Source organism: Brassica rapa, chromosome A06, assembly GCF_000309985.2.
Source record: "Brassica rapa cultivar Chiifu-401-42 chromosome A06, CAAS_Brap_v3.01, whole genome shotgun sequence".
NCBI classification, from domain to species: domain Eukaryota; kingdom Viridiplantae; phylum Streptophyta; class Magnoliopsida; order Brassicales; family Brassicaceae; genus Brassica; species Brassica rapa.
The window spans coordinates 16,430,254-16,502,342 of NC_024800.2; the positions used below are offsets into that span (position 1 = coordinate 16,430,254).

Consider the following 72,089-nt stretch of genomic DNA (forward strand, 5'->3'; position numbering starts at 1 on the left):
TTCAGAGTGGTACGGATGGTTACAAAGTCGGAGTACGACCAAAGATTCTCCTTCTTCAAACTCCATTTGGCAAACCACACAACGATCAATCTCGTTTTTGTTATGTGAAAATACGTAGCTAGATGGCTTCAGACACGTGGAGATTTCGATCTGCGTCAGGCCACGTTTTTCAACTCCGATGAATTCTCCAAGTGCAATCAGTTCCTCGTAAGACAACTGGTCGGGGTCAATCTCGTCTTCTTCCTCCAGGAAATCATCCTCCTCAACGTAAGAGTTGCTTTCTTGGTCCTCAAGATACTCATTGATTTCATCTTCATCTTCTCCAAACCCATTGCTATCGAAATACTCGTAGTAGTTATCATTTCTTCCTTCTTCGTCTTCGTCTTCATCTTCATCTTCATCTTCAGATTCTCCATCACTTTCCATCATGGAAAACCTTGAGGAGGCCAAATCATGGATACGAGGGGGAAAATGGGAATTAGCTTGGGAGGCAGCAAGAGCAACTTCTGAATTTGCTTGCTCAAAGACGGTTAGATCAGGAAATTTGTTTGGAGGTTGCTTGGGATCTTCTTCTTGGTTATCCATAGGAGAAGAAGAAGAAGCAGCTTGTTTTGTGGTTAGGAAGCCTTGCTCTAAGATTTATACGAAAATAAGTTTCATGCAATAAGGTTACTTAAGCGTCAAGACAGGAATAATGTAGACAGCCTCAGTACAAAGTAATACATAAGATAGAAGTTAGGGTATCCTTTTTCACTGTTGTAAGCAAAGTAATGCATTAAAATTTAGTTTACAGATCAGGTCTGCATTTTCTTTAACGTTGGGTCTTCCAAAAAAGTCATAAATATAAATGATAAATATAATTAAATAAGTTAATAAATTATTTTATTTATTAAAAATTAAGCTTGAATAAGTATGCATATAAAACAACACTATTTTTCAAATAAACTTAATTTTTGGTAAGTTAATATCCTAAATAAAATATTTAAATTAGTATCAATTGAATTTAAATTTTTATTAATTAAATATAAAATATTAAAAGTTAGATCAATATATTTAACTTAGAAAAAGATATATAAATTACTAAAATTATATTGTGGATCATATTTTTAATAGATGCTCTTACGATTACATGTATATTCACCAAACATATAAACTATTTAAATTAATAAACGATTTAAAGAACGATTTATCTCATTTTGTTAATAAAAATACTGAATCAAATTTTGACTAGTGTGAGGTGAGTTAAAAGGATTGATCTACTCATTTTAATAATAGAACATTCAAAAATCCAATGAAAGACAAATTACATAGACTAATCTTTTCAACAATAACTTTATTTAATTTTATCAACTAAATAAATCATAAAAATCAATTAATGAAGAGTTATATTTTCAAACTACAACAATTTTAGTCCAAACAAAAGTATATGAACAATAAATTCTTATCTAATCTATTAAAATGGGAGTATAAAATTAAATTAACCCTTAGTTTTACCACTTATTTACAATGGCATGTCATTGAGATATTTATTGAACATATATTTAACTATGTTTGTCTTTTCTTGATTTAAATTATAAAATTTCTTTAATCGAATCTTAACCAAAATATATTTTCCAATAGATTTCCTAATATATTTTATATTAATGTATTAAATGTTTTCTGATATTTATTAGTAATAATCTAATCTATTAAAATGGGAGTATAAAATTAAATTAACCCATAGTTTTACCACTTGTTTACAATGGCATGCCATTGAAATATTTATAGAACCTATATTTAAGTATGTTTGTTTTTTTCCTAATTTAAATTATAGAATTTATTAATCTAATCTTAACCAAAACAGATTTTCCAATAAATTTCTTAATTTTGTATTAACGTATTAAATGTTTTCTGATATTTATGAGTGATAAATAATAAAGTAAAAACCACATATCGTAATCAATTCATATAATATACAAATAAAATATAAAATAATCTATTCATAAATTATTGGTATAATGTTTTCATATATATAAGTCCAGTTAACTAATTGGACTTATATATATGAAAACATTATACCAATAATTTATGAAGCACTGTGATATAATAAACGATTAAAATAACAACAATATAATTATTCAAAATAATAAATAAAATTGTTAAGTTTTAAAATGTTACTAGATTTCAAGCGCGGGTTTTTTGGATTATATTATAATATAAAATTTTATTATATCGAAAAATATAATTTTTTAACAGTTATATAAACTACGAATTAGTTTAGTTGAGATTTTATATATACACTTTTATGTAAGTTTCTTTTAGGCATGATAATTATATCCGTATCAAAAAAAATAAACCGAACCAACCCGAAAATATAGGTTTAGTTCAGGTCCAGAGAAGATAACCTATTGAGTTTTTTTTGAACTGCAGGCTTTTGTTCGAGTCTGGGTCCTACTCTAGACCCGATCATAAATATATTGTGTTTATTAGGTATATTTGGATATTTCGATATGGATATTTTTTTAAGTTTTTGGTTTACGATTATTGTTTTTGATTTCATGTAAATTTTCAAATTAAGAAAAAAATCGGGTATTTTTCAGTTCATCGTGTCAAATTTTGAATAAGATTTTGAATTTTTAGGTATTTGAATTTTTTGAGTATTTGTTTAGAGTTTCGAGTATTTTTCAGATTTTTTAGATATTTTGAATATGTTTCCGGTATTATGGATCTTTTTTTAAGTTTTTGGTTTATGATTATCGTTTTTTATTTCATGGAAATTTTCAAATTAAAAAAATGGGTATTTTTCAGTTCATCGTATCAGATTTTGAATAAGATTTTGAATTTTTAGGTATTTGAATTTTTTGGGTATTTGTTTGGAGTTTCAAATATTTTTTAGATTATTTAGACATTTCTATTTTTTATAGGATCCTAAATACCCAAACATATATGGAACGTTATTGTACAAAAAATGGTTGATGAAATATTTTTCTGAGTAAAGGTATCATAAGTAATAATATTAGGATTTGTTGAAAAAAATTAAAATATTGTATGGTTAGAATGATTAATGGTATTACAAAAAAAATATTATACATGATTCCAACAACTTTTTTTATATTAGATTTTTAAGACTATTTCTCTTTTAATAGTATTGATTCGTTTTTAAGTGGAAAATATATAAAAGTATAATATCTAAACCAATAATTTTCAAAATCGTGAATAATCAATACTGATATCGTGAAGTCGGGTTAACTTTAACAGAACCAATGAATTTCTACATTTTTCTGAAGGTAACATGAATATTCAGAAAATTCATTTTTAAATATAAAAATATCTATCAAACTATAGATTGTTGAAAGTTTAGTATATGATATGAGATTTTAGTGGGAAAGTTTATATATGATATGATTACTTTATTATAAAGGAAAGAGGAAGTTAGAATGTACACATATATATCGTGTAACTTCTCTTGCCTTAAATCATATATTATATGATAAAAAGATAATATAAAACATTAGTTTCAATGCTTTTACGATTAAAAATCAAAATGGTAAATATAATAATAGTAGTGATTAGGATTTAGGAGTGAGATTTGAATAAATAAAGGAATTGAATAAATTATTGTTAGAGAAATATATGGTAACATATTGTTAGTCTATATTTAAGGTAAGACAAAAATATAATGAGATAAATGAAAGGGTCCAAACAACTTTCATAGGTAGATTTTTTAAGACTCCTTCCCTTTTAATAGTATTGATACTAACAATTAGTTAATACATTTTAATTTACAAATATATATTATACCATTTAGTACAAAAAAATTAAAGTGGAAACGAATATTCAGACAGTCAGAGGTCAAACTATAAAAATAAACAATAACAGAGCAGGATAATATTTTAACAATTTTTTTAATAGAAATCTTAATTCAAATTTTTTTAAAAATTTATTTTAAGGGGTGCTAAAATTTTGGAATTAGAAATATTTATGACCCAACCCTATATTGTTTTAGTATGAATAATTGAAATTTATATCATGGTATTTTATTAAAATTTTAATTTTACTTTTTGTTATAATTGCATAGTTTACTTTTCAATCTAAATCTATGAATAAACGGTGCAACTTTATTTTGTGATATACATTTTTGTTTGTGAAAAATAATTTAAAATATATACTACAAAGTTTTATGGAGTAAGAGCAAATAAATATAAGACTTTAAAATTCTTGAAATTATCTGTAAAAATGGTAGAAGAAGTAAAGGAAGAAGAAGATCATACATGTTGACTATTGCATTATTTTGTTCAAAAAAACCATAAATGTTTGAAAAGATGGTTAATGTTAAGAGTATTTACCATTAAGATGTAGAATTATTTTTTTACATATATAAAAATGAAAACAAACACCCGCGCGGTTGCATGGATCAAGATCTAGTATTAAATTACAATTACACCCAGAGAAACATTCGATGACAAGATGATACATGAGCGTAATAAAGCATAGATGTGGCAAATAAGAGAAAAGATCTGTAGAGAAGCTATACTTGGAATCCTAAAGCCAATGGTCGAAGGAACCTGATGAAATCGGGTTCAAGAGGGACATTGAAATACCCTACTAATGGGGTTTGAGAGCGATTGATGACCGTCTCTGATGATGCTAGGAGAGCTGGAGAGAAGTACTGAAAGGTCCTCCATGAAATCTCCTTGGTGTAGGAGAGATGGCCGTGAACTCTGGTTCTAGTATTCATTGAAAAATTACTAGATACTCTTTCCAAATCAGAATGACCCATTGTGACAGTTATAGGCTCGACGGTGCAGCGCGACGAATGAAAAGTTGGGTGAATAAAGGGCAAGCCGACGACACTAATAGTAGAGTCAACAATTCTGGTTCTAGAGTACTCATCAGGAAAGACAAGATGCCATTTCTGGGACAATAAAGAGACTCATCGTGACAATGTTTCCAAAATTTTCTAGTCCTAATATACTGTTGGATATATCGATTACTTAAGATGAAGAAACAGAAACATCTGCTATAAGAATATGAAGAGAAGAATATTTTGTACAGTTCTGTTAACAGAAACATTTTTTATATGCTCTATGGGCACTGGAAATATGTCTTAGAAACCACTGGATATATGTCCTAATGATTCAATAATAACTTTTTACCCTTTTTTTTATATGCTCTATGGACAGATACGGCCGATCTTGGAAGAACACACTTAGTGATAGAAAGCGGACTGGTTACTACAACTGTGTATTTCCTCTTTACATTTCCTAGTATTTTCATGCATCGTCATTAATTCAAATGAAACCACTAAATCAATATAAACTTCTAAATCGGTCAAACTTAGCAAAGGTGAATTGAAAATTTTATACCACATTTCACGAATGAAAAAATCTGAAATCTGTATATATGCAGAACAAAAAAAAAATGCATATAACAATGGAAATTTATGTTGACTTTAGGTCTTCATAAATTAAAGACGAGGTGACGACAACATTACGATGATAAAGAAATTGTCGTAAAATGGATGTAATCTTATAAGGAAGACATTTGTCGTAGAACATACAGCACATTAACAAGTTTTGTAAAGAGTCATCGTAAAATCTTTGTAAAGTAATGAATAGTTTGCGACAAAATATATTAAAACAAATGAGTGAGTAAAAACAATAGTAGGTGGAATATGATTGTAGTGTGTTATACTAACATATTTCGTTGTAAATTAACTGTTATATGGATGTAAAAGTTGTTTCCTCTGAACTAGTTAACGTAACACTCTCCCAAAAACACACATACCATAATATATTAAAGCAATTATAAGGTTATCCAATGTAATATCTCATCCTCTTATATATTAATTGAGAAGTCACTTTAATGACTTCTGCTGACGTGACACTCATACATGCAGTTTGAGAAAAAATCCTTATAATTTCATTGGTCAAAATTTTTAATTTTCATTTTTTTTTTAATAATTCGAAAGTTAATCCTAGAAATAACATAATCCTATTGCTAAACAACTAAAAATTTTAACCTAAAATTTATTTCTTCGCTATCTCCGTCGTTAACATAAACAAAACATAATTACCAGATTTGCTCACCATACATCAGATCATGCAATCGCCATTGACGTAAGAAGGAGGCAAGCTTTTCCATGTATTCTTCTTGTCCTACTTATGCATCTTGTAGATTGTAGGTTCTTTTTATTCTATGGCAAGTAGCAACAATAGGCTGCTATGTTCATTGATCTCAATCTTTCTCTTTATTATGTTTCTCATACTTACACTTAATTGGGTATATGTTAAAAGCATAAAGGTTAAGGTTGTGCCTTAAAGCTTGGTACTGTCTTCTAATAAGTCAATTTTTTGTAGGTTGTGTTACTGTATTCTAAATTGAAGGTGCATGATATATAACAACGAAAGGGAAGCGAGGCTTCGGGACAGTTTATGGGGAACGTATGATCAAGGGTTTGATGAAGCTGACTTCTGTACATGATAAAAACCAGTTGTATAAACATGGGATATTGGGACTCAAGAGCTTTCTGTTCGAGTACAGTTACCTACAAAGATTAATTTTTTACATTTGTATGCTTCCTTGGAAACATACATCAAGTGAAGGTAACCATGGGTTTGACTATTTATTAGCTGATGATTCTTTATAGTGATCAGGAGCAATTCTTAGTTTATCTTGTTGAGTTTCATGCCTAGAGTTGCAATATTGATTTCTAAACTGAAATTGCAATACACGCTATTAGTACATGTAAACATGTCTGGATGGAATTTTGAGTAATGTTACTTTATGCATGTGTTTGCTTTAATACGATCTGAGGATCCATATTGGATCCCTCGCATCTTTTTGTAGTTACATATATGAGGATTCATATAAAAGATGGTACTAGACGCTGCTAGATTTTAATCTCTCGGGCTTCAAGCTCTTGGGATTCAAGTTTGTGGAGCTGCAGGGCAAGAACTGGTATCCACTTCCTCCTTTCTGCCTGAGACTTCTCGTCACCATTATTATTTTTGTTTCGGTTGTCAGTGGAATTTACCGGCTTTTATTTCTGAATAGACAATGGCTTAGTTGTTCAGTTTCTCGATGATTTCCACTGTCTTATTAGCCATGTGCCTAAAGACATGTCAAAACATGTTGTTCATCGTATCTTGTTTTGATTCAATATTTATGACGTTTTGTGTTATTTTTGTTTGTTGTTGGCCGATCAGTCCAAGATTTCCACTTTCTTGTTTCTTGATCAAATCGTTTGGATTGGTAGTGATTTATATCATAGACTCGTCCAACAAGGTAAATTTTGTTACTACTAAGTAATGTAATATAATTATTAAAGAATTTAACCCAAAAATAAAAAAGCTACACATCTATCTATATATATAAAGAAATGTTTCTTCCTCCTGGTGATGCCACGTCAGAAAGTCAAGATTCATATGCTGACATGTGTCATCTATTAAAACTCCGCGTAATGCGTTTTGTTTACTGGTTACTTAATATTTTATGGGTTTTAATAACGTGATCCAGCCCAAAAGACAGCGAGCCCAACAAACAACACTGAGTTTTAGGTTTCATGATCTTCTTCCGTCGTTGAATCCAAGAGTCTTCTCCTTCTTTCTCTGATACGAGCCATGGAGTTTCCAGATTTCAATCCACGTGAGGAATCATTTTTTGAATCTCCAATCGCGACGTTTTGTCTTCTCTGCTAATCAACGGAAACGTTACACGTTATTGATTCATTGCCTTTATCATACTCCTTAACTCCATCACACCCCTTCGAGCATGATCTGTTATTGAATGCAGCTTATTCTTTTGCAAGGCAGTGTCTTTGCTCCTATAAAAGGTAACCTTTTTTCCTTGAACTTCATCCTCTCAATTCCAGAAAACAGTAAAGAAAACATATGTCCTTTGCAAGGTGTTATCTATTTTTTTGTTTAATTTTAACTTTCTTTGATGATTAGGTTACGGCAATGACAACCCGTCAATAGAACAACATATGTCTTCAATGATCTTTCATCAAACTTTTTTGTCCAGTTATTAATATATATTTTAAGAGTCCCTATATTTAAAGGTATACTTCTCTCACTTTCTTGGAAAATTTTGTTGTATGAGTCTTGGATTGTCAGCTAACAATAGGTTTATTCTAGGATTTAACATGCAGAGTCAGACACCGACCAAAACAATTTTATAGAATTTGTTTCCAATTCTTTTGTATAAACCAAGTATAAGATGATGATCTTATTCTTCAAGAAGCTGATATATTTTTCTGTTTCTCTTGCAGCATAACGAGAATGCAATTGAGAAAGAGACGCCTCCTCTGTTCCCAATGTTCCAGGTGCACTCCTTCTAAAAAACCTTGACCTTTTGGACACAAGTACACATGTTCTGTTTTATGTGCTTAGACTGGTGTTTATATAAATCAAAACTTTGTTTTCCCAAATTTTGTTCTAAGATTGTCTTTAATTCACCCTTTTGATTCTTCTTTCAGGATCTCCGATCAATCTCCCTACCAAGAATTGGTTTTAAAGGTTTTACTTGCCAATGAGTGACGTTCCATACATATTTCCATGGTATAGGAAAAAAAATTATTGAGTATCTTTCTTTCTTTATTTATGTTCTATGAATCTTTTATGTCATAAGCGTTCTATGATGGTTGATGTTTTTGATTTTGATATTGGCAGGTGAGCCACGAAGCCGTTTGCTTCATAGTGGATGGAGCGTGTTTGTTTCATTGATGTGAAGTATCTAATTTTTCTATAGAGGCGAGGATGTGGAATCACTTGAGAAAGTATTAAAAAGGACGAATTAAGTAAGAGGGAAGATTCAATGCAGAAAAATGTATCAATGGATCAGTTGCAGTCACCAATTTATATTAAAATGAACAGGGGAGGAGCTTGATATTTTCGTAAACGATGGAGGCTGCATCATGGAGAATCGGGGATGGTCTCTCAAGTGGCATCTGGAGCTATACAGTGTCTTTATAATTAATCCAACTCTCATGCCAGATTTTTTTATCAATCTCATAAAAAAAATTTATGTATTTTTCTCTGTTTTTCAATAAATGTTGAGAGCTTTGCAAATCTATCAAGAACACTTAGCAATTGTAAAGGAGAGTCCTTTTATTCACGTTTGATATCGTAACACCATTTATATGTAACGACATAGTATGTATCTTACAGCTATACACACTAAGTTACAGAATGTAACCGACCTATATATGGCCAAATACTTCATTAAGGTTACAAACATCCAACTTGAATAGACAAACACTTAACTCAAGATTTGTAGTTATAAAAATTTGTAAATCATTTTTATTTAAACCAGCTTCAATTTATAAACCACTTTCTGCTAACAAATTCATGCTAAAGTACAAGATGCATCAAAAATGGTTATTCGATTGTTTCTTATAAATTTTGAGATCTGAGATTAATATGTAGTGTACAAATTAAATAGGATAAAAGTAATCACTGTTTTGTTAAATGCGTGAAAATAAATAAATAAATATATATATATAATTGGAGGATTAAATTGACGCTATGTTGAATGTGTCATTAAAATTCTTAAAATGAATAGTAAAAATATATAAATAAAATTGTTGTAAAACAATTATGAACCTTAATGCTATTTTTAGTTAATGTATATTAAAATTTAAAATATATATTTTTTTATTAGTTTATTCACACGTCCGCCCGTAGGGCGGGTTTACCCTAGTATATATTATAAGTAGTTAGAATACATACAATTTTTTAGTTTTACAATGTGTATTACTGTAATATACTCCTATATATTAATTGAGAAGTTACTTAAGTGATTTATGCTGACGTGTCGCTTATAGAAGAACTTTCAAATAAATCATCTTAATTTGATTGGTCCATAATTTTATGTTTAATTAATTTAAAAAAAAATCGAAAGATCAATATTCCTATAGTAACTTCTTGCTGAAATGTATAAAAGACATTGTTTATTTCATATATATGGTAAAAACATAAGCGAGAAAGAGAAAGTTAGTAATTAACAATTTGGAAAATAATTAATGAGGCAAATTGTTAAAAAATATCAATGAGGCAACAGATTTGTAGAAACATTCTCGCGATAGTTATAGCTGTGTTTTTTTTTTTTTTTTTTTTTGACAGCAAGCATTTACAGACTCATGTTGACTATGTAAACCAAATTGGCAATTCCGCATCCATGTGAACGATGAAGGACGTTTGTTTCCTAGCACTGCGTGCTAAGCTATCCGCCCGTTTATTCTCCGTTCGGGGAACATGAACGATGTCTGAGTTTAGAAAACTTCCTTTCAAAAGCTCAATATCTTCTAAGTAGCTTTCAAATGCTGGTCATTCCTCTGGTTCTGAAACCATCTTTACCAGCTGAGAACAATCCATTGCAAGTGTTACTTGAGATTGTCTTAAGTTCTTCATACATTCCATTGCCCAAATTAATGCTTCCACCTCCGAATGCAGGGGTGAAAGACTTGCCCTGACATTCCTTGCCCCTAATAAACCATCAAAACCCGGTAAAGTACTATACCAGCCTTGGCCAGAAAAAACCTCCTTATCCTTTCATAATCCATCTATGAAACACCATCGTCCTTGGGTTACTAAAGTGGAACTAGGTCGTACCTGGTGCCCCCTCGTTGGATCACGTGCTACCTGTGCCTCAGCCCATAGCGATGATTCTAATTCTGCTTTTTGAAGTGTTTCCCTTGGATCTATATCTAAATTACTGAAAATTTTATTATTTCGCCCTTTTCCATATATACCATAATATCCAGGCAAATTGATGATCCTCCATCTTAGGATTAACCCGCCAAAAAAGATGATCCATATTAGCGAAAAATGAGCTAATAGGAAAAATATTGGGAGACGATGGTATCTTGGATAATGCCCACACTTGACGTGCTGGAGGGCATTCAAAGAACACATGGTTTATTGATTTCTCCGGGTCGCCGCAACAAGCACAACATATATCCCCTTGTATCCCTCTCGACTTTAGATTTTTCATAACTGCTATACATCCTCAGAGAAGTTGCCATAAGAAATGCTTTATCTTCGGAGGACATCGCACTTTCCAACAAAACGCTTTTAGGGTATCCACTGTGGGTCCATAAAAGTCGGGTGGTTTTTCCTTATCAGGATAAACCCGCTCCACCTGATAACCTGATTGGACCGAATATTTTCCATTATTAGTAAAATGCCACCCATTCCTATCCTCCATCGGATTTTTGCTTAATGGGATACTTTCAATAATTTTTACATCCTGAGGATCCACCAAAGCCCTAATTGCCTGAAAATTCCATGTTCGGGATTCCGGATTAATAAGGGAATCCACTGTGAGATCCGGGTAACTGTTTTGAAGGTGTTTGTTTGCTGGTCTCGGGCGAGTGGCTGGGATCCAAGGATCATTCCATACTGAAATAGATGAACATGTTCCCACCCTTTTAATTAGTCCTTTACAAACCAGAGATCTAGCAGAAATAATACTCCTCCAGCCGTATGACGGGGAGTATGAACGAATCGGTTCCAGGGGTGAAGCATTCCTAAAGTACCGTCCTTTGAAGACTCTTGAAAAAAGAGTATTCGGCTTTTCAATCAGCCTCCACAATTGCTTACCAAGCATTGCCGTATTAAAGTCCATAAGATCCTTAAAACCCAATCCACCCTTTTCTTTAGATACACATAATTTGTCCCAAGATTTCTAATGCATACCTTTTGTGCTTCCTCCTGGACTCCACCAAAACTGGGCTACTGCACTTGTTAGCTTTTTAATTGTAGTCTTCGGTAACCGGTAAACAGACATGACATGGTTTGGCAAGGCCGTAACTACCGACTTAATAATTACCTCTTTCCCTCCTTTAGTAAAAATCTAAACGTCCATCCATTAACCCTTTTATTCAAGCGGTCTTGTACAAACCCAAACACTTGTACCTTAGAACCTCCAAGGCTTTCTGGTAATCTCAAATAGGATCCCATCCCACCTATATTCTGAATTCCCAAAATATCTCTCAATTCCTGACGGCTAGTCTCCTCGATCTTATGTCCAAATTGGATTGAGGATTTTTGGAAATTAATTTGTTGCCCTGAGACAGCCTCATATTTCTTTAAAATTCGTAGGATAGTTTGACACTCCTCCTTATTTGCCTTACAAAAGAATAAACTATCATCTGCGAACAGCAAATGAGAAATCGTCGGACAAGCTCTTGCCACCTTTAGACCAGTTAATTGCTTCACCCTTTCCGCCTTCTGTATATTCCGGATTAATGCCTCAGTACACATAATAAATAAATAAGGAGACAAAGGATCTCCTTGACGCAAACCCCGCTGTGGAGTAATGAGGCCCCTTGGTTGACCATTAAGAAGTACCCTATATTGAACCGAAGAAATACATTCCACCATTAAATTAATCCATCGAGGATCAAATCCCATTTTGTGAAGAAGAGCCTTAATAAAATTTCATTCTATCCTATCATACGCCTTGCTCATATCTGTTTTTATCGCCATAAACTTATTCTGGCAAGATTTATTGGTCCGTAATCCATGAAACATTTCCTGCGCTATAAGAATATTATCTGATATTAACCTGCCCGCTACAAAAGCCGATTGTGTCTCTGAAATTAGCCGTGGTAAACACATTTTCAATCTTTGACACAAAACCTTCGAAATAATCTTGTAACCAACATTACAAAGACTTATTGGCCTTAATTCCGTCATCCTTGTGGGTCTCTCTGTTTTTGGGATCATACAAATATTAGTCATATTTAAACCTGGATCCAAATTTCCTGTAAGTAGAAAGTTATTCACCATCTCCACCGCATCCTTCTTAATAACATGCCAAGAGTGCTGGAAAAAAAGAGCTGTCATCCCATCTAGCCCTGGCGCCTTTTCCGGGTGCATCATAAATAGTGCTTGTCGGACCTCTTCCTCTGTTGCCAGTTTCAATAAATGTTGATTCATTTGAGGAGAAATGGAAGGAACTATCTCTTCCAAAAAACTATCAAATTCCATTGGTCCCGTGGTCTGAAACAGACCGTCAAAATAGTCAACCGCCACCTTCTCAACTCCGTTCTCATCAGTTATCCAGTTACCCAGATCATTATGGAGATCTACTATTTTATTACGGACCCTCCGTTGTTTAGTCAGTGCATGGTAAAACTTAGTATTAAGATCTCCTGATGAGTGCCACATATTTCGACTTTTCTGATGCCAATATTCCTCCTCATCCTTATAAGCTTCCTGTAACTTTCTCGAGACCTCAAGAATCTCCTCTTGTGATTTATTGTTATCCATTTGGACTTCTTCCAGAGCCTGCTGAAGTTCTTTAATTTTGTCCTTCCCATATGGTTGATTATCTTTTCGCCAGGAAGATATTTCATGACGACAATTATTAATTTTTGTAACAAAATCCACAATTTGTCCTCCCTGTCTTTCCGTCCAACCTGCCACGATTGAATCTATAAGGCCCTCTTGTCCGATCCACCGCTTATCAAACCTAAATTGTCCCCTTTTTTTCTTTGAAAACTTGTCTTCCAGAACAGCAACCACAGGGCGATGATCAGAACCCACCATCTTCAAATATTCTGTATAGGAACAAGGAAAAAGCGTATGCCATTCCTCATTTGCCAAGGCCCGATCCAACCGACATCTGATCGTCACTGCTCCTTTTCCTTTGCCTCTCCTTCCTTGCCAAGACAGTGTATTACCTCGAGCCGGAAATTCTAATAGTCCACTATTCCTTATCATGTTATTAAAAGGGATAAAGGAAGTTGTGCATCTCAGGGAACCCCCATCCTTTTCATGATTCCCGGTAATCTCATTTAGATCACCAATAATAAACCAGGGATCCGATCGTGATAAACCAAACCGAGTTAATCTCTCCCAAACTTGTTCTCTTAACTTTGGTACTGGATCCCCATAGACAAAAGTGAGATATACTTGTTTTCCTTTAACCACCGCCTCAATATCTATCATCCTTTTACTAGAATATAAAACTTTAACTTGATGCTCATTGTTATAAAAAAGAGCCAGCCCACCACTTCTCCCATTTGGGTCCACAGTAACCAAACTATCGTATCCAAAATGAGCTTGGAACCCTTGTACGAATTCGAGATCCTGTTTCGTTTCAGATAAAAATAGAAACTCTGGTTTATGTTTGTGCCATATTTCCCGAAGATAACTTATAGTCCAATGACTTTCTAGTCCTCTACAATTCCAACTGAGTATTTTCATAAAAAATAATATTTATATTGATCCAAAGAGCCATAAAGTACAGGTTTAATGATACCCGAATTTGTCCAAACCTCGTCCAAATAACTAAAGGGACTCAATGCCATCAGTTTCAAATTGTATTTCAATGACCCGTAGCGCCAAGTGACCCAGAAAACACCCAAGAAGAACCAAGTTACTGCAAAAGAACCACTAGACCAATCATACTGTAATATCAGACAAGAATGGTCACTCAAGAACATAAATTCATATCAACAAGATAAACTAAGAATTATATTTATCACGATTCTTAGTTTATCTTTGTTGAGTTTCATATTTATAGAAACACTTATTTATTTTATGAACTCATTCTATGAAACTATAGTAACTATTACTTGAAAGAAATAAATTCATATCATACGGATATATATTTGCTACCATATGTGTTCGTATAATAAATAATTTCAATGACCATTATAATAACCTTAACCAACTAACGTGATAGATTATCTTTCCGATACCAAGTATTTATGCTAATATGGATTATCTTTTTTGGAGAAAGAATAGTATTTTGGAACCCGAGGATGATAGAGATCCTTATCCTTGGATAATTTGGTATATCTGGAAAGCTAGGAATGATAAACTGTTTAGAGGTATAGACAGAGATCCATTGGAGCTAGTTAGGTATGCAGAGGGAGAGTGTCAAGCGTGGTATAATGCAAGAGAAAATGTACCGAATCTGCCAAATGCACAGAATAATGAAGAAACACAAGTCTTAAGCTTGAGTAATATTTGTATGGTGGATGGTTCATGGACCTCCACAGCGCAGTTTAGTAGAATGGGATGGGTTTGAAAAGATACTTTGGGAAAGATACAGCTCATGGGGTCAAGGAATCTGCGGAGGAGGGAGACATCACTACATTCGGAGCTGGAGGCGCTAAAGTGGGTCATGGAGAGTATGCTACAACACTCGACCTGTTAGAGGTTTGGGACGGACTGTAAGGACCTGATTGCAATGATAGAGCAGCCACAAGATTGGCCCAACTTCTCAACTGAGCTGGAAATCGTTCAAACTCTTCGGTTATGTTTTTCGGACTTCAAGATAAGCTACGTTCCAAGGACGCAGAATGAGATTGCGGATTCGTTAGCTAGGAATGCACGTTCTTTTCATAGATCCTTATGTTTTATTGGTTGTTCTATTCCGGTCTGGCTTCCCAGACCACCTCAAGTTTGAGTAATAGAATAGCCGTTTGCCGTTAAAAAAAAAAAAACCAACTAACGTGATAGAAACCTCTATGTATATATTCTATATTCACCTTATACACAATCTATACTAATAAAGTAGATTTTTTCTCTTCTTCTAACAAGTGGCAGGAGGTTTTTACGACACGTGGTATCTATGTATTTTTAATATATTTTAGATTCTTCTTTTTTTAGATTATTGCAATTTGGCTAAGTACTTTCTAATCGTGAATTATCTAATTAATCATTTTCACACTAACTAGTATGAAGTTTGATAATCTATTTTATTGTTCACTAAAATTCAAGATAAATAAAAAAATAAATAAAATAATAAAATATGTTTTACATATTTAATTTATTCACAACTAAAAATAACATAAATTTTTGTTGTTTTATTATTTTTTACCATTTTCTATTATTTAATTTACAAATTGTATATTTTTTTAACTATTAAAAATATAAAATGACCAAACTAATTCGAAGAAATTATAGTGCAATACATAATCTAAACATAAAACTTCTACAATCACAGAGAAAAAGCAAAATATCATATTAACACTAACTCAATAAAAGTTTGGAGTTGAAAAAAGATCAACAAAGAAGACTTACCTATCTCATCTTACCATAGAATGTTTTGGCTAGAACAAGCAGATGTCAGAAAAAAAGTAAAAAGATAAAATATGAGACAAAGCAATCCCCAGAACACAAAGGATCGCAATCAAGCACCAAAGCAAAAAACCAAAAAAGCAGGTCAGAGAAAGAATAATCATCGGAAGAAAAAAGCCACCACGAAACAAAAAGATGCATGTCTAAAGCACCGGAAGCATAACCACTAGCTAAGAGATAAGAAGTACCTCACAAACTAAATAAGCACATACAAGGCGCTCATGCCAGCGAAGAACCACGAAGCTCTGAATAAAAAAACCAAAGCTCCAAAAGACTAACTTCGCACACCTACACCAAGGGATACATGAGAAGAAGATAAACAACCTGAGTGGGGAGAATGGAAACCAACCACCGGGAAACCAAAGTTTAAGCTTGAGACCATAAACAACGTTCGAAGCGCACAAAGCATACACAGAGAAAAGCACTATCCAAACCTTGAGTAGAAAATATGGCGAAAGGGAGAGCCACAAGAGATGTGATCAGCGATGAAAGGTGCAACGAGATGATAGAATAAAGAGATAAAAAGAGACAAAATGAAATCAACAAACCGTGGAGCCATCCTCGAGCTATGAAAAAAGCATAGAAGTCAGATCACCAAAACAAAATCTTGAAAATCAAGACGAGCAGAGACTATTGACGGTAAACCATCGACGAAGAAAACAACATCAATGAAAACTAAACTCTGAACCAACCCAACGAGATGTAGTTTCTACCTTAGCCAAAACCTAAGGAAAAAGAAGACCAATACTAACCGAAATAATATACAACGTTGTAAGAAACAACTTCACAATATGGAACTAATATACCTGATCTATAACAAATACCAGATAATCTCACAGAAAAAGAAGCTGAGGAAAAACAAGAGCACAGAGGTGAGTCTTCTCCCAGTGATGGTGAGAAGCATTTCACACCAGAGAAGTAAATAAAATACATAGATTGTGATGGCTCAAGGTCAAAATATGGGGGAGAGTGCGAAAAACACCTAAAAAGAGTAATGTTCAAAAATGTGAAAAATTAAAATATAATTTTGACACTGTTAACCTTAGAATCAACAATATCTAAAGACAAAGTTATTGAAATTCAGTATGTTTTACATTAGAAACTCATTTCACCACTAACAAATAGTATTATGCATACAACAACACATTATTAAAGAGACAAACACATAATATATTAACTTATTAACTACTACTACATAACATAATAAAACATCAAATAATGCTCTTCACAAATAAATAATGACCACATAATCACATCATCAGAAAATCATATTTAAGAACAATAAAACAATATTCCGCGCGAAGTGCGGACACCCCTAGTAATACATAAACTAGAGTTATTTTAGCCATGTCTCCTTTTTATTAATGTCAAGGGTTTGTAGTGTTTATGTAAAACTCTTCGACATATTGATTGTTGTGTTTATGTAAAAAAATATTAATGTTTACCGTAAAAAACGTATATGTTGAATCACTTGAGGCTATATTAGCCAATGACAAGGTGAATGTATTTTTGTTTGTGAAAAACTATATTTTTTGGAAGTGTATTTTGGTTTTCTAACACATTCTTCTGTATTTTATGTATTATCTTCTGTATTTTATGTATTAAATCACAATTACAGAATACAAGCTTCTATTAAAAACTAGATTGTCAGCAAATATGAACCAGAGCTGACTGATGGTGTAAACTGGATTCAGATCTCGAAATTTGATATTTCACATGCAGATGAAAATAACATAACCACTGGCCATTTCTGCAAGATTTCTTTAAACAAACTGATACTATTGTTTTTTTTTTTTTGACATTGAAAGCTCCATATTTTATTAAGAAACTACCAGGAAGTTGGCTACCAGGAAGTTGGCGTATCTCATCTTACCATAGAATGTCTTGGCTAGAACAAGCAGATGTCAGAAAAAAGTAAAAAGATATTTGATTTTAATTGAGCAGTCTTAACCGAGTATATTTTTGAATGTATTTGATTTTAATCAGGCCACCACCTAATATGTATTAATTGAGGACCATTATAACATTGTTTGTAGCCATGTGTCATCACTATGATGATTTTTAGGATCTTTAGAAAAATCAATTGGTCCATCCATGTAAACATATATTATACTTATTAGTAAATTAAATATCAAATTGATTAGTAGTTTACAAAAAAAATATTCTCATGTCGTTCCTTCAATAAAAGCTACCAAAATACCTAATATGATTAACATATATATGACAATTGATGATTTTGAAAAAATAAAGATTTGATAACAATTTTTGTATCTTTCATCAATTTTTGTTTAATTTTATATTCTTAAAAGAAACTAAACAATCAGATTAATCATATAATAAAAGTTATATATTTTTTCTTATATGTTATATATTGAATTTTTTAAAATGACTATAGATTACTAATACTGTTAAAAGTCTCACATTAATAAATTTATGATCAGTGGTTTAACTTATTTTTGCTATAACAAAATACAAATGATCATAAAATCATATGGAATAAAAAGTTTCATTTAATAGACATTCAGATTAAATATATATATATATATATATATATATATATATATATTATTTAGTCTAAACCACATGCCATATAAAATACATATACATGTTAATTTTAAAATTTGCATTGAATTTTTAAAAATGATTTTAAATTATGAAAATCATTAAAAATATCACATTGAAAAAATTGTTATTAATAGTTTAATTTTTTTAGTACAACAAATATACAAATGTTAATACAATTATATGAGTAAGAAGCCTGAGTTAATAAATATTCATTTTGAAATATATTATATATCTATGTCAATATCATTTAAATTTAACTATATAACATATAAAATAAAGAAAATAACTATTTTATTTATTTACCAATAATAATTATTGTAAATAAACAAAATGGATAGTTTTGATTTATGTGCTTACTCCAATTTAATTATATACATAATAGTTACTATTTTTTCAATTATTCAATATATATTTATTATTTCATAATACGTAAATAAACACAAAATAAATAATAATATTTGAAACTAATTTGTATATATAATATTCATTCCGCGTCTTCATCCCTCACAAGGCGCAGGTTTTCACCTCGTATATAATTAATAACTATATTTTGCTCCGCTCTTTCCAAGCGCAAGATATTTTACATGATGAAAATCCAATGAAAACATATCAAATGTTTTGCTATAGATGTTATAATAGGAAAACATGCCACATTTGATCCATTCCATTTAGAAACTACCCCAATTTAAACTTCATTTAATTCAAAACCCGTCTTATTTAAGTTTGTCCCATTTATCTCCGTCCATTTAGAAACCTTCTCATATTTTGTAAATATGTTTGTATATTAAATTTAAAAAAAATATAATTTAACATGTTATCTTACCATATTTTGAAAGCTATAAAGTTTGACCACTATGATGAAAAATTAATTATATGAAAGGTATTTTACAATATAAAGATAATGAAATGTAGTATGATCATATATTATCTTTACTTTAATAAAAGCAAAATCATATTATTATAATGTAGATATGCAAACTCGATATAATAGCATTAAATATAATTTAAAAACAATGTAGTTAGACATGAAAAATGAAATATTAAGTGATTTACCATTAAGGATTCTTGTGTAAATCTCCAGAAAATAAACTACATTAAGATATTAATTGAAAATATAGTCATTTCGGTATATTTATACTTAAAGTGTATTTCAAATATATTATCTGTAACTATTATTAGAAAGTATTTAGTAGGAAAGAAATTAATATATAGAGATATTCTAAAGTTTGTTCGATATTTCAAATTATTTTTTTTGTTGAGAAAATTATTATTTAAAGCAAACTATAGTTTTGTACGTAATTTATATATATTAAGTTTTTCATAATATGTTTACATTTACATAAATTAATTTTTTTGTTGACCATTTACATAAAATAATTATGTTAGTTATATTTATTAACTGTGCTATTTTCAGGGTTTAAAGAGAATTATAACCGACCACATAACGCATATTTTTCAAATAATCAAAATTTAAATGAAAAATCTATCTTATTAAAATAGAAGTACTTTAAACTTTTGTTTGGCAACATAAATAGCAGTTCAAAAAAATAGTGCTGTTTGGAAACAAGGATAGCAGTAAGTTGGGAAAAAAAAAGTAATGGATTTATGCTATTAAAAAATTGAAAGTCTATTACATTATATTAAAAAGTAATGAGTTTATGTTACTTGATATACATATTCAAATCAAAATAATAATTTAAAATTAATTTATATCAAAAATCAATTCAAAAATATACATATGTTCAAAATTTGATTTTCACTACCATATTTTCCAATAACCATTATAAAAATAGTTTCAATATATATAAGAAAAATACAATACATAGCCCAATTTCAAACACCAACTTAAATTATGGTTTTTATATTTCACATTGAAATTTAAAATATAATATATGTGATTATTTATATGATTGTACGTATAAAATATTATTAATTATAAGAAAACTTATTTGATGGTAAGTATAAAATACGATTAATTATATGATATCACATATTTTCGTAACCTATGATGACACACAGAGGATATATAATAGTGATTAGGGGTGGGCGTTCGGGTTTGTTTTCGGGTCTGTTTGGGATTTCGTGTTCGGTTCGGATCTTTGAGGGTTCGGTTCGGATTTGGACAAACAATTTAAATTTGTTTGGTTTAAATATTTTGATAGAGAATAAATAATTATTTAATTTTTTTTTGGAGTTTTGAGTATATTTTAACTATTTTATATATTTACATTTGATTATTTGTATATATTTTTAAGTATTTAAATGAACTTAAAAGTATCATATATATTATGGATGTTTTTATATATATTAATTATTTTTGGATACCTTAAAATAATTTCGGTTCAGATCGGATTAGGTTTCAGTTCTTCAAATACCAAAATTTTGAATAATTCAGATATTTAATCAATTTCGGTTCGGATTTGGTACTACTTATTCAGATTGGGATCGGTTCGATTCTTCTAATTCGATTTTTTTGCACAACCCTAAATAGTGACATAAAAAACAAATAGCATTATATTTTTTTAAAAAAATACACACATGCCCGCGCGGATCAAAATCTAGTTATTTAATCGAAGTACTATCTCCAATTATTACAAATTTTTAAGTTTAACCTTTTGATATCAAGTGCAAATATAAGGGATCAAACTTTATTTTCAAATTCACCTAGAAGCAAGTTGGTCCCAACACAATCTTCATGTTTTAATTAGATAGATTAAATAGCACATGATATCGAAGATCATATTAATATATAATTGACCGAAATGTTTGTTTAGATTGGCTTGTTTATGTCTTACCATAAGATAAATTTTAGGAAAGTGATTAATAATATTAAGCTTGTAGACGTCTGTTAGAGAGTAGTTTTTATTTTATTTTTTTCATCTAGAAACAAGTTAATCCCGTCTGTTATAGAGTAGTTTTTATTTTATTTTTTTCATTTAGAACGACATAATGGTTCCTGTTTTAATAAGATAGACGTACAACCAATTATATACAAACATCAAACATCCCATTCAAACCTTACCAAAATACAAAAAAAAAAAGGTCATTCATACATTCAAATCTTCATTAGAGAAAAATAAAACCATTTTTTTATTCTGAAAATCATACAAAACACTTAAATCCAATAGGACAGCATATTTAAAAGACAACACAATCCCTCCATTTTCCCCTTCAAACTCATGTCTGAATCACAACTCCATGTCCCATCATCATAGGCGTGTCTTCAACTGTCTTAGGAGGAGGCAAGGACACTGCCACCTTACTGTTGCCGTCGTAGTCCGAGAGGTGAACTCCGACAGCGGCTCTTCCCGATGGATCCATATTGTTGGACCAGTTTGCATCCCACTCCACTGCCTTTGCGGTCGAGCACGCCACGGTCGCACCTCCAGGAACAGTTAGCCTTGCCGAGTTCTGCTTAAAAAGCCGGCTCCAAAGTTTGTAAATATGTTTTAAAACAAAACCAAAGAGATCCGATACATCTTCTGGAAATTTGCAAGTCTCACCTGTGGGAAGAACCTTTCAAAGATCATTCTGTAATAGTAAGCTTCTTTGGTGAGTGGAGTATTGTGAGGGAAGATATGTGCAGCGTTCGACATCATCTTGTCATTAACCTAAAACCATAACATAAACAATCAGATCTAAACCAGAATTTAGCTACACAGAAGGGATCAATATAATAAGAGATTTTGTTTTGTAGTACATTTTCAGCAGCATGGGCTTTGAGGCCATCAATCCAACTGTAGCCAACACCATCACTAAACTGCTCTTTCTGCCTGTAGAGAATGTGTTTTGGTAAATAAGGACGTTCTTCATCGTCAAAGGCTCTCCTTAAAACCCATTTCTCAATCCTTCCTTCCTCTGGTTTGATCTAAAAGTCCCATATAGAACATTTCTTCAACAAATCTTAATTTGTGAAAGAAGGTGTTGAATTAGCGTTTTCAGATTTCAATTACCATTTTGGATTCAGGGTCAAGAGACATAACCGTGTTGATAAACTCTTTGTCCAGAAATGGAATACGCGCCTCTAGACCAAAGGCAGAGGTAGCTTTGTTGGCTCTTAAGCAGTCGTATTTGTGAAGAGCCTTGATCTGCAAGGCAACACACACACAAAGTTAAAAGATCTCTGTTTTGATGATGTCCATTTGTGATTACATTGAAAATTCTACCTTGCGACAGGTTTCTTGGTGAAACTCTTGCTTGTTAGGTGCCTTGTGGAAGTAAAGATACCCTCCAAAGATCTCATCAGAACCTTCACCGGAGAGAACCATCTTAACACCTAGAGACTTGATTTTCCGGGACATCAAGAACATCGGCGTGCTAGCTCTAATTGTCGTCACATCATAGGTCTCAACATGGTAAATAACATCCTCAACCGCATCAATCCCGTCCTGCACCGTGAAATGGAACTCATGGTGCACCGTCCCCAAATAATCCGCCACTTCTTTTCCCGCCTTCAAGTCCGGCGAGCCCTTACAGTAAATAAGAAACAAAACGTGATACTAAATTTGAATTTCAAACTTTAAAACACTATTCACTCTGTTCTGAAAACAGAGGACCTCTGTTATATATAACACACCTCAAGACCGACCAGGGGCGGTCCTGGAAAAAGTGGGGCTCTAAACAAATGAAAAAATGGGGGCCCTTCTAACATAACTGAAATTTTAAAATTCGTGAGCAAGAATTTTTTTTTTAAGCAAAACAGAAAAAAAAAACTAATTCTCAAACAAAAAGCTAAAAAAACTGTAAATGTGGGAAGAGAAAAGATTTATTTTATGTAAGTCCCACTAAATTCTGTTGTTCGATTTTATTATTAATACATATAAATATTTTTTTAATGTTTCAAAAAAAACAAAATATTTTTTTTTTAAAATAGGGGCCTTTTAATAATGGGGGCCCCAGGCCCATGTTTCAAATGGCTCTCCTCAGGGACGCCCCTGAGACCGACGCAGAAGGAATGGAGCTGAGAACCCCATCGCTTAGCTGCTTTAGTACCAGCCAAGTGACGGGCAGTGATGGAAGCTACAAGAGAAGAATCAAGACCACCTGAGAGTAAAACTCCAAATGGAACATCACTCATCAACCGCTTAGTCACAGCCTACAGAGAAAACCAAACAAATTAAAAAGAAGAGGTTTTAAGCTTGTTTCAAGTGCAAGTTTTCTTACGGCTTCAAAGGCATGTCTAACTGCGAGAGGCTCATAAGGCGTCGAAGGAACTGACTCATTGTACCAAGGAGGATTGTACCATTGCTTAAACCCTCCTGATTTGCTTGAGTACAAAAGACCTGGAGGAAACACTTCGAAATGTTCACAATCCTCATGTAAGCCTTTCATCTCTGAAGATATCCACACAGATCCGTCTAGTCCCCAACCAATGTAGAGCGACGTGACACCAATCGCGTCACGAGCCACCATGAACGAGTTATCTCTTGTGTCCAGTAACACAAAGGAGAAGACTCCATCCAACATATCCACAAAATTCTCACCATGCTCCTCGTACTATATCTCCAAAAAACACACAACAAACTCAAATCAAATATCTAACAACCAGTAAATTAGCAGAATGAAATCACATCTACCAGATGAGAAATGACGTCACAATCACTGCCGGTACGGAACTTGTGATTCTTCAGATCCTTTCTCAGCTCCTCATGGTTATAAATCTCTCCATTGACCTTCAGAACAATATAACATTCAAGAAAAATCAAAAAAAAAGTTATTAGCTCCAAATGGATGAAGATCTTGAGGCGTACTGTGACAACAATGGTCTTGTCCTCGTTGAAGAGAGGTTGGTCACCAGAGTCAGGATCGACGATCGCTAGACGTTCATGGGCCAAGTAATTGTCTCCATGCTGGTATATTCCACTCCAGTCAGGTCCTCTGTGCCTCAGTCTATAACCAAATTGTGAAAAGATAAACTATTAAAATCAAATATTAAATATTTGATACTTTCTCCGAACCAACAATTTTTTTTAAAGAGATCCACATAAACTATTCACAGGGGATACGATTGAGCTGCTCAAGCATCACTGTTTCTGTCAAGTTCAACAAAAAGAGCCTAGAATAATACTACAAAATGGTTAAGTTCAAAAAAAAATAATACTACAAAATGGTATTAGATCACATCAAATCTTTGTAATAATAATCTGAAACAAATATAATTAATTATCGTGTGATGTTTAACACCAAACTAGCCGTTTCTTATTTTAAATAAACTGAAGAAAAAACAAAACAAAGAAAAGAAGAATTGCCTGCGAGAAAGCTCAAGAACACGAACTCTCTTGGCCTGAGAATCGTCGGTGCATCCTAGAACGGCAAGAATCCCACACATGTTTCTTTTTTCCTGTCGTTAAAATTTTAGTCTAGGTGCAGAAATGAAAGATCACGAATAATGTAAAACAGAATTTCCGAGTATAAAAGTCCAAATAAAAACAAAACCGACAGTTGTCGCGAAGAAGTAAAGTGAACGTAGTGCGTTTCGGCTTTCGCGTTGCATGTCTTGTTTTTTTGCAAGCGGTCGCTCTATTATAGGAAGTCCAAACGGCGCTGTGATGTCGCGTTTCATTCGAAGGGGTCGAGGGGCCAATTTAGTTATACCTTCTACGGATAACTCTGACCAGTTGTTGCCACGTACAATTAGGCCTACGTACAATACTGTTTATTTTCCGACGACTAAAGTGTAATAACCTGTGGAACGTGGAAGTTCTCTTAGTCCAGTGGTTTAACTAAAGATTCATTAATGCTTTTACATTAGGAGGTCTGGATTTCAATTTCCAGAGGAAGTGGAATTATACGAATTAATGGAGAAACGACATACAAGAGATTTGCAGCATGACCCAAGGAGTACCGTCAAGCATAGATCCGATAGGACGGCTCAGGTGATGCAGTCAGACGTGAATCCTCATAAGGTAGGTAGAATTATCGGCTGTAAAATCGTCTGTAATATTTCTCAGAATTTGTAATAGCATAATATATCCAGCATTAAAAAAAAAGGTGAAATGACCCAATTTCAGGCCCACGATTTTTAGCCCGTCAAAGTCCACATCCAATTGAAAAAGCTAGTCGATGATAAACTCTATAAAAAACCAACTGTCCACTTTGTTTTCTTCACCAAAACAACAAAATCATAAGTTTAAAAATGAAATATAGAATCGTAGAGAGTTCTGAGATTGTCACAGGAGCCACCGCACTCCGAGACCACATTACTGTTAATCTTTTACCAACCGCTTGTGTTACACAACAATCACAGTGTGTTACACACGAGTTCGAGAGAAAATAAGATAGACGTTTCAGGCTTATAAACTTTTCTGAAAATACTTTTGTATTATTGAGATTCTTTTTGATGTTATTTACAACAAAAGATTAATCTTTATATAGAGATCGAATCATTAAGTTAAGAGACACACATCTTAACATGAACAGTTACAACTCTTTGTGTAATAACATAAATAACTAACTTATTTAAATGTATTAACGAGAGATTAGATTATATAGTTCAACACTCCTTCTTAATCATATCTCGACTTGACTCCAAGCTGCTTCTTGAGATCTTCAAAACCTTGAACCGTCAAATGCCTTTGTGAGAATGTCAACGAGTTGATCATCCCCTTTGCAATACTCCAGTTCAATGATTCCTTTTTGCTCAGCTTCCCTCACAAAATGGTACTTGATCTTTATGTGCTTCGTCTTTCTGTGTTGCACCGGAATCTTTCCAATTGCTATTGCTGATTTGTTGTCACATAAGATCGGAATGCCTCCTTCAAATTTCTGACCAAAATCTTCAAATAGTCTTTGTAACCAAACAGCTTGATTTGCTGCTGCACATATGGCTATGTACTCCGCCATAGCCGTTGATTGAGCCACTATTTGTTGCTTACTTGACTGCCAACAAAACATGGCTGATCCAAGAGTAAGCACATAACCTGAAGTGCTTTTCTTGTCTTCCTTACAGCCACCCCAATCGCTGTCCGAGTAGCCTACGAGTCTTGGTTCTTTCACGCTTGTGAAGTACACTCCAAAGCTTGATGTTCCTTTGCCATATTTTAACACCTTTTGGCTTTTTGGTAGTGGTTCATGCGAGGTGATGACATGTATCTTGAGAGATAGGCGCTTGCATACATCACATCAGGTCTTGATGCACACAAGTACAAAAGTCCCCCAACAATGCTTCCATACTTAGTTGGATTTCCATACTCCTTGTCATCCTCAACTCCTTTCCCTTGTGGTGTAAGTGGATTGCTTACACTCTTGTTGTCTCGCATCCCAAACTTATCTACAAGTTTGTTTGCATACTTTTCTAGTGAAAGAAATATGCCTCAATTGTCTTGAATTACTTCCATTCTAAGAAAGTAGTTCAACAATCCAAGATTCACCATCTCGAAATTATTTCTTCATGTTCTCCTTGAATGTGTTGATGATCTGAATGTTTCTTCCTGTGATGATTATATCATCCACATATAGACTCACGGTCAACACATCTCCTCTTTGCTTCATGATGTATAAGGCCGCATCATTCACACTTCTCTTAAAACCGTTGTGAAGAAAGTATGAATATATCCTTCCATACCATGCCCTTAGGGCTTGCTTTAAACCATATAAATCTTTGTGTAGCCTTAACACCTTGTGTTCCTTCCCGTGTGTCACATACCCAGGCGGTTGTGTGACATACACTTCTTCCTTGAGGTCGCCATTGAGAAAGGCTGACTTCATATCCATCTGATACAATCACCACTTCATCTGAGCCGCATAGGCAAGTATGAATCACTAGGCTCTCGCTTTCTAGGTTCGTCTATTGACCATTGTTGATCGATGATTCTATATGAATATCTATCGATTCACTATTCAAAACGTTGACCGATTATTCTATTTGAATATCGATCGACGCTGTTGGTCAAGCGTTAATGTGCGGGTTGAATGAGCTCACTAGATCAGCTCTTGCCTTACTCTTAGCAAGATCTTAGTTCAATTAGAATGGTTTCAGGATGAGATGAAAGCTATCGCTTATATCTAACAATCTTAGGGCAAGTTCTAGGTAGCTATTCTAGAATCAAACATTAATGACAATCCTAATGATTAATATAACAACTTAGCAATCTATAGTCGGGGCTAATCCCTCATAAACTATTTAAACCCTAAAATCTAACAAGAAACTACTCAGACATGGCCAAGCAATTCATAACAGCAAATAGATATGAAAACTGCATTAAAATAATAGATAGACGAGGCAAGATGGTATATGGTTCTGGTATCGGTTTTGGAGATGGTATTGTGTTTGGTCTCATCAAACCAAATGCAGATTGACTCTAGCTGCTAAAATTAGGATCATGTCAGGATTATGGGCTTATTTTATCAGCAGCTTTGTGGTCAGGACAATAACCGATATAATGGTGATGCTTTGCGTGCACAATGGTCAACTTCAAAGAAGTACCAGGCAAAGAGTGTAATAGTTTTAATAAGAAAAGACTTATGGAGGATATTAGTTGCATTCTGGTTATGGCACTGTATGGTCAAAGCATATAGATATTATACAGATCAACTTTTTGGCAAAGTTTGGGTACATGTAATGGTGAACATAATGGGCTCTTTAGTCGTACGGTATTTTGTCTTATGGGAACAAAAGCAGAGTGAAGGAAATCATCTTCAATATTTTTATCAGACAATTTTAACTGGTGAATGTAAATGGTCCTATTTAAGTAGGACTCATGCTTGTTTTGTTTCGATATGGTTTGCTCTGTGGGTGATGGGAATGGATTGGTATCGCGATAATTATCTGGTTATACGGACCGTAAGGCGAGTTTTTGAAACCATACTGCAGCGGTTTCAGTACTTGGTCTCATCAAACCAAGGACTGGATCAGTTATTTTATGTGCAGCACATGAGGACAAATGGGCTCATTTTTGTAGGCTACGAGATGGAAATATGGGATGATTTGTGGTTTGTTGTTGGTAACTATAGTTATAATAATAGAACAATAATTAAACAGATGAAGAAAGCTTTAGGATTTTCATTGAACTTACGGGCATTGACATGCACTAGAGGACAGAAAAGTCATAACAAGGGTTTGTGGACAATATGGGAGCAAGGAATCAATTCATCTTGTGGACGTTTTTTGGGTATATTGCTTCACATATGTGATAAAGACGATTACAAATATTATTATATATGAAAATACTAAGATGGAATTGTAGAAGACTCGGAAGTCACTGGACCATAAGTTATCTTTGGGAAATATGGCACAAACATAAACCAGATTTTTTTTATCTGAAACGAAACATGATTTCGAATTCGTACAAAAGTTTCAATCTCATTTTGGATATGATAGTTTGGTTACTGTGGATCCAAATGGGAGGAGTGGTGGTTTAGTTCTTTTTTATAACAACGAATATCAAGTTAAAATCTTATATTCCAGCAACAGAATGATAGATATCGAGGCGGTGGCAAAAGGAAAACAAGTTTCCTATGAGGAACCGGTACAAAAGCTAAGAGAACAGGTTTGGGAGAAACTAACTCGATTTGGATTATCACGTTCGGAACCTTGGTTTATTATTGGAGATCTAAATGAAATCACTGGAAATCATGAAAAGGATGGGGGTTCCCTACGATGTACAACTTCCTTCATTCCTTTTAACAACATGATAAGGAATAGTGGACTATTAGAATTTCCGGCTCGAGATAATACACTGTCTTGGCGAGGAAGGAGGGGCAAAGGTAAAGGAGCAGTGATGATCAGATGTCGATTGGATCGGGCCTTGGCAAATGAGGAATGGCATACGCTTTTCCCATGGTCTTACACAGAATACTTGAAGATGGTGGGTTCTGATCATCGCCATGTGGTTGCTTTTTTGGAGGATAATTTATCAAGGAAAAAAGGGGACAGTTCAGGTTTGATAAGAGATGGATTGGACAAGAGGGTCTCATGGAATCAATTGTGGCAGGCTGGACGGAAAGTCAGGGAGGACAAATAGTGGATTTTGTTACAAAAATTAATAATTGTCGTCATGAAATATCTTCATGGAGAAAAGATAATGAACCATATGGGAATGACAAAATTAAAGATCTCCAACATGCACTGGAAAAAAATTCAAATGGATAATAATAGATCTCAAGAGGAGATTCTCGAGGTTTCCAGAAAGTTACAAGAGGCCTATAAGGATGAGGAGGAATATTGGCATAAAAAAAGAAGGAATATGTGGTACTCATCTGGAGATCTTAATACTAAGTTTTACCATGCCTTGACAAAACAGTGTAGGATTCGTAATAAAATAGTGGGACTCCATGATAAAATGGGTAGTTGGATAACCGAAGAGAACGGAGTTGAGAAGGTGGCGGTCGATTATTTTGAAGGTTTGTTTAGGACCACAGATCCAATGGAATTTGATAGCCACCCCCCCCCCCCCCCCAAATGAATCAAGTTTTATTGAGAATGGCAACAGAGGAAGAGGTCCGACAAGCTTTATTCATGATGCACCCGGAGAATGCGTCAGGTCCGAATGGGATGACAGCTCTTTTTTTTCAGCATTCCTGGCATGTTATTAAGAAGGATGTGGTTGAGATGGTGAATAATTTTCTACTTATAGGAAATATGGATCCATGTTTAAATATTACTAATATCTGTATGATTCCGAAAATAGAGAGACTCACAAGGATAACAGAACTAAGGCCGATAAGTTTATGTAATGTAGGTTACAAGATTATCTCGAAAGTTTTGTGTCAAATATTGAAAATTTGCCTACCACGGCTAATTTTGGAGACACAATCGGCATTTGTGGCGAGCAGGTTAATCTCGGATAATATTCTTATAGCGCTGAAAATGTTTCATGGACTGAAGACCAATAAGTCTTGTTAAAACAAGTTTACGTCAATCAAAACAGATATGAGCAAGGCGTACGATAGGATAGAGTGGAGCTTTATTGAGGCTCTTCTTTACAAAATGGGATTTGATCCTCGTTGGACCAACTTAATGTTGGAATGTATTTTTTCGGTTCAATATAGGGTACTTCTCAATAGTCAGCCACGAGGTCTTATCACTCCACAGCGGGGCTTACGACAAGGGGATCTTTTGTCTCCGTATTTATTTATTTATTATGTGTACTGAGGCATTAATCGCGAATATTAAGAAGGCGGAGAGAGTGAAACAATTAACTAGTCTAAAGGTAGCAAGAGCTTGTCCAGTAGCTCAGTTTTGGTGGAGTCCAGGAGGAAGTACAAAAGACATGCATTGGAAATCATGGGATAAATTATTTGTGCCTAATGATAATGGTGGACTAGGTTTTAAGGATCTTATTGATTTTAATACGGCGATGCTTGGAAAGCAATTGTGGAGGCTGATTGAAAAGCCAAATACTCTTTTTTCAAGCGTCTTCAAATGACGGTACTACAGGAATGCTTAACCCCTGGAACCGATCCGCTCATACTCCCCGTCATATGATTGGAAGAGTATTATTGCTGCTAGATCTTTAGTTTGTAAAGGACTAATTAAAAGGGTGGGAACATGTTCATCTATTTTAGTATGGAATGATCCTTAGATCCCAGCCACTCGCCTGAGACCAACAAACAAAAACCTTCAAAATAGTTACCCGGACCTCACAGTGGATTCCCTCATTAATCCGAAATCCTGAACATGGAATTTACAGGCAATCAGGACTTTGGTGGATCCTCATGATGTAAAAATTATTGAAAGTATTCCATTCAGTAGAAATCAGATGGAGGATAGGAATGGATGGTATTTTACTAACAATGAGAAATACTCGGTCCAATTAGGTTATCAACTGGAACGGGTCTATCTTGACAAGAAAAAACCACCAGAATTTTATGGTCCCAAAGTGGATACACTAAAAGCTTTCTGCTGGAAAATGATGTGCCCCCGAAGATAAAACATTTCTTATCGCAACTCCTTTCAGGATGTTGACTGGAACGACGAAGAAGCTGTGCTATTCCCAAACTGGGAAACTCGAATCACATGATTTGAAAGTGAAATAACTTTTTCTTGCCAACTCCTATGAGATATTCAACTTCCTGGTGATTCTCCATCACTTTATGTATCCAAATAAAGCTTCTGACAAAGTGATTAATTCTGGTTTGATTGGAACGACGAAAAAGCTGTGCTATTCCCAAACTGAAAAACTGGAATCACCTGATTTGAAAGTAGAATAACTTCTTCATCCCAACTCTTATGAGACTTATTAAACTTCCTGATGATTCTCCACCACTTTATGTATCCAAATCAAGCTTCTCACAAAGTATTTCATCCTGGTTTGATTGGAACAACGAAGAAGCTGTGATATTCCACAACCTGGAAACTGGAATCACCAGATTTGAAAGTGGGATAACTTCTTCATCCCAACTCCTATGAGATTTATTCAACTTCCTGGTGATTCTCGACCACTTTATCTGTCCAATTCAAGCTTCTCACAAAGTGATTCATCCTGGTTTGCATGGAACGACGAAGAAGCTGTCCTATTCCCAAACTGGGAAAATGGAATCACCTTATTTGAAAGTGGGAAAACTTCTTCATTCCAACTCCTATGAGGTTTATTCAAGTTCCTGGTGATTCTCCACCACTTTATGTATCCAAATCAAGCTTCTCAGAAAGTGATTCTTCCTGGTTTGATTGGAACGGAAGAAGCCGTGCTATTCCCAAACTAGGAAACTGGAATCACATGATTTGAAAGTGGGATACCTTCTTCGGGTACAGACCAGTACATCAAGTGTGGACATTATCTAAGATACCATCGCATCCCAATATTTTTCCTATCAGTTCTTTTTTCGCTATTATGGATCATCTTTTTTGGAGAGTCAATCCAAAGATGGATGACCACCAATTTGCATGGATATTATGGTATATATGGAAAGGCCAGAATAACAAAGTTTTTAGCAATCTGGATATTGATCCGAGGAAAACACTTAAAATAGCAGAATTGGAGTCATCACTTTGGGCTGAGGCACATGTAGTAAATGACCCAACGAGGGGGCATCAGGTACAGACCAGTCCCCCATTTGCGACGCCAGGACGATGGTGCTTCATAGATGGATCATGGAACTATAAGGATTTATTTTCAGGGCAAGACTGTTATAGCACTTTGCCGGGTTTTGATGGTTTATTAGGGCAAGGAATGTAAGGGCATGTCTCTTACCCCTTCATTCGGAGGTAGATGCATTAATTTGAGCAATGGAAGGTATGAAGAATTTAAGACAGTTTCAGGTAACGTTTGCAACGGATTGTTCTCAATTGGTGAAGATGGTTCCAGAACCAGAAAAATTGTCAGCATTTGAAAGCTATCAGGAAGACATCAAGCTATTAAAAGGATATTTTCTCAACTTAGACATCGTTCATGTACCCCGAACGGAGAACCTACGGGCGGATAGCTTAGCACGCGGTGCTAGAAAACAACCGTTTTTCATCGTTTACACGGATGTGGAGTTACTGATTTGGTTTACAGAGTCAACATGAGTATGTAAATGTTTGTTGTCAAAAAAAAAAAATAGATAGATATTAATGGAGTTCCAATCACAAATAACTTTGGATGTTCTCTCTAATCTACTAAAAATCCTAGAAAACCTTTGATGTGAAAAACAATAAAACAAGAAAGCACACCTTGCCTCTAACATGTTGGCAAAGCTTATATAATTAGGTTAAAACTCGCCAGGGATAATCTTGTAAATTGGTGAAGACTTGGGATCTATGTCGGCTGTGATCATACGGGCTTTCTGCGCTTCACTGTCGATCGATGTCAAGATGGGAACATCGATCGATTATTCCTCTTCAATATCGACCGATGGTCGAGCTCGATGGTCATCTCGGGTGCTTACTCCAAATATCTCCAAAATGCTCCAAAATAATCACTTTCCTCCAAATCACTCATGATCAAATATATACTCTAAATAGACTCTATAATATAATAATTAGTAATTAAAACACTTATAAACCATGGGTAAAAGTGGGTCAAATCCATGGTCTATCAAGCAGCAAGCCATGAAGAAGCGTATGGCTAGTACTATGTGGCGGAGACCATAAGTATTGAGCCTAGGTGTGATTATTCAAGGGAGGCGTGTGTGATCTGATCATGGGTAAGGATGGACGACCTGATCCATAGATGATGGATCAAGGTGTCTGATCTGATTGATCAAAGGATACATCGGTAGTAAGAGTAAGACTGAACGACTCCACTGGGACATGGTTCCATGGCCAGTTAGGTAAGTGTGGGCTCTTATCAGTTCTGAGTCATGTGGGATGGTTGGTTGATTGACTTAGAATTTGATGGGAATCATTAGTCCAATAGCTGGACTTGGTATCATAAGCTAATAAGCAAAAATGTTGTTGGATGATGCATGAGCCAGGAAGGGCCAAATGCATATCCTTAATTGTTTGAAGGCTTCTCAAGGGTTACTTAAGTTTATGGGGATGGTTGGCTGAATGACTAAGTACCTAAGCGAGTTGTTTTATGAGTAAAGGAGCTGAATGCAGTATATGGCAGCTGGCCATAGCTCGGTCTTAGCTCAGTTTGAGTGTGACAGCTCGATCAACTGGTCTACGAGTTCATTCAGCTAGAGCAGCTGGACCGATAAGCTAACAAGCTGTGTGGATGTGACCAAGTTATGATCTTGATCTAGCAATATTTGCTTAGATAGAATGGTTTAGAGGTATGGAACCTCAGATAGTTAGACTTGAACCGAGTTAAGAACTGATCTCTAAGCTGGATGGTAGTTAGTTGAGCTAACTAGAGCATAGATGATTAAACAGTTAAGTGTATGGTTGGATTTAAATCCAATGTTATGAAATAATATTCCGCTGCGTATAACTATGAATGATCTCAGCTATGAAAGGCTAAGGAAGTCTTTAGCTAAAGTCTAAGGTAGCCATTGCCTAAGGGCGAACTTATAGAAGTATGGTTAAAATTAGGAAGTTCTGGCAGTATGTGGTCTGAGCGACGAAGGACATCGACCGCGGCTTAGACAGCCGGGTTGGGGCCCTTCAAGATCCGCCACTGCTGCACCTTAAAACGCCGACTCCACACCTCGAAGACCTCGCCGCCTCGTTGTTGCTCCAGAGATTCACCACCTACCACTGGATCTAGTTCCCCTCGAGGTCGATTTAGGTCTCCGGCTAGCGACATTTCCCTATAAACTCAAACATATCGACGACAAAGAGAGATCCAAGGAAGAGAAGCAAAAGGAAGATAGAGGAGAGGAGAGAATGGACTGTCGGCGTGGCGTCTAAACACCACCAGCTGGAGGCAATCGACAAAATTTCTTTTCTGTGGCTAGAGAGGAAGATAAGGTAGAGAGACACCCAATATGTTTCGAGTAGTGGTTAATTTTGGTTAGAGTTTGATAGTTTATATAGTTTGTTCAAAATAAAATATTAATTTAAAATAAAATTAGCATGATAACAAAGTTCAGAGAAGAAATAATACGAAGATAATTGTTGACGTTGGAATTAAAAGGGGAAATTGGCATAAATACCATATTCATATTACCATTTTTTCATGTTTATACTAATCACTTTTACCTTCACTTTTAATGAAGGGTAAAAGATATTTATACCCATAGGTGAACTAATCTAGACTTAGTATTTAGAGTTGAAAGGTAGAGTAGAGTTTTTGGAATGTGAAATTTAGGATTATAATAAATATATAAATAATATTCAATTAAAAAATAGTTTCAAACATAATTTTTGATCCTTTTTGAAAAACAAAATTTCAAAAAAAAAATTACAAAAAATTCTAATTTTAAAAAGTATAATTCGAAAACATTTATTTTTTATTTTATTTATTTATTTATTTAAATAATTATTTATTTTATATATAGAGAATAAAGATATAAGAGTCTTTACCTTTTTAACGAAAAAGATATTTTTGAAAATATCTATTTAGTGGTGGTAAAAATGAATAATGTTACTTGTAAACATAAAAATTTTCCAGTATAAACAACTGACGGAGGATTTACTAATGCTTCTACACCAGGAGATCTAGGTTTCAATTCTCGGAGAAGACATAATTATGCGAATTAAAGGAGAAAAGGCTTACAAGAGATCTACAACATGGCGCAAGAAATACCGTCAAACGTAGCTCAGGTGATGCAGTCAATCGTGAATCCTCATATGGCAGGTAGAATTGTCGGCTGTAGAATCGTCTGTGACATTTCTCATAATGGTAATTAGGCCTGTCCAATATGGTAAAACCGAACCGTACAAAACCGAATCGAACTGAAATAGACAATATGGTGTGGTTTTGGTATATACCATATAAACCGAATGGATATGATTTTATAAAATCCGTAGGATTTGGATATGGTTTGGTTTATAACCGATTAAACCGAATAAACCGAACAAAACAGATCAAAAGTAGAAACATGTAAATATGTACATATTTTATAACGTCACATGAAAATCTATTTTTATATAATTTATTTGTTTATTAATAATTATTACCATATTTTTTATAGTAATAAAGAATCCTAATTTGAAAAACACTTAAAATATAATTAAATAACAATTTATCGCAACTAAGGCTTCTTATTTTCTTAATCTTCTTCTTTTAATTATTTTGCTTTCTCTTAGCATTGATTAAATTGAAGTGAATGTTATAAATTTGATGGATAATAATTAGAAAAAATTCTTCACAATTTTTTTTTTATTTATAAACGAACAGAACTTCACTCGAAAAAAGTATGACTTTGATGAATACTAAATATAGAAGAGTGTAAAAACTTTTCTTTCATACTCTCTTTTTTTTTTTATTTTTTTTTTCAAAATTTCGAGCTTTGATTTTAATTCTAAATTTGATTATTTCATCTGAAGGTATAAGCGTTTTTATTTGTTTTGTTCTTTTATTTGAAAATATAATATTTTTTAAATAAATAATTGCGATGACAATATGACTCTAAAATTTATATAATATGATCTCAAACTAAATAATTATGTTTGGTATAAAACCGAATAAACCGAAAATCGACGGTATATAAACCGAACCGAAGTAAATATGGATTTAAATGGTAATTATATTTTATTAATCGAAATATCAAAAAACCAGAAAAACTGAACCGAAACTGAACCGATATCCAGATTGAACACTTCTAGTTGTAATAACATTAAAAAAAAAAACAGCTGATGGAAAAAAAAGAAGGACGAACGTAATACAATTTTGGGCCCAAAAATAGTGGCCGTTACAATAACAACAAAAGTCTACAATTTAGCCCAATATTATTTGTCATTGACACACGGCTACACCGAAAGCCCTAATCCACGACAAGGCATCACTATATAACAATTACACACACGCTAACAATTCGTCTTACAGTTGTTCAGCCGATTTTCTAGATTTTTCTTTGCTTTGATTGATCTCAGTTCGCTTTCTGGTTGATCGCTAATTCGATTTTAGTTTTCATAGTCTAGGTTTTTGAATGGCTTCATCAGATAGTCGATGTGGATATGTCCGTTCCCATATGATTCGTTCCCTTGAAGCAATATTAATCGTGCTGTTCTCGTTATTATATATTTCTCCCTGATCAGTTCACAGCATCATACTGTTAATTCGAGTTTGATGCCGATTCTGGAGCATAACTTGGGCGACTACATATCTTGTTTATTCTTATTTTTCTCCGTCTTATTTATGGATAAGAACAGTGATGAGTCATTTACAGACCTGTAATGATAGCGGTAATGATCGCTTTTCATTATGAACATCTAAGGGACTGAGTTCTCTGTTTTCATTTAGTGGTGGCTTTACATGCTTTAAAGATTCATGCTTTGTATTATATATACGTGAAGCTTGATGAGAACATATTAGCCTACATTAAATTTAGTTCCCCTCGCTATCCTGTTCTTCAATTACAATGATGTTTCTCAGGACGTCGGTGAACAATAGTTCTCTTGTTTTACTCTGGTTTTGGTTTTATTTGATCAAATGAGGAACACTTTGCCAAGTTGTTGAATGCTCAGAAAATTTCTAGAGTATAATGATTCACTTGAATAGGAAGATCTGATGTTATTCTTTATAATTTTTCTGATATCAGATTTGTTTTTGATGGGTATTGTTGTAATATGAAGCCGGTGATGATTAGATTGGATGGTTGCTGAAAATTTCAGTGTTGAAAAACATCTACATGACTAGGACGGTCTGAGGCTTTCACGTGCAAGTTTTGTATACATTTTGAGATTGTTAGGAGCATGTTTGTGAATGTGTATGAGGAGAAACAAAAATCAAAATACAGTTATCCCTGGCTTAGGCTTCTTAAGCCGTTGATGAATCTTTTGTAATCTGACCACATCACAACAGCTTCTCAATGTATTTCTTTTTACTTTAGGAAATAAATTTGTCAACTACACGAAGTTTACTCTAATATAATGGAAACTATGTGTTACAACTACACTATGTTTATGTTAATGTTTGTCACATATATAAAGTAAATGTTTATATGGTATATTAAATTAAGTTAATGAGGTCAATTTGTGATATATTAAAATTCAATTCGTTTTATTAAATTTAATCCGACCCAACTCTTTTATCCGACCGGACTTGTTTGGATCTCCAATTCAAAAATTAGGGTTCATAACCAACAAAAAAAGGATTTCAAAGAGATGCAATACAGATGTAGTCTTACATTCTTTTCTCAGAAATTGGACCAAAGTTCTTGACAATGAGAATTTGACATTTCACTTGGTTTACATATCTCTTTTTTTTTTCAGACCAAATGAGATTTTACCTTCTAAGAGAAGCCTTATGTGAAGTCTCCTTCTCTCTTTCTGGCTAGACTTTCTAACTCTTAATGTATAACATACATTTGGTTTTGTTCCAATATCTTCGTTGCAATGGAGTTAATCAATGGAATTTCCAAATTTGGTTCTTGTGCAGCACTAGTTGGGACCGTTTACAAGAAATAACAGTAAAAAAAACAAGCGTTTCCTTCTTAGCAGAGAAGATAAAAGCATTGCATCTCTTTGAAATCAATTTTTTTTTTTGTTATGGGGTCTAAACAAGAGTCTTAAGTCGACACGGATCGGGTAAAGGAGTTGGGTCGGTAGAATTTAGAAAATCAGAGTTAATTTTAATATATTATTAATTGATTCCGCTAACTTAGCTTAAAATCAAGAAAAAAAGTTTTTTGCCTACATAACTTTAACATTAATATGGTGGAAACTATCCAATATATAAAAATGTGTCAACAACTATACGTAGTTTATGTTAATACATGTCACATGTATGAAGTAAATAATAATAGAAAAAATTGGCAAATTGGGCAAATCGCAAGTTCGATATTAGGGAGTTGGGCAACCTCAAATTTAAATTAGCAAATTGGGCAAATCGCCTTTTCCAGACTTGTGAAATGTCGACAGAGGGCGCACGTGGTTCTTGATATTACGACCCTGCCAAATCCAGAAAAGAGAAGAAAAGAAAAAAAAAGAATTAGAAAAACAAAAACCTCACATCAAAATATATCAGAACCACCTCTAAACAGCTGCAATTGAGAACCAAACAAGATTCTCACATAAGAACAACCCTCGACTGAACCCAGATCGTCATGGTACCCCCCTCCAGCGTAACGCCCTCGAGGAGAGTGACTCGTAGTCAATCCGCCAGTGATAAAGAACCAAATCCTAAGAAAATTCCCCGAGAAGGCAAAACTGCGTCTCGTTATGCAGGTATCTCCTTGCGCTAAGCTTCGCTGTGAAATTCTTTGGGAAAAGTTTTTAAAAATAAAGCGTTGGGTAAATGTCTGGATTTGGTCATTGTATTTCAGTAACGAGCACGGAGTCCGAAGTAGAGGAACCTGCATCCACCGACCAAGAAGAAGCTGCATCCACTGAACAAGACGTCGGTGCATCCACCGAGCCAGAATTTATTGTCACCACGCCGACTTTCCCGGAAAGACTGTTCGCACGTAATTGCTATCCTGGCAAACCTCGACTGAACATCTATTCAAAGGCGAGTATCATTGGCTCGTTAGTGAAGTTGCTAAGCGGCTCCCCTGAAATGAATTGTCTGCTATGAAGTCAGTTTGGAGCTCTGTTCCACTTACCTGTATCGCGCTGCTCAAACTCTGCGAAACTTTTACATTCTCTCCTGAGCCGCAGCTGGTTACGATGCGCCTATATGAGCTCTGGTTCTTGTTTGCAGACAAGCCACTACGCTTTTCTCTGCGTGAGTTCGCAGACATCACGGGGCTGAAATGCGAGCCTGAAAGGGAAAAAGTTGGAAACGGGTCAGAATCTATCGATGCCACACCTGGACGTATGTGGAAAGAGTTGTTTGAAACTGAAGATGAAGACGTGACTGTACCAGATGTTCTTCGTATGCTTGAACAGCCTAGTCTTCCTGAGTGGAAGCGGTTGCGACTAGCTCTCATTGCGCTTGTAGATGGGCTCCTGGTTTGTGGTCACAAACTTCTTCGTGTGACGCCTGCTTACGTCCAGATGCTGGAAGACACCAGATCATTTCTTCAATATCCATGGGGGAGAGAGGCATTCGTCAGCACTCTGTCTAGGTTGACACCACCTCAGCCTTGTGATCCTTCTAAAATGGATAAATCCCTTTCGGTCATGCGCCTTCGTTTGAAACAGCAGTCAACAGCGTGTTATGGGTTCCCTCTGGCGCTGAAACTTTTTGCTTTTAAAGCTATCCCCTCATTGCTTGAGAAAATTCCCGAACCTAATAAAACCACTTCTTTCTTGCAAGAACCAGAAGGATGCGACTTAACAAATGCACTTCTGAATTTTGAAGACATACTTCTGGTGGAAACCCAAAGAGAGGTACAATGCTGTTGTCTATCTTATTTGCAAAACAGAAGTTTAAACGCTCAAACTTTGTGTACTTATGAATGTTTGTGTTCTTTGTTTGAGGTTATTGTTACGTATTCAATCCCAGATGAAGGTGGGGATCCAAAGTGGAAGAAAGAAGTAAGCGATCCCCGAATAGATAGCTTAGTTCGTTGAATGCGGGAAGGGCACAAGTTCAAAGCAACAGACTTTAGAGGAGGTGATTCATCCCTTCCACCTCTGAAGCCAGCCGAAAAGGCTGAAGGTGTTGCTGTCAAAAAAAAGTGTGAAAAGCCGTCTAGGCGGTTTGGGCAAGCCTGTGATGAACCTGGAAGTTCGACTCAGGCGCCTGAGCGTCCTATTCGACCTCGTCGTGGGATATGTAAACAGGCTGAACCAGGAAACTTATCAGATAAGGAGCAAGAGCTGAAAGAGTGGATACGAGTTGAACTGAAAACCCAGTTGGGTAAATTGCGGAACGAGATTTTTGAGTGGTTGCATCATGATAGGGGAGGCTCGTTCACGGTTCCGCAAAACACAGCAGCCGGTAAAACAAACAGAGACAACAGTCACGCTGACCCTACCGGCATGGAAGTTCCAAAGAAACGACGTCCGTTCAGTGGTGATGGTAATGATGAAGCTGAAATATTTGGGTCTGATAGTAAGAAACAGAAGAAGAACAACGGCGATGGGTTTAGCGACGATGAGACGATGAGAATGCATGATAATCATTGTGATGATCGTACGCCAAATGCTCGCTTCTGGGAAAAGGTAATCAAACTGCTCCTACAATTTTTAATGATAAACAATGCCTGAATCCCGGTCTAACTTTTTTGAGGAAAATTCAACGTGTAGGTAGATTCAATGGCGGGCGAAGGCCCCTCTTCCTCGAAGTCGGCAAACATTCCAGAAGTCGATGTTTCAACGCCTATTGTCCCGGAACCGTTGGAGGTAAATAGATTATAACAATGAATTTATAGGCTCTAGATATATTATGTTTGCTGTTCAGCTTGGTTTGGCCAGGTATTCAGCGTAGATTATCAGTTGTTCGTTTTAGTTAGTGAGGTGTACAGGAATACTGATTTGTTTGGTCAGGTATTCAGGTTATTTAGTTAAGGTATTCAGGTTAATTTATGAGGTGTACATGAATACTGATTTGTTTGGTCTGGTATTCTGGTTAATAGTTCTGGTATTCTGGTTAATAGTTCTGGTATTCAGGTTAATTTATGAGGTTTACAGGAATACTGATTTGTTTGGTCTGGTATTCAGGTTAATTTAAGAGGTCTTTTGCTTAAGTAGTCAGGTATACAGATCTGTTTGATAGTTTTCAGGTGTTCACCTTAGTTAGTCAAGTGTTCAGCTAATTTTTCCCGGTGTACAGATTATGTTGATTTAGTGTTCGGATTTTTTTATCAGGAGTTCAGTTTAGTTTGTCAGGTATACACCCATTTGTTCTGATTTGAAGTATTTGAATGAGCTATATCTGAACGTTGTCAGGGCGAGGGGGGAGATGAGTCTCCAATATCAGGGCTAAATTTGTTAGCAGAAGAGATTGAAAAGGGGTCACGGAGTGACAATGTCTATAAAGATCTACAGGAGAACACTTGTAGGATGCTTACCGTTTGGTCTCATCCTGAATCTTATGTCCTTCCGCCGGAGGAACAAGGTGGTAAAGCGTCACCGACAAATTCTGAAGATTACAAGACACTGCCAGAGGATGATCCGATGACTGAATCTCGCACACCAGACGTTGGGAATTCGAAGCTGAGTCGATATCTGACTAGGTCATTAAAAAATGCAGAGCTAGAAGGGAAATGTATTCCAATAAGCTCAACCAAAAAAAATGACCTCCAGACGAAGCGTATTCCGATACGTTCAAGAAAGATTGGAGGAGTGTACACCCCAGACAAGAGATTGAAGAAGCTTTTCCAAAGCTGCAAGAAACTCAAATATACGCCCTTAGCAGAGTTGGAGAAAGCGCAGTTTCAAGAGTTTCAGTCAATTCTCTGCGAGAAACCGACACAGTAAGTTGTTTGGATATACTGTATAAATTTCTTGGACTGTCAAATATTTAATATTGAGTTTTTGTTTGTTTTCAAATTTCAGAGAATTCGAAATTGTTATTGGGATCCATGTCTCAAATAAGTTCTTCCTGTCGTTGGCGAGGCCAACAAATTGGGTCAGTACCGAGGTATTCAAATCATCAGAACTTAATCCGTTTTATTCAAGTTACAACACGGATTTCCACCGATTTAATGTTCTAATGGTTTGTACATATTTTTCAGCACATTTCTGTGCTAATTAGTATGCTAGTAAGGCGACATGGACGCAATTACCTGAGTGGGAGGTGCAGATTTGTAGACTACTTCAGTATTGCGGGCATCATATCAAAGTTTGCAGAGTTCGAGAAGGCCTCAGATAAATTGGGATTCAACTGGGGAGGGCTTGTCAGTTACAGTTTCACCGGAAAAACGCCACGTCGGAATGACAAGAAGGTGTTGTTGGTTGATGTGGACAGGGTGTACGCCCCAATGATGTGGGGAAAAGATCATTGGGTTGGTCTTGTTATCAACTTGACATGCAGACAAGTGGAGATTTTGGACTGCAACATTCCCCATAATGAGTCCGATAATGAGGTGAACAAGCACATGGCTTATCTTCTACGCGCACTGCCTCATGTCTTAGCTGCGTTTTCGCCTCCTTCCGATAGTAGTCATCCTGAAGAAGACCAAGCATTTTCATGGGTGCGTCCAGACAATATTTACTTCAACGAAAGGTCTGGCGACTGTGGACCATGCGCGGTCAAATTTCTAGAAATGCATGCAGCGGAATACTCCTATGAGGATATGGGGCAGATCGATGACAAAATGGTGGACATATTCCGTCAGAAATACGCGATGGATACCTATGAAGAATTTATTGGAAACGCAAAAGTTCAAAACGATGGTTGAAGACGTGTATACTGCCTGCTTCATTTTGTTTGTTAAACCGAATTGTTAAACGGTTATTGTATCTTTTCATTCATCCAGACACTATAATTCAAACAGATCAGTTTATCTTTGAAGGTTTTACATCGTCTTTCTTATATATTTAGGGTTTAGGGTTTAGGGTTTAGGGTTTAGAGTTTTGGGTTTAGGGTTGCATGTTTAGGGTTTAGGGTTAGTTATTTGTTTCAAAGGAAAACAATTTCAGAAGTAGTTGGTGTTTTTACTGTTTCATTTAATAAGTATTAGTGTAAAATTTAAAAATTGATTGCAATAACTATTTCTCTGAGTGTGTTAGGTACAAAATGTGGGAGGGGACAATAACTTTCCTATTAACTCATAAGACTCCTTTGTTTATTTCTTTATTCTATATATACATATTCAATGCGTCTGATAAACATCTCCAACAGAACCCAATAGTATGGCATCTCTAAACATCCCCCATCTTCCAGAAGAAATTTTGTGTAAAATAATAGAGATGGTGGGAGTGGATTCATTCTACTATCTTGGTGGTATTTTGCGGGCTGGGAAACGCGGTTATGCACTTGTCCACGAACCCTCCGTCTTAAGGAAGTGTAATGTTCAGCCAATGGTCACCTTTGCAACATGTCAAATCTGCACTGGTGGTCAGTTTCGGGAGTTTTTGATCAAGTGCGTAACAGCTGGCAACACAAACGCTATCTACTATGAAGGGCTCTATGCAGCACTGATGGTAGGTCCTGAGAAATATATTAGAATATTGCAACAAAATGTCCCAAGTCATGATTTATCAACTTTAGCCGTCGGCATTTTCTACGTGTGTATTGGCAATGACAAGGAAGCCAGTAAACTGTTTCAGCAGTTCGCAGCTAATCACTATGACCTTCGCTCGGATGCGATAGTTGGACTGGGAGCTGATCTAGAGTGGCGATTGATATCATTTGAAGCGCCATACATGAACATATATGGTGCATCTTTCAAATTTCCGGATGATGAGGTTATCAAGTCACCAAGCTGCCTTTATGGCCATGATTACACAGTCGATTTTGAAGGTTCTTGTAAAAACTGCAGGCTATTTTGGATATGCTGCAACATTTCTCACATCCTCTAGGACTTTATTTATGTTATCCTCGATGTTATCTGTTTTCTATCGTATAGCTTAAGTATTCGTGGACCTTAAGTATTCGTATACCTTAAGTATTCGTCAATGTTATCTGTTTTCTCTTGTAGACCTAAAGTATTCGTCAATGTTATATGTTTTCTCTCGTATACCGTAAGTATTCGTAAACCTTCAGTATTCGTATACCGTTTAATCAATCAAAAGTGAGTAAAGATAAATACTAATGGAATTATGAATAGAGATGTCAATTGGGCTGTCCATTTCCAATGGGTATGTCCAAATTGGGCATTATTTTTCTTAAGTCCAAATTGACATTAGCCCATCTAATTTGGACTTAATAGGTTTCAGTCCAATTGGACAACTTTAAATTTTGGGCCGTCAGTATTCGTATACCGTAAGTATTCGTATACCGTCAGTATTCGAATACCGTCAGTATTTGTACACGGAGTCTTATCTTTTCATGATAACTGTATGAGTAAAGAAACGATAAACAGATGTTGGAGTTTGTCTCCTAGCTTTGATGGTATACGTCATTTTCGAAAATAACAGCTAATGTTATACTCGACAACGGAATTAGAACAATGCTTAATGTGATAAATGCATTACAACAAATAATAATTACTGCCAACTGTCGAAGGGCGAAAAAGTCGTGGCGCAAGGAAAGTCCCGGAGGAAAAGACCAACCTCTTTTATCCAGAAGCATCGGTTACACATGTCTTCAGTCTTGGCAAACTCCATATGCCACAGATCCCAATCGAAATTCAACGTAGGTGCACAGGGGCAATTATAAAACAAAGGTCGATCTGTTGACATGAACATGAACTTCTTTGTTAAGAACCCCTCGTTAACGACCGGCACCCACGGAACATCATCCATTCTAACAAGCCATCCAATTGTACCAACTGCTTCTCTCGTAAAACAAGCAAAGTATTCCTCATCATCCCAGTAGAGTTTGCGTGTCATTGCATAGGTATACAATGCTCGTTCGTATCCAGCATCCGCTGCTCTCTTCATCAAAGCAAGACCTTCTTCGTGGCGTTGTAGGGCGTAGAAATACTCAACACCCTTGATGTAAAGAGTACTTGGGTTTCCGACATCGTAGCATCTTCTCAACAACGTATTACGCAAGCCTGTCCACCAAGGGTATTTATGCAGATCAAACGAAGAATAGACGTCAGGCGTGTCTGCCAGCGCACGCATTGACTTACAAGTAGATCTGAGTCTATACAGATCTTGAAAGGAATTTTTTGCGACGCAGGAGACAATCAATTGTTGGATTTCGGAAGGGAGATCTAGAAAAGTCATCTCTGCCATTATAGCCAGATTGTGTTTTCATTGTTGTGCTAATGATGTCCAAAATTCAGTTATTATAGTGAGCGGACGGCGGCAAGCGAAGGGTTGTCTATTTACGATGGTCACGCCCGTTTAAGTCATTATACTGAGGAGACGCATTGAACCTATACCGAGAGAAACGAAATAATGGATTTTTTATTGACCCTTTAAACCATGATTTGACAGTGTTAGGTTTCAAATGTAGGTGGGACAATAAATTCTCGTATTAACCTCACACGTTTTCTCTACAAACCTGTCTTTTAAATTTCTATAATCCCTCTCATACCAACCATAAAACATACCACAAAAAAACTCCAACAAGTGACCCCAATAGTATGGAAGCTCACGTACTCCCAAATCTTCCCTAGGAAATTGTGTGCAAAATCATTGAGCTTGTCGGAGAGGAATCATTTTACAATCTTGGCCCTTTTCTGCGGGCTGGAAAACGCGGTTACGCCCTCGCACACGAGCCCTCAGTCTTGAAGAAGTGCGATGTTAGTGAAATGGAGGAGGGGTTCGTCACATGTCAAATACGCTAAGGTTGTCAGTTCCGGGAGTTTCATCTCAAATGTGTCAGTGTTGGCAACAGAAAGGCAATCTACTATGAAGGTCTCCTTACAGCACCGAGCATAGGACTTGAGGAGAGTATTAAAATATTAGAACCAAATGTCCCAATGCATGGATTCTCAACCCTAGCTGTCGCCATATTCAATGTTTGTCTTGGCAACGACAAGGAAGCGAGCAAAGTGTTTCAGCTGTTCGCAGCATATCACCATGACCTTCGATCGGATGATACTTGTGAAATGGGAGAATCCATAGAGAACCAATTGAAAGCCTTTGGAGCGGAAGACCTGAACTGCAACAAGTATGGGGAATCTTTCAAGTTCCCGGATGATGGCATTATCAAGACACCCAGGTGCGTGTATGGCCATGATTACGCAGACAACTTAGAAGGTGATTGCAAAAACTGCAGGCTATTTTGGCTTTGCGTCAACATTGCAAACATCCTCTACGACTTTATTTATGTTATCCTCGATGTTATCTGTTTTCTATCGTATAGCTTAAGTATTCGTATACCTTAAGTATTCGTATACCTTAAGTATTCGTCAATGTTATCTGTTTTATCTCGTAGACCTAAAGTATTCGTCAATGTTATATGTTCTATCTCGTAGACCTAAAGTATTCGTCAATGTTATATGTTCTCTCTCGTATACCTAAAGTATTTGTCAATGTTATATGCTCTCTCTCGTATACCGTAAGTATTCGTATACCTTCAGTATACCGTCAGTATTCGTATACCGTCAGTATTCGAATACCTTCAGTATTCGTAGACCTTAAGTATTCGTATACCGTCAGTATTCGTATCCTAATTTTACCAATATTAAACATGCATAAAAAGACAGCTTTAATAAACATAAATCATATACTATATTATAAAATATAATGGGCTGTCCATGTCCAATGGGTATGTCCAAATTGTACGTAGTCCAAATTGTCCAAACCCAAAATAGAACCATCACATTTCACAAATGGTTTTAGCCCATCTAATTTGGACGTAATAGGTTTCAGTCCAATTTCACAACTTTAAATTTTGGGCCCATCTAAAGGTCAGACCATTTGGGTTTGTTCTTGGTTAACCCATGGTCATTAAGCCCATTAATGGAATTATTCGTAGACCTTAAGTATTCGTATACCGTCAGTATTCGAATACTGAAGGTATTCGAATACCTTCAGTATTCGTAGACCTTAAGTATTCGAATACCTTAAGTATACCGTCCGTATTAGTATACCGTCGGTATACGAATACTGTCAGTATTCGTATACCTTCAGTATTCGTAGACCTTAAGTATTCGTATCCTAATTTTACCAATATTAAACATGCAATAAAAGACAGCAATAATAAACAGAAATCATAAACTATATTATAAAATATAATAAAGAGTTCGAAAAAAAAGAGTTCAAAATAATTACAAAAAAACACTAAAATTCAAAATATTTAATAATATTAAAAGAGGAGGAGGTTCCTAGTCGGAGTCGGAGGTGCTGGAGTCGGTGCCGGAGCTGTCTGGGTAGTTGTCCATCCTGAACTGCCCAGAACCCAACGTGTCGTCGGTCCTGTCGGACGCGTCGTCATCCACGTCCGTCTCCATCTGCATCCACTCCCAGTATTCACCTTCTTCATCGTCCTTAAACCCCAACGCTCCTTCGCCGTCATATCCGTAACCCTCATCCTCCGGGTCACCTTTTTTCTCCGCCTTGCGAGCACGTTTGCTACTGCGGGGATCGGGGCTTGTGCAGCGCCGTTTGCGAGGGGTGGATGGAGGTGTTTCCTTTAACCCCTCCTCGACTTCCTCCGCCTCCTCGAACAGGGCCTCGACTGTGGCGAACTCATCAGTTTCCAGACCGTCGCGGATCTCTTCCTTCAATCCGGCCTTGGCCAACTCGATCAACTGCTGCTCGGTGCGTTCGCCGACTATAGGCAAACTGTAAAAGAATCGCTTGTATTTTGCGACGGTCATTTTGCCCTGGCTGATATCATAAACCATTTTTGGAATGAAAGAGGTTTGCAGAGAAAGAGGTTTGCAGAGAATATGTTTAGAAAGATGAAAAAAATATTAAATGTCAACTGAGTAGTATATATATTACGAAAATAATTAATTATTTTTTTGGTAACAGACGCGGCGTTCCATTACTACTCCTCGGTTTAAACCATGCGAATTAAATCGTTGCGACTCCTCCGTAGAATTAAATCTCCGACTGATTTGACCATACGAAATAAAGTAGGAAACTTTATTGTCGCAGACAGAGTTCACTTAAATTTATTTTCGTGTTAAAACCATAAGTGTACGCGTGTTCGTACACCAACAAAGAGAGAGATGAGAATACCTTAAGTTCATACATTAATTAGTACAAATATGTATAAAGAAGATGTCTTCTCCGTGTCAGAAGGTAGCCCTAATTTCAAACTACAGTATGAAGCTTACGTAACCGAGGAGGTATAATGATGACTTCGTACACCTTAACCGAGGGTGTATAATGATGACTTTTGTACACATTATGAAACTAAATTAATTCAAATGGATTTGATTTTTAATTGGATATGGATAGGCCCATTATGAGATAAACAGTTAAAATTTGATAGAAGAGTACAAATTAACCTTAACATAAACAGTACAAATTTGATAGAAGAGTACGAAAATTACATAATAGATCCGAGAAATGCTAAGATCAGCGATCCACCATAATTAATTGCTTAAGCTCTTTGATCTCCTCACGCATTTGCGCAAGTTCAAATTGCAGCTCACGGCGGAGCGACACCTCCTCAGCATACTGACTTCTCAAGCAATCCAGCTCTTCCTCGAGGGCAGTAAGGCAGTCATGACGGATGTGCAAACCATCTTTCTACAAGAAAATATATTAGATTTGTTAGCTAAAAACAATACCATTTCCGTTAACAATGGAGGCAAATTTAAGTATTGTGAACTCCAATATTACCTTAAAATCTTTGCATACGTAATAGTTTTTTCCTCTGTCATCAGCTTCCACGGTGATAGCTCCACCGCAGATACACTTCGTTGGAATTTTGTAATTGGCATAGACACAATTGCTCACCCAGTCATACTCCCTTTTGTGATGCTTCATCTCTTTATAGTAAGGATCCGTCATTTTGTGGTACTGGTGAGTGTGGTGAAGAGAGATTGTTGAGTGTTGTGAAGAGAGATTGTTGGGTGTTCTGAATTATACTTAAGTAGTGCAAGATTGTAACGGCTATATTTTACTTCAAAAGCATTTCTAACGGTAATATTGAGAGGGATATATTCACCATTTTTTATTTCAAACGTGTTTATTGGTTCATAGAATTTTAGTAGAATCATAAAAAATGACACATTACAAAAAACCACATCAAGAGTTCATTACTCATCCGATTTATTACATTACAAAATAAAGAGTTACTTGAATATGATCACCAACCCAAGTAAAACTAATATAATAACCATTCCACCAACAAAGTATTCGAAGCCATTGGTTAACCTTGTTCTCTTTTCAGCTAATTCAGACACTACCTTCTCTAGCCTAACCAGCTTCTGCTCAGTCTCATTCTGGAGTTCCTTCAACTTGTTAAGTTGTGGGTCATAGTCATTCAAAAAGGTTAGATAATCTACCTTTTCAGACAATTGAAGTGTGTGCATATCCCTGGCTCTCATCTCCTCCATAACCGCATCATCCCACCATTTATGAACATGACAGTCTCCATCATTAACATTATCACACGTGTAGTATCTTCTACCTGGATCATTTACAGTGCGAGATGTTGCTAGCTTAGGCCGACCACCACAGTAGCATGTCTGCGGGAATCCAAATTTGACCTCGGGTTGCGGAGGGTACTGAACCGTCGAAGCATAATTGTAATTTAGCTCAGCTTGGTCCCGACGAATAAGATCTTCAACTTCACGGTCTTCTGTGTCGCTGGAGTCATGCCCACCATAGTCCTCTGATTCCGAAGGCTGGCTATAGCTATAATCAAGTCCCATCTTTAGTATAAAATTGAGAGTAAAGAGAGAATCACAAAAAATCTGAAATATAGACGACACAAGCACTCATACTTAAATAGATTGAGATTGTAACGGCTATATTATTATTGGATTACAATACAACGGCTACATTGTATTTAAATGTCTTTCTAACGGCTAGATTGGCTAAACAGATATCGTACACCTCAAGTTGTAAACAAGTTACATCAAATCAAAAGTCATCAAATCTTCAACTATGTTTACCTCAAGTTGTAAACAAGTTGTAAACCATATTAAGGAATGACAATAAAACCATACATATCTAATAAATTCAAGAAGAAGCTCTGCGTAAAACATATCGCAAAATAGCATTATAGATGTGTTGTAAACCATATTAAATTTCCAAAAAACAAGAACTCTCTTGTCAACAATACATAAAATCTCCTCCATCCATAAGCCATCATTGTAGCGGTTCTTTACAAGACTTTTTGTTGTGACCTGAGATATGACATCGACTACATGTGTTTAGTTTCTTCTTCTTCGGCCCCTCCTGAAAAAAACATAACAGCCTTTATTCAGAAAATATCCATGACTACAGTCAGATGAGATTAGGTCGTACCAGTATTTCTCCTGCAGAACGTTTACGCTTGGTCGGTGGACGTCCTGGTGGTCTCTTCGTCTTTGGTGGTAACATGATAAGGTCACTAACCTCCGAAGGTATGAAAAGATCTTGCGGATCTGGAACCGGGAGTGTAACACCCTTTGTTGTTTCATTCCATGTCTTTTTTAGATAGGCGTCTGCAACGAACTCTGAGTGCTGCAAGTTCCGAAACATAGACGCAGCAATGGCATGTCGACATGGTATTCCAACTTTCTGGAATTCAAGACATGTGCAAGACCTGGTTTCCAAATTAACAGAACTCCCGAAGCCGGTTGTTTTAAGAGTTACCTCAAATTCAAAAGCAGACAGACGCATCACAGCTTACGCTCTTGCGTCTTCTAGATTGTTTTCCATCAACTCGTCAATAGCCGGGGGGATCTCACCACTCATTTTCGATATCTTTCGCTGTCTACTCACAAACCAACGACTAATCATGCGTCTGATGAACTCAAATAGCGCCATTATCGGGGAATCGCGCGCATGAACTAGTGCTTTGTTGAGAGACTCAGATATATTCGAGCTCATTAGATTGTACCGCTTGCCCTCAAAGTGTGACCTTGTCCAATGCCTATGATCGATCTTCTCAAGATAATCCCAACAGCGCTTATCTGTAAGTTTGATCTCCGCGTAAAGTCTCTTAAAGTATGATACCTTGAATACCTCGGCTGCCCTGCCAACCATTTGCTTCTGATTCCTTTTCTTGAATTTTGCGTCGACGTTTCTCTGTAGGTGTACGAGGCAGCACCCATGGTGTGAAAGAGGATACCACTTATCTTTAGCAACACATATTTGACTTGATCTATCAGACACGATAGCTAAATCGGAGCCATCTTCTACGATCTCTTTCAGCTTCTCAAAAAACCAACTCCAAGACTCATTTGTTTTATTGTCTACAACAGCAAACACTATAGGGAATACCTGATAATTGGCATCTTGCCCACTTGCAGTTAGTAAACACCCTTTGTACTTCCCAAACATATGAGTACCATCCACCACAATAACCTTCCGTAGATGCTTCCACCCGTCAATGCAAGCTTTCAGCGCCATGAACGCGTACTTAAACCTTGTCTGACCCTTATCATCTTTTTCAGTTTTGATATCAGTAATGAACCCAGGATTTGCATACTTTACAACATAAAAATATTTCGACAGGAACTTGTAAGAGCTCTCTTCAGTTCCTTGTGCAGCCACAGTTGCTAACTCTTTTGCTTTCCAACATTTCCAATATGTGGCCGTAAACAAGAACTCAGTCCGGAGCATCTCGGGTAATTCAGATGCGCACGGTCCAGCTTGGAGCCTTTCATACTTCGATCTCATTAGTGCCGCTATTACTTTCGACGTCGCATGTTTCTTATATTGCGCTTTAGCATCAGATGTGCAGACATGCTTCAGTTGCGCCTTCCTCACCTGATATGCCGAAGATTCCCCCAATTGCTTAGCCATAACATAAAATTTGCAGTTTTTGTCAATGCATTTCGCTGCGACGTAGTTAAACACATGTTTGTGGAACTTGAACCTGAACACCTGCTTTAAGGCATAAATGTGCAAACTGATCTTGAATTCTTGCTTGCTACTGAATAGTTTCCCAGTGTACATATCAGCATCTGCTAGAGTGAAGTCAATATCATCGACGGTATAGTCGTTAACTGCTTCGTTGTTAGACGAAGATTCTACATCCTCAAATCCATATAGCTCAACGGCTCTAATGGATTTCATGAGTGATTCGTCATCAGCCTTATCCTTTTGACGACGTCTTCTTGCGTCTTCCTCACGGCTTCGAGACTGAGGTACCGGTTCGATAAAGTCGCCATCCTCGTCTTCTCCAACCAGGGTTTCATGTGTCCGACCACCCGAAACACACTGAGGCACCGGTTCGACAAAGTCGTCATCCTCGTCTTCTCCATCCGGAGTTTCATGTGTCTGGCCACCCGAAACACACATAGGTACCGGTTCGACAAAGTCGTCATCCTCGTCTTCTCCTTCAGATGTAGCATCTGTCGGTCTAGACGAAACACATTGAGGGACCTGCCCAACGAAATCATCACTGTCGTCAACTTCCCAAGTATGCATGTTGAACGGCTTTGGAGGAGTCTGGATAACCAACATTTGGGAGCTGTTGTCCAAACTTGGGTCCTCTTCTTGATTTGGATCTGAATGATTCTTAGTGTCGGCCACTTGATCACTTGACTTGACACCTAAATTGTTACTTGCTTCTTCAATATTCTCCATCGAAATCCTAGATGAGCCTATGTAATATCTACCCTCATCTACGTAATCTTCAAAAGTTGATGGTGGGTTTGCGGTACGCTTTTTGTTTGTAGATGGACCACTACCTTTGTTTGAAGAAGGATTAGTGCGTCCACTCCTCGTTTTAGTCACCACCTCACCACGTACACCTCCATATGTTACGTTCGTTCGACCACCACCACCTACCCCTCCATCCTCATCCTTATCATCGTCCCATTCGCAATTTCGTCCAACAAAATCATGCCATAAATTGTAATCATAATCCTCATAGTCGTCATCTTCGCCTTCCCCTAATGCAGCATCTTCAGTCGTGTCCACTTTATTCTGAACTTCACATGCAGTTCCATCCACTTCACTCATCCCTATACCATTTGAGGCATAAACTGCTTCAATTTCCGCAACTCCCATCAGAATTATTTCATCTTCGGTCAAATCAGTCTCACCGTCATTAACTTCATTCCGGGTGTGCACATCAGCAGACGTACTCCCAACATGCATTTCGTTGCTGCTGGCAACTTCTTTGGACTTCAAAAGATTCCCCATTGGCCTCAGAAAATGGATTTTCCCATCTATTTCCTCTTTGAATGTGACAAATACGTTGATGTACTTGTCCACCTTACGTGCCGAAGTAAACAAGTCGAAATCCTTGTCGTTGGAAATTTGAACAGGAGCTTCTCTTTCACCAACAGCACAAGATCCGTGTTCACCAAGCCAATATGATATCTCAACGGCAACAGACATTCCAACTAGACCGTATGACTCAATAATGGCCCGCTTCAAGTCTTCAACAGAAGTTATCAACTTCGCATAGACAGTCCTCCCCATACGGTCGCTATAAAGTTTAAAATCCCAGTCACCAGTGTCGTACATAATCCACCGTCCAGAGATTACAACGATGTATGAATCCTGAACACCTACGAAAAATAGAACTTAAATTTATTTAATAATTCAATGTGCTAATCAGAAGCAATAAATATAGTTTCGTACAAACAAACACCTGAATTCCGAACACCCTCAAATCTGTAATAAATGATTTCAGCCATAACTATAATGTCATAAATGCAATGGTGTACGGCTTATATATGATTTACCTTCGATGCTAGATACAGAACACCCACCATCCACCATACCCTTTCCTCCCTCACCATATCGGATGCAGCTCATGCCTCTGTGTGTAAAATTCGCTGCCTCAAGTTCCCTTCTTCGGTAGCCTTTTTTACTCCTCAACAAGGAGACATGCAAAGAGATAGGGTTCGTACGTTTTTGTATTAAATAATTAATATTTGCCCTGTTTTTAATTAATAAATTAAAGTAAAACACATGTTTTCCAAAGTCACCAGTCATTAATGGCCATTCGTCCACTTTGGAGCCGTTGTTTCTCGCGAGAAATCTTCAACTATGAGGTCTTCAAGTTTTGGGGTCAAATAGCCCAAAAAAGAAGCCCACTACCATGTTTCCTTCTGAAATTAAAATAATATAATATTAAAATCGTCTCTTACACGCACATCCGGCGCGCGTGTGTCGGTTTTCCTGAGGCAAGTTTTTCTGGGCAAAAGACAGCTTGGTCCCACGAATTTCAGCTCAAGATTGTTGGGCAAAAAGGTTAAAACTGTCCACTTTTTCTTCTCTCTCCTACTAGGTTGCCCAACAACCTAATTAAAACATGGGCTTGCCCAAATTTCTAATTCAAACTTGAAAATTGCCCAATCTTCTAAATTTCCCATAATAATATGGTAGCAACATCACAATCGGGTTTAATTGATTTTAAACTAAGTTAATGGGGTTAATCCGTAATTTACTAAACTTAATAAACTTAATGATTTATTAAGTTTAATAAACTTAATTGATTTTATTAAAAAACTTAGTAATTTAATAAACTTTAACTTAATAATTTATTATACTTAATAAATTTATTAAATTTAATAAACTTAATAATTTAATAAACTTAATGGTTTATTAAGTTTAATAAACTTAATTGATTTTATTAATAAACTTTGTAATTTAATAAACTTTAACTTAATAAACTTAATAATTTATTATACTTAATAAATTTATCAAACCTAATAAACTTAATAATTTAATAAACTTAATAAACTTAAACTTAATAAACTTAATAAATTTATGAAACTTAATAAACTTAATAAATTTATTAAACTTAATAAATTTAACAAATTTATTAAGTTTATTAAGTTTGCTTTATTGTATTCGGTTTTGTTTGACCATCATTGGGTAATTTTGTTGTGCTAATCTTTTACATAAAAAAATAAGACATTGATTTGTAGTGACCCATATTTTCATGTTTTGTAATTAACACAAAATCAAAAACTTTTCAAAATATCATGAGAACTTTACATTATTAGAGAAAACTTTTACATATGTTTTGAGTCGGTGTGGATGCTCTTCTCTTTCTAATACAGACAAACGAGAAAGAATGGTGACTATCTTCTAGAAGAGTTTTCAATGTTAGATCTATCAGTGAAATGTTACTAAAAGAATAAAATTATATCATATTTTATCATATTTTTTTCAATATACGTTTTTATTTCAATAAAATGATAGATATTATTATAAAATTGATAAAATAAGATATAATTTTATTCTCTTAGTAACATTTCATTACTAATTACAAAATTAGTTGAAAATATTTATATTCAATTTATGACAATTAAGATCTTATTATAATCTTTTTCAAGAGATTTGTTATAATTTATTTTTTTTTTAAATTAAAAGATATAAAAGATATTATAATTAAAGTAGTTAAAAATATTATATATATTAGCATTAGTGATATACATTTAATACAAAATTTAAATGATGGTCCAAATAAAATATCACTCATCAAAAAATTATGATTTTTATTTTATTAGAAAACAAATTTGAAAAAATTAAAATAGAAATAAATATTTATTTCTAACAAAATCTTTAAAAATTATTGGTAAATGTATTTTTGAAATTAATTAATTTCATTTTATTTAAATTTATTCAATTTTAATTTCTAATTATATTTTATGATAATTTAAATTAAAACTAACTAATTTTTGAAAGTAAATTTAAAAAGATTCTAAGAAGATTTTAAAAAGATTTTGTTAGAACATTTTAAATATATTCATTTGTATTTCAAATAAAAAGATAAAGATATTAAAAGATATAATAATGAACTTAAGTAAAATATGATATTTTCTTGGAATTGTCCAAACTAAAAAAATCACACATGAAAAGAAGTCATGACTTCTGTTTTAATATATTAGATGAATTGATCCCACTAACTTAGCTTAAAATCAAGAAAAAAAGTTTCCTGCCTACATGACTTTAACATTAATATGGTGGAAACCATCCAATATATGAAAATGTGTCAACAACTACACGTAGTTTTTGTTAATACATGTCACATGTAGGAAGTAAATAATAATATGGTGGCAACATCACAATCGGGTTTAATTGATTTTAAGCTAAGTTAATGGGGTCAATCCGTAATTTACTAAACTTAATAAACTTAATGATTTATTAAGTTTAATAAACTTAATTGATTTTATTAAAAAACTTAGTAATTTAATAAACTTTAACTTAATAATTTATTATACTTAATAAATTTATTAAACTTAATAAACTTAATAATTTAATAAACTTAATAAACTTAATGCTTTATTAAGTTTAATAAACTTAATTGATTTTATTAATAAACTTTGTAATTTAATAAACTTTAACTTAATAAACTTAATAATTTATTATACTTAATAAATTTATTAAACTTAATAATTTAATAAACTTAATAAACTTAAACTTAATAAACTTAATAAATTTATGAAACTTAATAAACTTAATAAATTTATTAAACTTAATAAATTTAACAAATTTATTAAGTTTATTAAGTTTGCTTTATTGTATTCGGTTTTGTTTGACCATCATTAGGTAATTTTGTTGTGCTAATCTTTTACATAAAAAAATAAGACATTGATTTGTAGTGACCCATATTTTCATGTTTTGTAATTAACACAAAATCAAAAACTTTTCAAAATATCATGAGAACTTTACATTATTAGAGAAAACTTTTACATATGTTTTGAGTCGGTGTGGATGCTCTTCTCTTTCTAATACAGACAAACGAGAAAGAATGGTGACTATCTTCTAGAAGAGTTTTCAATGTTAATGGTAAAATCGATGGCCTAAGCGAGACGGTATGAAGCGGATAAGCAATATATGCGAGACAACGGAATTGTAAAACTTATATAATCCGCAAGAAGGAATTATTAGAAGGTTGTGTTCCCAACATTCATTTAACCAAGCTTGTTATGGATAATTAGATAATGTGGTTAAGGATATATTTATGATGTATTTTTGTTTTCAACGTCTTTCGTATTAGATTTTTTTTGGGTTTTCTAAAACACATAATGCAAGGAAACTAAAGCATTAAACCGGAAAATATAAGTAAAACAGATTTCGCCAAATAAAAAAGATCGGGTTATTAATGCGGGGGAGACTTGAAATCCTAATGAAAATGAAAGAGCAAAAGTGGTGATTATCTGCCGCCGAATGTAACATGCCGGACATTTTCTCCGGATCTCAACTTTTGCATATTGATCTTGAGAAAGTGTCGATCAACGCTATCAACAACCTGCCGATCGATACACCTTTCAAACCGTCGATCGATTCAACTACCGAGTTACCGATCGACGACCTTCTAGCAAGCTTTAGCGAACACGTAAACATGTTTTATAAGTTCATTAGGATTACTAAATCAGCTTCCGCTTGTTTCTAGCAATCATAGCACAATGTAAATTAATTCAGACAGAGAATCAAGCTTCCGCTTGCGCCCTAATATATATAGGCAATGTCCTAGTTAGCTATTCAAGAACACAACCATTAAAAACAATTCCATTGATTAATATTCTAACAACTTAGCAGTTCTATATTTTGGGCTAATTCCTCATGACTATCTGAACCCTAAACCTAACAGGTGGATCTATTCAGACATGAAGTTGTCACAGAAAATCATAGAAATAATAGATGAATAGAATAGATAAAAGCAAGAAAGAAACCTTCAGAGTCCTCCTTTCTCTCATAACCTAGAACTATGAATAAAAGAAAGCGTAGCCGTAAACAATAGCTTAGAAAACACATAAATAAGGTTTGAGGTTGTCCAAGGGTATTCTGGTAATTTGTGGTTGTTTTTGGGCTTCAGTCGGTCATAAAATATGCTCAGCCCATATTCTGGCATCACCGTCGAGCTGTCGATCAACAGTCCTTCATCTCCTCGACAGCTTCCTGTTGCGAGACAGACGGACCACTCTTCAGTAAACTGGACATAACTTCTGCTACAGGATGCTGATTGACCTCAAACCGGCGGCATTGGAAAACTAACTCAAAGCTCTATCTTATGTTAAATAATGGGATCAATCTAAAGATGGGAAGATCTCTATCCATAGCTAGACATCTGACGCGTCTGTGCAGCTCTGCACCAAAATGCTCTGAAAGACATCAAAATCACCACTCTCCTCCAAATCGTCCTTGAACCGGTAAACAATCTAAATAGACTCTATATCGTAGTACCTAAAATTCCCAACGTCAAAAGGGATCGAAACTATTAGAGGAAGTCAAAAGAGTTCCTGAACGTGCTACCTCATAAGCTTCAAGGATATCGAGCAGCATTCCTAAATCAAACATTCAAGATCCCGAACAGACGTACACACGTACACGAACGACCGAGCAAATGACCCTATTTCTAGGGAAAATAATCAAACTACGTTATGACTTGATCCCTCGCCGAGGGTACATAGACAACTCACGAACACGAGTTCAGTCGCCCACCAAAGTACGCTAACATGACAACATTGACCTTGAATTGAAAGTCAAGCTACCATCTTTGTCCCGAATTTGTAATATACCGACATTTGACATGTTAATAAGATCCAATTTTTTCTATACTTCGCACTTCGAACTCATTCGATATCCTATATCCAAAAACGCAATCTCTCGAATACTTATAACGGTTGGCTGCAAACCAAGAGTATCTACGACAACTCGACCCACAGCCTCAAAAGATCGGCCTACATAAGATAATAATGATAACTCAAGAACTCGTAGTCCTTTTCTTCATTAAAAGAATAATGCGACAAAAACATAAGGGAAAAACAAAAGCAAAAATCAAATCCCTGCAACTACTCTTCGGCGTCAACCTCGCCATCCTCAAAGTGATCGCCCGCACGCTTCGTCTCATCACCCGGTTCATTCACCTAAGAAGGAACTCTCGCAAAGAACTCCTCTGGCAGATCCTCAGAAATCTGAGGCAGATCCAATTTCCCAACAGAGAAATCCGACACCACCATCACATCGAGTTCGGACCCGAGCTCAACCTCTTTTGCTCGAAGACTCAACAACTCATCCGAAGCCCACAGGTTATTATTCATGATCTCCTTCAAGAGTTCTATATTAGCCATAACCTCTTTAAGATGAGTTTCACAATTAGCTGCAGCCTTCTTCTTCTTCTCCTTTGGAGATCTCAGCACATCTAAATAGTTGTCGGCTAAAGCCTTCTTAGCATCATGAGTTGCGCGACGAAGATCATCGGCGAATTTACTAGCGGAAGACTCGATCTTCGCCTCCAAAAAAGAAACCTGCTCGAGGGCCGATTTCCTCTCGTTACTCACAACTCGCAAACGAGCTTCGAGCGAAGCAGCCTGATTCCCTAATTTTTCGGCAGCAGCCAGCTGAGCAGCTTTAGCACGCTCCCGATCCTGAGTCATCTTCAACCAAAGATTTAGCTCCCGAATGGCCTTCTTGATTTCGTAAAGCTCGTCGGAGCGCGGGACATCCTGAAAACGCATCTATAAAGTCGCCACGAACTCGTTGTTAGCTTCCATAGGCTGGAACATGACGGGTCAGCACGAATAAAAGCGAATTATGAACTCAATATTGCGAGTATCAAAAAACCAACCTTTGCATGCGCAACAGACATCTAAATGTAGGCGTCACTGCTCTGTCATGTTTCGGAGAGAAGGAAGCGGACACCCGGCTGGCTTAAAATGCCTGACCAGATGAGTGATGCTATCCAGATCTTCCGTGATCGGGCAATCCTTGAAATGAGAAAATTGCCAATGAAACAGTTTCGCAACAGCGCTGTCACCCAAGACACCAAGACGATGATCGGCACCAGCCACTTTTGCCTTCTTCGGAGGACGGTCTCGACCTTCCGAGCCGTTCGGACTGTTCGAGCTCGTACTAACCACTACTTTTTCTCCTCCAAGATCCTTCCCCTCTCCACTTACGGGAGCACGAGGAAGTCGGGTCTCCTCGTGAAGGACTTCTGTAAGCGCCTCGCTCACATCACCAGATCATGAATTCGTTCTACGCCAACACTCGCATTTCGGCTTCGTATCCTCTCAGACTCGCGGAGACTTAGTTTTCTCGATTACATATCAATAAAAGAAAAAGAGGAGGTCTCGCTCAAAACATGAAGTCGATACCAAGTAAAACAGGACCTTATAAAGGGTGAAGGAACCGCAGGATCTCAACAAGAAATGGGAATAAAATCAAATGGTCGTATATTCCTAAAGTAGTAGTTATCCATTCAAAAATAAATATAAAAACGAAACAGAAAAGATCGCTTATATCTGATATAAAAAGAAACATGAGATATAAAACACCTAAGAACTAGCTCCTTTGCCGGAGAACGAACCCGCAGCTTCATCATTGGCAACCGAATCTTCGGAAACCTGAGGAAGGTCGAGACCCGCCACCGACCAGTCCGGAACAGCGGCCAAGCTAGCAATAGCTTCGCAATCCTTCTCCATTTCCTTCAGACAAACGATCTCTTCATCTACTACTAGCCCCTCGTTCTTAATCTCAGAGAAGTGAAAGGATTGACCGTGCTCATCAGCCTGAGGTTTGGAGCTGCATGTACTCAAGAAATAAAGCAGTTCATGGTTGTAGGCGTGATGATCCCATAAGTTCCCAACGGCCTAGAAAGCTTGATGATCGGTTCAGGTTGTTCCCAACACTTCAGGCCGTGTAGGAGAGTTATAGAAAGAGCACATACACGTCCCCATTCTCAAGATCTGAAGCATTGAGCCAAGAGCCAATTTATCCTAAGGAAGAACCAGCCAGACCAAAGATAGAACAGCTTTCATCACTTAGCCATGAAACATGAGGTAATTCCAAAACTTCTACTTTTATTTGTGCTGATGAATCTGTTAAGTGTCATGTCAGGAATCAGGTTACCAAGGACGTGCCCATGGAGCTTAAGTGTTTCCTTCTTTCTTTTCATTCTAATGAATTGAAAGAAAACCCAACAAAAGAGGCACCAAAGAGTTCACCACCAAAGAAACTGTTGGAGCCGGTGGAAAGCATTGAACCAAGGGCGATTCCTTAATCAATTCCTTGTGAAAGCCAAAATCACTGTAACGATCATGAGTTGATTGTCTCTGCTCATCATGAAAACGTTTTGAAAACAAGAATTTCTGTGCAAGAAAAGATCTTTACTTGGTACAAAAATGTTTTGCTTAAATCTTTTCATGATTTGTTTTCATTTAGCTGTGCATTGAAAGAAATTTGGATTTGGAAAAGGCATGAACCGAGATTTCTTGGACCAGAGAATCAATTTGATTTCGTTCATGTTGAGAAGTTTTCAAAGTTAGCACTTTCTCATTCTTTTCCTATCGGTCTCAAAGCTTTGCTTGCTTTTAAAACAAGTAAACAATTTTTAGCACTCAGTTTACTTTCTTGATGTTTATCCATGTACTTGATGATTATCCTATGACCTTGGATCCTGTTTCTAATGTCTTAAGGATAGAGAAACCCTTTGATTATTTTTTTTGAAGATTTGATGTGGTTTCTCTAGTTGTTTTGAAAGAACATGATAAGTATGATCTTTTCCCATGGAGAGCAAGCACTGGTGAACGTCAAAAGTCTTATGTATCAGGGACATGGAACTGGAAGTACTTGAGGGAAAAGACTTCAAAACTCCAAGGAAGTTTCTGTCCAAAATCTTCCTTCATTGAATTTTTCATGATTTTAAAATTCTTTTTGTCTGATTCATTTTCTTTTGTTTCAGGTAAAAGGGATTTGAAGTCAAATCCTTTTGAAGAGGGAGGGAATGATGTGCCACGGTCCGAGCACCGACCTGTCTGGATCATGGACACGACCCAAGGTGGCGATCTTGTCAACCAGCTCAACCAAACCGAGGTTTTACAATCAGATCATGCTGAACTTACTGACCATGTCATCCCATCAGTTCATTCCGTCCATACCAACCATGTGTTCCCATTGGATTGTGCTGATCAGACTGTCAGTACCATCCCATCCGATCACCCGACCCTACCGCACGTGCTGTGCACCGTATCAACCCACAGACGTCTGTATTGGAGCTCAGTCTGGAACCACGACCTAAAGATGAAATTGATCGATCCATATCACTTCTTTCCCAACCAATTCAACATTAAGAGCCCTTTTCGTGCGTACCGCGTGTTCCGAAGGCTGTACTGTTGTCCTTGCTTGCATGTTCGACCCTTTGATGGATTTCTCTCTTCCATATTTCACTAAGGCATGGAAACTCAGCTGTCTGAAGACTTGTCTCACACCAGTACACATCTTAGTCATGAAAATCAATTGGCAGGTCATGTGGAACGTCTGGCGTGTGTATGGATAGTCCCGCGTGTGTACTTATCCTTCCCACCATGGACCAGCACGACCAGAGTGAACCTGGACAGTAGGCGAATTGTTTCCTTGACCAGTCCACCTCAAAATCAGAGTCTTTGACTCCTTTATTATTTTCTAGCCAAAATTATCATTTTCTATGTCTTCTTTTCTTCATTTCTCTTTATTGTCTTTGACTACAAACCCTATAAGTATGTAATTTCGTCCATGAAGTAAGACATATTGTTTTCCCCTTTGTTTTGAGTTGAAACTCTTTGTTGTTTGTAGAACATTTCTTTGTTTCTTGGTGAGTCATATCCTAGTAAAGATTCCTCAAAATCGTTGAACTTGTGAGTCATATCAAGCAACGACTAGAGACCCTTCTTTTGGTGGACTTGTGAGTCATATCAAGCACCAACTAAAGTTGGGAATTCGGAGGCCTTCCACAACCTTCGTGCGACCTTCAATCCACCAGTTCTCCATCGGAGTTCATATCCAAACCGAACCTGTAGTGATCCGTTCCTAGGATCGTTCAAGTGGTATCAGAGCTTTAGCTGGGTGTTACGTCCAAATTGAAAGACAACTGAGTGATACGTCCTGAATTGAAAGATCACTTTAGCTGGGTGTTGGATATGATCCTTAAAGGCAAATGGCACTTCTGGAAGTGAGATGGATTAAAAGGATCGTCAAGAGATGTGGAATGGCTCTTGATATACCCACGATCTAAGGCTAACCACCTAAGAAAAAATGTAGTGCGTTGGCTAACCACCAAACAACACACAAAGATAAATTGCCTGACCACCAAACCAACAAGCCGGTTCACACCAATGAACTAGCTCTCTCTCTCTCTCTCTCTCTCTCTCTCTCTCTCTCTCTCTCTCTCTCTCTCTCTCTCTCTCTCTCTCTCTCTCTCTCTCTCTCTCTCTCTCACTCGAAGAAAAGAAGAAAACAAAAATAAACTCAAAACTTAGACTGATTTTATTCATAGAATGAGACAACATATATATAGTACTTGTGGTCAAAGAAAGACATAAAGAAATGCGGAAAAACACATCTAGAAAATAACAAAGATTGACTAGAAAATAATAACGGAGTCAAAGACTCAGTCTTCCGTGCTGATTGGTCAAGGATGACCCTTCAGCTACTGTCCAGGTTCATCCAAACTAGATGAGTGCACAACGATAAGGAGAAGGACACACACGGGACTGTCCGGATGGTTCGCCAAGTGAGAATGCATGTCGTCTTTGGGTTCTTCACGATCCAACTTAAGTCTGGCTCAACTATTGTCCTTAGAATGTCGAGATGGTCGGGAAAGACGAGCTCTGGTACGGTCAGTTCGGTCGTTTGATCGTGGTTCCAACCGAAACTCCATTTCAGACGTACGCGGGTCGATCCGATACACGGCTTGGTTAGTCTGATTGGTATGGTCGGATGGGCGAACCTCGGTTGAATTGTTCAGAACGTCCTGATCTCCATGCTTAGGTGGTTCCATGTACTGATCCATGGACTGGGGCGCATCACCTGCCACCGACCACTCCGGAACAGCATCCAAGCTAGCAATAGCTTCGCAATCCTTCTCCATTTCCTTCAGCCGAACGATCTCTTCATCTACTACTAGCCCCTCATTCTTAATCTCGTTCAACAAATCAAGATTGGCGATAACCTCATGGAGCTGAATCTTGGCGGACATTTCCTTCTTCTTGTCAACCCACCTCTTCTCCAAGAAAGCAAGAACCTCTCGGAAACTGCTAGCGGCTTCACGATGAGCAGCGCGAGAACCCTTACGGATGTCTCGATCACGACCTGCTTCGAGCTCCGCGAACATTTCCTTGGTCCTAAGAGCGGTTGCTTCAGCCTCGAAAGACGCCCTTTCACGACGAGCACTCTGCCATTCATCCTTCAAGAGCATCGCCTCCCCCATCTTCTTTCTAGTCTCTTCTTTGGCCACTCGGAGCTCTTCTGAAACCCTCCGAACCTCGGCCTTTCCTTTCTTAACTTCACTCTCATTGAGAAGAGCACGAACGGGTCCTCCATCGTTACAGTAAACTCGTTAAAAGCTTCCAAGACCTGAAAACCACGAAGTCAATACCCCAACGTTTCCTAAGAAAAATACGTATATGTATACATAGATCAGCGAATCGAACCTTGGAGCTCATAGTAACCACTTTGGCTTAAGCCTCCTCCTCGCCAGGAGAAACAAGAGATGGAGGACGACAAGCCTGCAGATCTCGTACACTAAGCAAGAGAAATTAGGTCGCCACGACCCACAGACAAGGGACCATCGCCTTCAAGGACGAGTTTCCAACCTTTTGGATTTCGACAAGAACAAGACGATTCGGGCACAGCATCTTTCGACAATCGACGTCTCTTACGACTTGTAACGACAAAATTGTCCTGCAAACCGGGACTCAAAGAAACAGGAGACTCCCGTCCACCAGGGGCGTCTTCATCATCCGAATCTGCGATCAAAATCGGAGGTAGTCCACTAGCGACCTTGCTTGTCGACGCCGATCTAGAAGTACAAAACGACGATCTCCAAGAAATCCGCCTCTTTAGTCTATTAGAAGCGACGAGATGGCGAGGGGTGATCTTTACGTCCTCCTGAGAGGGTTCGAACTCACATTCCAACGCACCGGGAATCGTCGGAGCAATACCCAATCCGTCTGGCAGCTGAAAAGCAGCTCGAATTCGGGGCTGGTCAAAAGACGACCAATCCGAGCGACCTCTCCTGAGAACCCTGATCAAGCAGCGCAGATCAGGGGACATCGAAGATTTGCCCAAATGAATTATTACGAATAAAAAGAGATCAATAAAGAATTATCCACCCAGACAAAGCAAACAGAAACATTAAAACGGAGAAGAAATCACCTATATCCTCAGCCCATAAGCGAGGAAGCCTTGAGAAATCGTAATCCCCTACGGACGCTTGATCGACTTTGAAAACAAAAAACCTCTTCTCGCCAGTTCTGATCACGATACGGGGCGCTTTGTATAATTTGACGCCCTGGACGATCGAGGAGCATAAGAAAAGTCATGGGATTCTGATTGTTTCTCTTCATCAGAAACAAGTGACGAATCTCGTCGAAACCCCTCCTCGCGAGCCCTGACCAGGAGTGCCAGAAGAAGTCTCAAGAATTTATGGCACATCTGAGTAAGCGACAGGCCTAACTCGCTAATATATCAAGAACATGCCTCAGAATTGGGAAGAAAAGACCGCAGGTATCGAATAAGGAAAGATTCGCTTCGCCGTATCCATCCCGAACAGCTTCTAGAGACTCTGACGTAGAAGCTGATATCACTCAAATTACCCTAAGGAGTGATTTATACCCTCTCAAATAAGAGGTCGAGTTGTAGTACTTAGTGGTTAAATTCACAGGGAGCTAGGGAACCAAATAAATCTAATCAGATTGATTAAGCTAGGTTGATTTAATGATTAAATCTACAGTTGCAAGTTTTGTGAGAAAGTTAATTGCCAGATTGATTGATTTGGAGTTTGATGGAAGGATGGTTGCGAGATCTAGGGTTTCTATTCAGGTAATCCAGATTATAATCTTGCAGATGCCTAACAAGTTGTATGAATGATACTATAGAGCTCAACACTTATAACCAAACCATTAGGCTTTCGCTTTCTAGGTTTGTCTATTGACCAATGTCGATTGATTATTCTATAGGAATATTGATCGATATACTTGTTGAAACATCGACCGATTATTCGATTGGAATATCAATCAACGCTCTTGGTCAAGCGTTAATGCGCGGATTGAATATGCTCAGTAAGCTTCCTAGACAGCTCTCGCCTACTCTAGCAATCTTAGCTCAGTTAGGATGGATACATGGTGAGATGCAAGCTATCGCTTATGTCTACAAATCCTAGGGAAAGTTCTAGGTAGGTAATCTAGAAACATGTATTAATGACAATCCTAAAGATGAATATCACAACTTAGCAATCTATAGTTAGGGCTAATCCCGCGTAACCTATTTGAACCATAAACCTAACAGGTGGTTCTATTCAAGCATGAAGTTTGTCACATAAATCATAGATGAATAGATATAATAGAATAGATAAAAGCAATGATAAAAACATGTAGAACTAGAGCTAGAAAGGCGGTCTCAGATGGGAATGAGCCAACAAGAGAAACGACTGTAGTTTCGCTCTCTGTTGATTCTGAAAGTGAAGACATGTCTGCTGTATCATCTACACTTCTCATGATTTACTTGCAGTAGATAACAAAAAACATCTTCATCATTCCAGATATATGATAGCTTGTTCGAATACAATACCATTGGAAAGTAACTAATCTTAGTTTCCATCTTATATCCATCTACCTTTATCTTTCTGCAAATACGCTCAACCAAAGCAGAGTATGTGATCTCATCCACTGATTTCTTAAACACAATCGTGTGAATTTCATCTTCTCCTTCACCATCTCCCGAAATCCATTTCATTTCGGTCCCATCCTTAATATAATATCCCCCGTAGTCAAAACAAATGATTGTGCAAGGCGAATTTTGCATTTTTCCTGAAATAAAATAGAATTTTAATTATATTTACAATTTCATTACCATTATTAGGAAGCTTGTACTCTCTTTCTAATACTTTTTCATTTCATTTCAGTAATATACTTAGTAATACTAGTATTAGTAGTAAAACAATTTTACCTTAGTAAATTTTAGTTATCATAGTAATACCCAAAAATTATCCTTGCACTAACTAATAAAATTTTTTGGACGATTTTGTTCAGATTTTACACTACCAATGATATATAATTCATATTAATTAAATTACACACAAAATATCATCGAAAATGGACATAAAACATATCATAAACCCATAAACATAGTTTTCAAAATCCTTTTAAATCTTTTAAAATTTGCATCCGGTCTTTCTTTTTAAACACTAGCCGAGATATACACTTCTTTTTAATAGTAGTCCAGCAAAATTTTCATCAAAACCGGACATAAAATATACTTGAAATCCATATTCACAGTTTTCAAACTCGTTTTTACTCTCTCAAAACTTTCATCAATTCTTACTTTTTTAACATTACCCATGATATACACAACATTCAAATGCTATTCCACAAAAAAAAAATCATCAAAAACGGACAAGAATTACCTGTTTATGAAGCTTCAAATTCTCCAATGGAGAGTGAGGAAGGAGAGTTTCACGCGGAGAGAAGAGGAAAACTTGAAGACATGTGGGCCAGGTCTTTTCTGATTGGTTAAGGTTGTCCCTGATTGGCCATCTTGGTTGTTGGTTTATTTAAGTGAAGAAATAAATGAGTTAATGAGGTGGAAAAATATATTAAAGAAATGAAAAGCTAATTTGGTATTTGCAATGACAATGGGGTCTACAGAGGGGTATTGAAAATAGAGAGGGGATAAGAAGGTTAGTTTTTTCCTCATGAAGGCATTTGGAGTTAAAGTTCATGAATAAATTCATTTTCTATTTTTATTTTATTTTATCTGAGAATAATGAGAATAAGAGGGAAAATGGATCAACAAAAAAAATATGAGGGAGAATGAAAATATTTGGCCGCTTCTTTTTTCACTAAATACTTAACGGTAAAGTGATTTTTTTTTGTTTAGGAAAAATATAGCGGTTAAACTTATAAGTGCTATTATATATACTGTTTTTTTATAGTATTCACATACAAAAGCTATCTTAAACTATGGATTATGTCAACGATAGCATTCTTGAACAAAACACTATCTTCTTATGCTATCTTTACCCCCTCCCCTTGTATTGCTACCTCGAAACGGATCAAATCCACACTAACTTATCCGACAAAGAAACTTCGTCACATCGACTAACGCATGCCTGAAATCAACAGATTCCATCACAAAAACTCATTCGAAAAAATAAGCGAGACGTCGCTTAGATTTTCAAAAACATGCTCTCAGTCTGTTCGCGACTATAAATTACAAACGCTCGTCGACTGGCCCCGCCAAGCACATTACCCGTCCTAAACAAACGCATTTAGATCCATCTTAAGGATAGGTCCTCTTACATCCGACTAGGATAATATAGCGCGTTATAAAAGAAACCCAAAATTTCGGTCAGCACTTTCGGGAGACTTAAAAATTGTCCTTGAAGAGATGTTTGATTCCTACCATATAAGTCGTATAAGCCGAAAACATATCACGGACGTTAAAGTGGAACGGAGTCAGGTTAAAATCGCAACAGGGTAAATGACAGCCGATTATTCATCTACCTGGTATCGATCGATGGCATCTACCAGGTACCGATCGACACCAAACAGACGGATATGAACCTGCTATGGAAAGGCATGCAACGAAAGAAGAAATTACAGTTAAGAAGAGAGTGAAATCTAGGAGACCCTATATTCCCAAACACCTCAGGCGAGAAGTTAACAAAGAGGAACTTGATGGATTTCACAAGAGAGTGAAGAGAGTTCCTAACGATATGTCTTTTGAGGATGCATATCATAAGTATAGACTTTTGGTAATTTCTTCAGAGAGATCAGAGAGACTGATAAGGATATTGAGCTCCTATTCAATTAGGTCAGCCGTAAACCCAAGAGGACACTGAAGAAGAAACAAGATCCTGGAAAGTTCCTGATTCCATGCTCTATACATAGCCACCATTTACCAGATGCCCTATGTGATACTGGATCTGCAGTACACTGCTGAGCTATTAGGACTAAAGATGGAACCTTCTAAAGATAGTTTCACTTTCGTGGATAGCTCCCGAGTAAACTCAGCAGGCATGATCAAGAATGTTAAGGTGGAGATAGGGGAATGCATTATCCCTGTGGACTTTCATGCTATGGATATCAAATCAGGCAAGACATCTCCACTCCTTTTTGGAAGAGCCTTCATGGCTACAGTAGGGGCATTTTGTGATTTTAAGAGAAATAAGATGTGTTTGACTAATGTTGATGAAGCTGTCTTCTATGATCCCATGGAAAAGAAGAAAAGTGAGGAGCTTATTTCATGCATAGAGATGTTTGAAGATCCATGACCTACAGCTGATTTCAATCGCGAGCCTGCAATACCAGAATCAGCGTCGGTCAACATTAAAGTTGTAGCATCTATCGACATCCAATCCTCAGAATCGATCGACAATAAGCCTTCAGAATCAAACGACTCTCAGTCATCAGAATCGATCGACACGAAGCTTTCAACATCGGTCGATACCTTCAGACTTTCAGAACAACCCGAGATTGAAACGTCTAAGTCTGGGGGAAGGACCAGGAATAGAAAGAAGAAAAAGAAAAGGAATGTAGATGCAGATACCCTGTCACTAGTCCCTTTGCAATGTCAAGAGGGAAGTCTTGAGTATAGAGTGCACTGCAAAGGAGGTTCTGAATCCTTTACCAAGGTCTGAGTGCTATGTGATCCAGAACTGAGAGACAAAGGGGAAGCTTCTGCAAGGGCTTTTATCAACTGCATCAACAAGATGAGAAAGAGAGACACTGAAACTTGTTCTGGAGCAAGTTCACATCCTCAGCCAGACTAAATCAGATATCCAAAAGTCAAGCTAATGACTAAAAATAAGCGCTGAGTGCGAGGCAACCCACTATTAGGTAATTTCTTTCAGTTTAGTTTAGATTGTTACTGATTAAAGTTTTTATTTATTGCAGGTAAAAAAAAAAAGAAGATCCGAGTAGACGATTGTAAAAAGTTGACCGATAAGAGCATGACGATATCGATCGACAGTACAAAACCTGCAGCGACCGATGATAACTCCTTTCCATCTATTGACACTTAACCCGGTCAGGTTATCGTTCTCACTTGTTAAATTTAGTACTTATGATTAATTCTTACCAAAACTCTGACTAGATATACATTGGGGACAGTGTAGTTTAAGTCTGAGGGGATGTTTACTGATATTAGTGTGTTCATGAGTCTTATTAAAATGTTTTCAAAAGAGTTTTATTGAGTCAAGAAATGGATAATGAACTTATTGATTTTTGCTTGTTATCTAACCACTCTTTAGCACCATTCTAGAATTACTGATTGCAGATAGTAGTAAAGATACTAAAGTGGATCAATCTGTCAACTATCCACACTTGCTAAGATTGTTTGAAGTAACCAAAGCTGACCTCCAACACTATACCTGACTCCACTGCTTGTCTTGGAGCTTGGTATACATGAGATCGGATTCTTCAAACCAGTCTGGAAGGTAAAGCCTTGTGTAGATTTATCATCTTTTCTCTCTCTATTTCGATCCTAGATTTATAGGTAGAGATATTTATTTACAAAAAAAAAATGAAAAAGATAAAAAAAGAAAAGAAAAATACTTATATATATAATAGATGTTAGTTAGGTGGAATCCGAACATGACAGACTTGGTGGCTACAACCATTAAGGCATGCTTCATAAGCATTCCAACAAAAAGAATTCGAACGGGACTTGGTGGCGGCAATCATCAAGGTTCGATTGAAATGAATTCTTGGATATAGGTTAAAAAGAAGTGAACAGGCCTTGGTGGAAACCACCATTAAGGCTTTGATTCATGGAAGCCTGTCCAATCTTGGTCAATGATCTTGCAATATAAGCAGACTTTGACTAAGAGAGAAATTAGTAGAGAGAAAAGATAGGAACTAACTTTTACCTGCAGATCCAGATACTTGTTTTAAAATCCTTGCATCATGTGATTGATACTCCCAAGGTAAAGCCTGCACTTTTATTTATGTTAAGAAATGAGGTTGGTAGAGGGGAAAGTAAGACAAGATTTGCTAAGTTGTTGGCTAGGTGAATTTGGTTGCTAAGCTAGGATATGGTATAATGTGCTTTTGTGATTAGGACTTCTTAGATGTTGATTGCAATATTGTAGAGGTGATGATTCTAAGTTTTTAATCATGTGAGTCCCTGCTGTTTTCAAACCTCTTTCAGAGAGACTGCCCGTTTGTTTTTCTTGAGGACAAGCAAAATGGTAAGTATGGGGGAGTTGATAGACCATGGATTTTACACACCTTCATCCATGATCTATAAGTGTTTTAATATATATTTAATACTATATAGAGTTTCTTTAGAGTATTTACAGGTTCAAGTACGTTCTGGAGAAATATGGTGATTTTGGAATCTTTTGAGCTGCAGAACTGCACAAACGCGTTAGATGTCTAGCTATGGATGAAGAACTTCCCACTGTTAGATTGAGCCCATCTTTGAGTTAGCTTTCCAATGCCACCGGTTTGAGGTCAATCAGCATCCTGTAGCAGATGTTATGCCCGTTTTACTGAGGAGTGGTCAGTCTGCCTCGCGAGAGG

At 36.2% G+C, this 72,089-nt stretch overlaps 3 protein-coding genes and 4 non-coding genes across 12 annotated transcripts in view; 5 read left to right on the top strand and 2 right to left on the bottom strand.

Annotated features, from left to right (window-relative positions):
• The window catches only part of LOC103873588 (protein SGT1 homolog A), a 5,855-nt gene extending 3,298 nt beyond the window's left edge, over window positions 1-2,557 (bottom strand). For all 6 annotated transcript variants that reach the window (XM_033274107.1, XM_033274103.1, XM_033274104.1 and 3 more), the window contains exon 1: window positions 1-2,557. This exon is cut by the window's left edge. In XM_033274107.1, coding sequence (XP_033129998.1) covers window positions 1-585 — 585 coding nt within the window. In that variant the 5' untranslated portion in view covers window positions 586-2,557.
• Window positions 2,558-21,627: 19,070 nt separating this feature from the next.
• LOC103873584 (asparagine synthetase [glutamine-hydrolyzing]-like) lies at window positions 21,628-25,045 on the bottom strand. The gene is made up of 10 exons (XM_018659511.2): window positions 24,893-25,045; window positions 24,395-24,533; window positions 24,221-24,316; window positions 23,808-24,140; window positions 23,582-23,739; window positions 22,811-23,117; window positions 22,598-22,732; window positions 22,345-22,512; window positions 22,148-22,255; window positions 21,628-22,055 (listed from the first exon to the last, which is right to left on the bottom strand). The coding sequence occupies exons 1-10, from the start codon at window positions 24,970-24,972 to the stop codon at window positions 21,822-21,824; spliced, it is 1,758 nt and encodes a 585-aa protein (XP_018515027.1). The 5' UTR covers window positions 24,973-25,045; the 3' UTR covers window positions 21,628-21,821.
• A 12,210-nt stretch (window positions 25,046-37,255) lies between these two features.
• On the top strand, window positions 37,256-37,341 carry LOC117126365. Its single transcript, XR_004448933.1, has one exon. It is a non-coding gene; the product is annotated as a small nucleolar RNA SNORD25 (small nucleolar RNA).
• A 15-nt stretch (window positions 37,342-37,356) lies between these two features.
• Window positions 37,357-37,506, top strand: LOC117126352. The gene has a single exon (XR_004448923.1). It is a non-coding gene; the product is annotated as a small nucleolar RNA snoR136 (small nucleolar RNA).
• A 44-nt stretch (window positions 37,507-37,550) lies between these two features.
• On the top strand, window positions 37,551-37,625 carry LOC117126337. The gene has a single exon (XR_004448909.1). It is a non-coding gene; the product is annotated as a small nucleolar RNA snoR64a (small nucleolar RNA).
• A 189-nt stretch (window positions 37,626-37,814) lies between these two features.
• On the top strand, window positions 37,815-37,909 carry LOC117126324. Its single transcript, XR_004448899.1, has one exon. It is a non-coding gene; the product is annotated as a small nucleolar RNA R38 (small nucleolar RNA).
• Window positions 37,910-39,574: 1,665 nt separating this feature from the next.
• Window positions 39,575-50,749, top strand: LOC117126262. The gene is made up of 2 exons (XM_033274094.1): window positions 39,575-47,414; window positions 47,460-50,749. The coding sequence occupies exon 1, from the start codon at window positions 39,625-39,627 to the stop codon at window positions 40,567-40,569; it is 945 nt and encodes a 314-aa protein (XP_033129985.1). The 5' UTR covers window positions 39,575-39,624; the 3' UTR covers window positions 40,570-47,414; window positions 47,460-50,749.
• The last annotated feature ends 21,340 nt before the right edge of the window (window positions 50,750-72,089 follow it).

Coding starts and splice junctions, on each gene's coding strand:
- LOC103873584 (XM_018659511.2), bottom strand. CDS start 24,972: ATGTGTGGGATTCTTGCCGTTCTAGGATGCACCGACGATTCTCAGGCC. Junction 24,141..24,220: donor GTGACGTCATTTCTCATCTG/GTAGATGTGATT, acceptor TTGGAGATATAG/TACGAGGAGCATGGTGAGAA. Junction 22,513..22,597: donor TTGACCCTGAATCCAAAATG/GTAATTGAAATC, acceptor TGGGACTTTTAG/ATCAAACCAGAGGAAGGAAG.
- LOC117126262 (XM_033274094.1), top strand. CDS start 39,625: ATGAAGTCAGTTTGGAGCTCTGTTCCACTTACCTGTATCGCGCTGCTC.